General features: G+C 33.1%; 2 protein-coding genes and 1 long non-coding RNA gene across 6 annotated transcripts; all 3 read right to left on the bottom strand.

The window, feature by feature from the left end:
- Positions 1–39,618: 39,618 nt before the first annotated feature.
- LOC107901714 (probable LRR receptor-like serine/threonine-protein kinase RFK1) lies at positions 39,619–51,437 on the bottom strand. Of its 3 annotated transcripts, none has more exons than XM_016827812.2 (24): positions 51,137–51,437; positions 50,311–50,482; positions 49,853–49,924; positions 49,676–49,744; positions 49,536–49,607; positions 49,245–49,316; positions 49,056–49,127; positions 48,899–48,970; positions 48,726–48,797; positions 48,549–48,620; positions 48,385–48,456; positions 47,495–47,563; positions 47,121–47,186; positions 46,869–46,931; positions 46,733–46,780; positions 46,553–46,596; positions 42,270–42,661; positions 41,987–42,185; positions 41,684–41,827; positions 41,237–41,352; positions 40,951–41,161; positions 40,578–40,815; positions 40,318–40,468; positions 39,619–40,209 (listed from the first exon to the last, which is right to left on the bottom strand). In XM_016827812.2, the coding sequence occupies exons 1-24, from the start codon at positions 51,228–51,230 to the stop codon at positions 39,829–39,831; spliced, it is 3,033 nt and encodes a 1,010-aa protein (XP_016683301.1). In that variant the 5' UTR covers positions 51,231–51,437; the 3' UTR covers positions 39,619–39,828. The 3 variants fall into 3 exon arrangements, with proteins under 3 accessions (XP_016683301.1, XP_016683302.1, XP_016683303.1); XM_016827813.2 differs by having other exon boundaries at positions 42,270–42,658; positions 51,137–51,434; XM_016827814.2 differs by having other exon boundaries at positions 50,319–50,482; positions 51,137–51,433.
- Positions 51,438–53,228: 1,791 nt separating this feature from the next.
- Positions 53,229–59,234, bottom strand: LOC107901713 (probable LRR receptor-like serine/threonine-protein kinase RFK1). Of its 2 annotated transcripts, XM_016827810.2 has the most exons (23): positions 58,907–59,233; positions 58,680–58,842; positions 58,529–58,600; positions 58,364–58,432; positions 58,218–58,289; positions 58,059–58,130; positions 57,876–57,947; positions 57,705–57,776; positions 57,546–57,617; positions 57,387–57,458; positions 57,213–57,284; positions 57,055–57,123; positions 56,896–56,961; positions 56,751–56,810; positions 56,608–56,649; positions 56,288–56,331; positions 55,710–56,092; positions 55,280–55,607; positions 55,081–55,199; positions 54,790–55,000; positions 54,460–54,697; positions 54,224–54,374; positions 53,229–54,112 (listed from the first exon to the last, which is right to left on the bottom strand). In XM_016827810.2, the coding sequence occupies exons 1-23, from the start codon at positions 59,001–59,003 to the stop codon at positions 53,699–53,701; spliced, it is 3,030 nt and encodes a 1,009-aa protein (XP_016683299.2). In that variant the 5' UTR covers positions 59,004–59,233; the 3' UTR covers positions 53,229–53,698. The 2 variants fall into 2 exon arrangements, with proteins under 2 accessions (XP_016683299.2, XP_016683300.2); XM_016827811.2 differs by lacking the exon at positions 56,608–56,649 and having other exon boundaries at positions 58,907–59,234.
- A 2,525-nt stretch (positions 59,235–61,759) lies between these two features.
- On the bottom strand, positions 61,760–64,156 carry LOC107944601 (uncharacterized). Its single transcript, XR_005914911.1, has 3 exons — positions 64,088–64,156; positions 63,918–64,019; positions 61,760–62,327 (listed from the first exon to the last, which is right to left on the bottom strand). It is a non-coding gene; the product is annotated as an uncharacterized lncRNA (long non-coding RNA).
- Positions 64,157–72,089: the final 7,933 nt, after the last annotated feature.

Genomic DNA, 72,089 nt, shown 5'->3' with positions numbered 1-72,089 from the left:
TAAAGATCTTTGGATGTCCTACATATGCTCATGTTGATAATGGAAAATTGGAACCGAGATCCATTAAATGTGTTTTTTCTTTGTAATAAAGCTGGTGTTAAAGGGTATAAGTAATGGTGTCCTGAAAGTAGAAAAGTTGTGATTAGGAGAGATGTTTTTGATGAAACTACTATGCTACCTAACTTATCTTTTAAAGACTCTTCCAATAAAGAACAGGAAAAGCATGTGGAGCATCAGATTAATCCAAAATCTAAAACAGAGTCGACTCCTCAAGCCAGTACAGAAATTAAAAATAAAGTTGTTTATTCACTACAATACTCTATCGTAAAAAATAGAACTAGAAGAGATATTAAAGCTCCAAAGAAGTATGTCGAGGCTGATCTAGTTGCTTATGCTTTAAATGTGGCTGAAGATATAACTGCAAACCAAGAGCCATCTAATTATTCTGAGACGGTTAGCTGTGAAGACTTAGAAAAGTGGATGCTTGTTATGCAAGAAGAGATTGAATCACTCCACAAAAATAGAACATGGGATCTTATGAAGTTTCCTAAAGGCAAAAAATTTGATCGTTGTAAATAGGTGTTTAAAAAGAAAGAAGGGACTTCAGGAGTTGAAAAACCCAGATATAAAGCAAGGCTTGTTGCAAAGAGTTACAATCAAATTCTAGCTATGGTCTTTAAAGATGTGTTCTCTCCAATTGTGAAGCATAGTTCGATTCGAGCTTTGCTCGGTATTGTGGCCATGCATGATTTGGAACATGAGTAGTTAGATGTAAAAAATGCATGTTCGCATGGAGAACTTGAGGAGGATATTTACATGCAACAACCAGTGGGATTTACTGTCTCAGAAAAAGAGGACTTTGTTTGCTTACTGAAAAAGACCCTTTACAGTTTGAAATAGTCACCAAGATAGTGGTACAAGAGGTTTGATTCCTTTATGACTTCTCATGATTTCAAAAGAAGTAGCTTTAACAGTTTTGTTTACTTTAAGAAAAACAGTGATGGTTCTTTTGTGTATCTACTTCTTTATGTTGATGACATGTTGATAGCAACGAAAGATAAATGAGAGATAAGAAAGGTCAAAGCCTAACTAAGTGAATAATTTGAGACGGAAGATTTGGGACTAGCAAAGAAGATACGTGGTATGGAAATTCTCAGAGATAGAAAATCAAGTAAATTGTTCCTAAGTCAGAAGGAGTATATTGAGAAAGGTTTTTGTAGGTTCAATATGCAAAGTGTTAATCTGTTAGTACTCCTTTAGCAGCCTATTTCAGACTTTAATCGGCTTTGTTTCCACAATAAAATGATGAGATTGAGTACATGTCACATGTTCCATATTCTAGTACAGTGGGATCTCTCATGTATGCTATGGTTTGTTGATATCTAGATTTATCATATGCAGTCAGTATAGTTGACAGTTACATGGCGAATCTCGGTAAAGAACACTAGAAAGCAGTTCAGTGGATTTTAAGGTACTTACAAGGTACTACTGATGTTTGCTTACAGTTTAGAAGAACTAGATATAGAGTCATTGGGTATGTTGATGTTGATTTTGCTAGAGACCTTGATAAAAGAAGATCTCTCAAAGGTTATGTCTTTACAATCGAAGGTTGTGCAATCAATTGGAAAACCACTTTGCAAACTACAATCGATTTGTCTACCACTGAAGCTGAGTACATGGTGATTACCGAGGCTTGTAAAGAAGCCATTTGATTGAAGGGACTCTTTAATGAACTCAATGAAGACCTACAAATTAGTACAGTATTTTGTGGCAGTCAAATTGACATCTACCTTACAAAAGATCAAATGTTTCGGGAGAGAACAAAGCAAATTGATGTTCCTTATGATTTTTTTCGTGATATTATTTCTCGTGGTGATATTGTTATGAGAAAAATTAGTACTCATGAAAGTCCTGCAGATATGATGACTAAGTCACTTCCCATAACCAAGTTTGAGCATTGCTTAGACTTGGCTGGTGTTCATTGTTGAAGTTAAACCTGAAAGAGGTTTTATGGAAGAGGTGGAGAACTTGTCCGTTGAGAGTTCACGATGAAGAACTTGTTCATTAAGAATTCGTGTCAAGGTGGATATTGTTAGAATTGAGTGACCAAATCCTTATTCAAATAAAATACAGTGGTAAAATAAAATAAAAGTAAAACTCATATAGAACTACACTTATTTTATTTTATTTTAGAATAAGGTTTTTCAACCTTGTTACACTTCATCTATTTGATATTGATTAGAATAAGGTGTTTCAACCTTACTACACTCCTATTAGAGTATGGTTTTACAAGCCTATAAATAGACATAGTCTACTCCCCTTGTAATTAATTTGAATTCGACTTAGTGAATTATTTTCTCCTCTGCCCATGGTTTTTCCTCAAAAGGGTTTCCACGTAAAATCTGTGTGTTCTTTATTTTTCCTTTATTTTTTCTTTGTGATACATTGTCATTATCAACGTTCTATTTTTCATAATAATCTGCTTTTATCTATTATATTTCATTATTTTAAAATCCTTATGTTATTACTATGCCTTGATGTATCTTTCACATTACTTTAAAACTTAATGATTTATGTTAAATTTATTATGCATATCTTTGTAATACATTACACCATAATTTAAATATTTAAATGCATACGAAATCTATGAATCACATTAAAGGCAATGAAGTTAAATTAATAAATCAAATAAAATTTAAAGGTGTTAATTTTTAACTAAAAGGGATAAACCTTTTTATATACCAAAATTTTGTAAATGAAAGAAATTTAAATTTTAAATAAAATCTTAATAATTATTACATTACATGTACTATATACATATGGAGGCATGCAAATGTGATGCTATTCTGAATTTTAATCCTTATGATCATACCAAGTGGAGATAAAGGTATATTGTCCCAATCTACAGTTGCAAAATGTTTCTCTGATTTATTTATTTCTTACTTTGTATTATGAAATAATAATATAGTTTACCATTTTTTTTCTTTGCAACATTAGTGTTGTCATATTTATTTCATTAAGTGTTTTTTTTATAAAGATAATGTATATCTTATAAATTCATCAAATGCATCTGATTTATCCATGATCACTTCGAGTCATTCTCACCATGTCAATAATCATTCATTTTTCCTTTATTAGCCTTCTGCGCAATATTTTAAATTATCAAATGTATCTGATTTATCTCTAAGAAATCTAACTTAGGTGTACCTTGAAAAGTCATCTACACAAACAAGCACATATTTCTTTCATCCGAGGCTTTCTGACTGTATAGGGACAAATAGATCGATATGCAAGAGTTCAAGTGGTGTTTTATTCTGGATATGAGCAAACTTTTGGTCTTTCTCTTGACTTTTTTGTCTTTCATACAGCTGCTACGTACCTTGGGAATGATCCCTAAAATTTTTTGAATTCCTTAAAGTACCTCATATTTAACTAGTCCTTACAAACTTTTAAAATGGATGTGGCTAAGCTTTTCATGTCATAACTCTAATTTTGAAGTTTTTGCATTGTTGTAATTGATAGAGAATACCACCTTGTAGCAATTTGAAAGTACGGGCACCTTCCATGAAGACTTCATCATTACCACTAGTAACAATTCACTAATCTTTAGTGAAATTAACAAGCATATATAAGTCACATAGTTGACTAATGCTAACAAGATTCACTTTAAGATCATCCACCAACAAAAAATTTCCAGTTGAGGTATGCCAAGAACATTCAAGATCCCTTTACCAAGTATCTTCCCTTTCTTCCCATCACCAAAAGTTACCCTACCAATAGGAGAATCCTCAAAATCAGTTGGATAAGTTTGATTATCTGTCATGGGTCGAGAACAACCACAATCGAAATAGCATATTCTATCAACAATTGACTTTAAAGAACGATGTGAAACCAACATACATCTAATCTTCTTCATCCATACTCATTTTTGTGGTTTCATAGCTGATGTGCCACAAGGAGTGGGAACTTCCTTAGGCCTTAGGCACTGCGCATATCCATTTCAAATCATGCAACATCATGAAACATCGAGGCTTGATGTGACCAAGGGCTCCACAATAATGGAAAATCACCTTATGAGAATGGACAATCTTCTTAGATGGCTTAGAACTTTCACCCACTTCCTTTCAACTTGATGCTTTAACAAAGATTGTGGGGCCTGACATTATATCTTTACCTTTATAAACAAAGCCTAAACCTCCCTCTCTTGGATCTCTCCTTTCGGCAACAAGAATTTCATCAAGTTTGTTGCTAATAATGGTGAAGTTTTCGAGCGTAAGTTTGGTTTCTACAAGTTTATTTTTTATATTCACAAGATTGTTTAACACCTCTACAAGAAAAGACTATTTTGTTGCTACCTATTTAATCAATACAACATTCTCATATTTCAACTACTTATTTTCTTATGAAAGTTGAGTGTGGATGTCACAGACTTGCCCCCAATTTGCCTAACATATCATTGTAAGTCTACAAAAATTCTTCATCTAAACCAAGACCAGAATCTCCATCAAAATCTTCATCATCAATAGCACCAACAGTGAAAGAAATAAAATTATGATGATCCTCTTCTGAATTAGATCCGCTAGATGAATTATCATCACTCTAAGTTACACAAAGTGACTTCTCTTTCTTCTTCAGAGTGCTAGCACACTCAGATTGAATATGACCATATCCTTAACACTCATAGCACTGCATGCTCTTCTTCTTGTCTTTCTTAAGTTATTTCTTTATGATAATTCCCTTTGACTTGTTCATGGGAGCATTAGTACTGGCTTCAAACTCCTTGAATCTTCTTCCCCACTTCTTGAAAGCCTTATTAAAATGATCAGTTAGCAATTCCTGCTCTTAAACAAATTCATAGTAGCATTCTAGGACGTGGACACTTCCTCATTTACCTGAAGAGCAGTGTTTCTTTCTTTCTTTGCTCTAATGCATTTAACCTCATCTGTATCCATCTCAAAGCTCTGTAAGGAACCAATGAGTTCATCAATAGTTAGGCTTTCAAGATCCTTGGTATCTTTAATAATTGTGACCTTAGTGGAAAATCTCTCAAGGAGAGACCTCAACACTTTTCTAATCAGCTTGGTATTGGAGTATTCCTCTCCTAGAGCAAAATTCTGGTTTGACAAATTACACAACTTTCATAGAACTCTCCAATAGTCTCCTATTCTTGCATATTTAGGATTTCAAACTTTGAAGTCAGCATTTGCATCTTTGATTGCTTGACAATATATGTTCCTTTATAATCAGTCTCTAAGATATCCCAGGCAAACTTAGAAACAGTGCATTTGGAAATCTTCTTAAATTCCAGTAGGTCAACTCCACAAAGGAATGCATACAAGGCTATGGAATTGGCATTAGCAAGCTTTTCTTCCTTAATAGTCCTTTGAGCTTTAGCCTTTGCCATTATACCACTATCAAAATCAATTATAGGTGGCTCTCATCTTATAAGAATTGGTATTCATGCCTTCTCATGAATGGATTTTATGTAAGCCTTCATGTTGGATTTCAAGTATGCATATTTGCCAATCTCTAACATTAAGGGATGTGAAGTAGATGAACCTTTCACAGCTTGAATCTAGCAATACTAGGAATTTCAACTATGTTGAGTGGTAAGCTCTAATACCACGTGCTAATTCAAATAAGCTGTTGAGACATAAGCTATTCGTTTGGAAGGAGAGGCTAAGGGAGTGAGCATTCCTTCAAGAACTATGATAATAGATAGACAAAACAGTCTTAAGCATAACATTAAGTAATATAAAAATGATAAACTGGAATTGGTGTGATAAATTTTATTATGATAATTTTTTTCTTTTTCATATTTTTATATAATCTTTGAATTAAATAAAACAAGTAAAGACTGCAGACATATTTAATAAAATTTATATACAAGTTTTTTTTTACCATTTCACTTATAACCATGACTTAATCCATAAATTGGTACCTAAAATTATACCATTATCCTCATCTTGGTACCTAATCTATTTTTGGTCACAAGTGATATCAAAACTATTTTTTTCTGAAGTTGATATCTCCATTATTCCAACCATTAAATCTATTTTAAAAAAGGTTTAACCCACAAATTAGTACCTAAACTATACAAGTTTCCTCAAATTGGTACCTAGACTCTTTTTTTTGTCACAAGTGATACGTAAGTTATTCTTCCGTTACCCATTTTAGACCAAATTGTTAAATCTATTAAAATATTTCCAACCAATAATAAATTACCACATCATATAAACTTAAAAATTATTTGTTTAATTCGTTTATTTTCCTTTTTTTTCTTTTATATTGTTTCTCTCTCTTTATTTTTCTTTCTTTCTTCTTCCTTTATAATGTCTGGCAACATCAGCAATGCTCGAAAATTATCATCCCAAGGTTGAGACGTTAGCAATTAATTTTATTTTTTGAACATCATTGCTTGCTTGCTCTACCTAACGGGATCAAAAAAGTTCTTTGATCAATCAAAATCAGTGTATTTTGAATCAGACCAGCTAGACCTAGAATTGGTCTAGGAACTGGTTCAAAGATAAGGTTTGAACCAATTAATTAGCGAATTAATATTAATCGATTGAACCAACCAAAAAAAAACCAGTTGAATTGATTTTCTCTTTTTTTTAAGTCTTTTTATTTTTATGAATTTTTAATAATTTATTTGATTGAATCAGACGAACTAATCAAACAGAAAATTGGTGTCCTACCTGGTTCAACAAATGATCTAGTTTTCAAGAAAAAAAAGAAAAATAATATATATAAGAGAAATAATATTGTTTTTTTTTTCATATGTCCAATTCAAAATGATTATCCTTTTTTTTTCTTCTAAAATAGGCTTAACGGTTTAACTAATAGTTGAACTAATAAATATACGAATTTGGGGAAGAATATTTAGGTACCACTTGTGATAAAAAAATGTTTAGGTACCAAAATGAGAAAAATGCATAGTTTAATTACTAATTTGTGGCTAAGTTTTTTTTAAAGAATAACTTTTAACAGTTTGACTAACCGAATTACCAATTTAGGAGGAAAAAACAAGATAAAAAAATTTAGATATCAAGATTAAAAAATTATATAATTTAGTAATTAATTTATAGATTAAAATTATAGTCATTAAATACTTTTAACATAAACTATTTTATTTCGCGTAATTATAAAACACTTTGGTTGAGATAAATCCTGATTGACATCCTGAATTTGTAATATATACGACTCTTAATAATAATTTAGTTTTCTGAACCACACCGAAAAGCAACATTGAAAGAGAAAGAAAGTAGAGTTCATCTTAACAACGGAATGTTGTTTTTCTAGAAAGTAAAGTTCAATAATGCAGACCAAATGGGAGGGATTCATTTCTAAAATTATAAAATTTTTATACCTTTTTATAATCCTTGGATTAAATTTATGATTCAGACCAAGAGATTATTTTATTTTAAAAATGGTCCTTTCTTTCATTATTATGTTTTTCTTCCACTAACAATCATTATCTTTCTCAATGAATCTCCTTATAAATCTCATAATTCTAACTTCAGCTTTCTACATTTTCTTTTTGTCAATGATTTATTCTTTCAATTCTTTTTTCCTTCTTCAAAACTTTTGCATGAATTTCTTATATCTAAATGTAACCACAGATTAATTCCTATTCGATTAGAGATTAAAATCAATTAGACTGTATGAGTGATTAGATACCATATTGCTAAAAAGGAAAGGAAAAGAGCTTGACAAAGAAAATTTTACAAAAGGGAAATTCTAGTATATTAAAACAGTGAAAACACCAAATGGCAACTAAGTCAACCGTTTATATAATATTATGATATAATGCTTAGTTATAAATTTTGGGTTTTTCAAATTTTGGATTAGATTTATTTTGGGCTCAAATTCGAATTAGTGTCGAGTTCAAGCTTTTTAAGTTTGAAGTTTTTGAGTTTGGATTTTTTCGAGTTTGGATCATTACAACTCAAATTTTTTTCAAGTTTAGATTGTTATAGGATTAACTCGACACAATCGAACTTTCAAGCTCAAGCCAAGAGGACATATGTTAGAAATTAAATATATATTGTTATATCCCTCCACCAAGATGACACATGTTAGCCCAAGACTTATTGTTGTCTCTGCGTTGACCTCCTGTGCATGACCACCCTTTCCATCTCAAACAGAACCAATCACCCAAGCTTAAGGGTGAACGCTATTCTAATGTGAACATACTCCCAAGATAATACGGAGTCTATTTGGAATTGACTACCTCATATTGATAAAATCTCATGATAAGTGTCTATGACTATCCATTACGCATTTAACGGGATTGAATGCTTATCTAGTCATGTCATACCAATGGACAAGGGGAACCCTCCTATAAATACCCTAGAAAACTATGAATAGGGGATTGACCTATTAGCACACTAATGTTACTCTAAGCTCTTGCCTTCTCAATTAGTCTGTCCTCTTGTCCTTGTTATAGTTCTCAACCTTTACAGGTGAACCGGTTTCCATTACCCCACCCTAATCTCTTCATTGTCTTCCTCCCTTGTTGTACTATGTATCAACATATATATATGCTTGGGGGGATCCACTTACATCGATGTAAAACTTATGTGGTTTTACACTATTTCATAACTTTTTATACGATTTATATTTGAACATTCCAACCTTGAATTTATTAAGATATTTTTCCTTGACATGCATGTAAAATTTTGGATCAATTTGATATCTTTATCATGTTGATCTTAAATATTGTCTATGTTAATATATATTTAACGGTTAAATTGTTTTTACATATAATAAATATTTATAAGTTTTTAACATATACAAAACTTGACATGCATGATCTACAGTAATGAAAAATGAAATATAACAATTCAATTTTTAAAATATTCATCATATAAAAAGTTACGAAAGTATAAAATCACATAAGTTTTACACTGGTGTAATCTCTACTTATGGGAGGTATCCATTTACACTAAGTAAAACTAAAGTAGTTTTACACATTTCCGTATCTTTTTGTAAACCCTTCCACATATAGGGGAGAGACCTATTAACAACGATATAAAATTAATTTGATCTTATACATTTTATAACTTTTTGTATGGTTGATATTTTTACAATTCAACTATCATATTATATTTCATGTTTCATTTACATAAATAATGTATGTCAAATTTGAAGTGCAAAAAAAATTTCTAACCACTTCTTTTAATAAAAAAATTAACCATTAAATAAATATTAATATAGATAAAATTTTAGATTGAAATAATTATTTTGAGGAATGATTAAATAATAAATATTAAAAAAAATTTTAAGAAGTTTATATATTATTTCAAATGAATTTATTTTTCCAAAAAATAATGCTACAACATTATTACCACTACGAAAGTATTATAACATGTTAATATGTTTAGATTTATACGTGTTATGATTTTAGACCTATATATGTGTTGAATTATATAATTTCATTTGCATTATAAAAATAATTTTATAATTGCTAAATTAATAGTTTTCTTATTAAAAATAGAATCAAATTAACATTTTTTAAATCTAACACCATTAAGAATAAAAATATAATAATATAAAAACACATTAACATACCTTTAAAGGGGGATATACAGAAACAACAATTATCTAGGAAAACAAAATTAAATTAATGAGATAAAAATGCCTCTCTTTTTTTTTATGAAATTACCTAAACATTAAATATTCATAATTTTTTTGATAAACTAAAAGTATAATTAAAAAAAATAGAGCTATTTATATGCTTATAGCTTAACAAAATCAATCCGGGCATATAGTTTTAATATACATAAACATGATATTTAGATAAAAAGGTTTCCTATTTATATTTAGACGTGAATTCTAGAAACAATATTAGAGCTTGACATCTTTTTTTTAAGTGGCATTTTTTAACTTAACAAAAATCTTCATTTCATTGTGTTATATATATATTCATTAAACATTTTTGTTACTTAAACAGATGACGTTCTTATTATTTTATAATTAATCAATATTTTAGGATTTTGTTGCTTACTTACATGTAATATACCTGTGTAATTTTATCCCAAAAGATGGTGACGATAAAAATGTGAATCGGTACCACAGTAAAAGTTCTTGGTGGCAAAATCGAAGATTCAAAGTATACTTTGAGGTGAATTTTGTAATTTTGCAATTTTTATTTTTCTAGGATAGAATTATGAAAACTTTGGCCGGTAAGAGTCATTCAATTTTATGCTTTTTAATTTTATGAGATAAGCATAATGATAATTATATGATTGCAAATGTGTGTTCATGCATATATGAGATAAGCATGCCATATAGATTAGGGAGAATGTCACATGTACTTGTCATGCATATATTGATCATTGAAAACGAATATTAAAAACCTTACATGTTTTTAAAATATTAAGTGGAAAAAGGCCCTTAAATGAGACCTACAACTTCCACCAATGGTCTCGTGTGGATCTCACGGTAGGATTGTCATGTGCATCTCACTAAGGGGATTTCTTGAAAGTAAGTAAACTGTCTTGAGGTTGTATAATAGTTTGACCGACCTTCGTGTTAGGTACTATCATACGATATTTCAAGAAGTTTTGTTTTCAAAAAGGACATGTAGTCACATCATGCAACTAAGTGAAATTGTCCCACGATGACACATTTGTGGTGCATGATGCGATGGGTGTTGAGTTGATGATTATACACTCAAGATCTTCTAGCTAAGTAACTCCCTACGGAGCTCTACTTAAGTTAGAAAGATAACTAAACGTTACACGATTATTAGTAAGTGTGAATGCCTAAAGAATTAGGTTCAAGTGCTAATTGGATGGAAATCCATGTTCATACAAGTTGATCATGATTACCCCACGATGGCTTGATTCAATTTGTGTAAGAATTATTGTTGCAAAGACTTACAAATGTTTTCAAGGTTTAATGTAAGACGCATTGTGACACCCCAAACCCAACCAAGACGAACCGGCCCGAATTTGAAGTGTTATATTAGCCACCTAAGTGACTCTCCGACAAACGACCTCCCAAGACACACCTCGACCTTATAATACCTCAATCTTATCAATTTATTAGTTATTTATTAATGCAGAAGCAATTTGTGAACTAATTTTAAACTTTTTATAAGTAATTTAACCTAAGGGCATTTTTGTCATTTTACCACCTACGATTAAAATAACCTAAATTTATATTTATACATTTACCAAACCTCTTTTAGTCAATTTATGTATGCCCTAAAATTTTTATCTTAATCCGAGTTTATTTTCTATGTCTAATTCAAGTTTTATCATTAAAGACTAAATCGTAACAATTTCAAACCATCAGTATTATACCCGAATATTAAATAGAGTGTGTTTCAAACAAATTTTATCGATTAAAAGTCTAATCCTAAAATTTTATCAAGTTTCCTTATTACTTAAGACTCTAATTAGACTTATCAAGTTATAGGTTTAATTTGTAATTTAAACGAACTAGTGAACCAATTTAAAAAGACCAGAATTCAAACCCCCAACAGTTCACTACGGTTTTCTTGTACGAAAAATTAGATTTTAAACTCGATTTTAAGTACTTTAATGGTCAATTAAACCCGATTTAGCTACAATTAAATATCATGCATATTTATACACCTTCAATTGAATTTATTAACACCAATTCAGCCTCAATTAAATAGAATTAAACATTCAATTTCGTGCATATCACCCACCAGTTATTTCAAACAAGTGGTGTACCCCAATCGCTAGTAAACCACTCAATGGAAGCTTCATTGAAACAATTGTTAGTGTAAACATCATGCTTCACACATTGTGTTATCAATCACCATGTTATCAAGCAACAATACACTGTAAATTATTCAATAATCAAAAGCAAACATGAATATATGATATTATAAAACCATCCAAAATTAAAAATGTCCAAATCCAATTACAACCAAAATTAAACTAAGTCCTAGAAGTTCCACAATGCCCGATTAACATCTCTAAAACATGTAAATAAATCTCTATCGAGCCTTAATCTCTTGGAACTCTCTTGCTCAGCTCCTTGACTCCTCAATCCCGTTAGTTAACTACACGAATGTGAAGGTGTGAGATTAAAAAGCTCAATGAATGTTAATAAAACGACGAGTAAATTAGCGCCCAAATCATGCTTAAACCAAAACCAATCTAATATAAATTTTCAGTCACAATATCAATCCACAATAGTTCAATGTTATATGCTCAACCATGTATCAAAAATCATAATTAATCATGGTATATAATCATCAATTTAGCATATAATAACTTATACATTTATATTGGCATATACAATCATGGCTTAATCGGGTGATCATACATTGGATAAACGAATCTTTTTACTCCCAATCAAAATCAGAATCAATCTCGAATTGAGCGAGCTGAGGCCACACACTCCCTTATATCACCTTAAATCAGTCCCGTTGAGTGGAGACACAAGCTCAACACTCCCTTATCTACTCCAAATCAGTCCACTTAGAACCTCATTGCTTGCAAATAACATATCAATACGGTGAGTACTCAAAAATCTTATGGCATGCCAAATATATCCCAATGGATCCACCATGCTATAATGCCAATATAACCAATAAATCATAACATAATTTCAGTAAATAATGTATTCAATTTAAAGTTTCAAAATGCATATGTGAATCATGTAACATAGCCATTTTAACATCAAATAGAATCTAGCATACCAATTACCTATTATCAATGTTCATTTATCAATTGAAATATTAACATACCATGAACCAAAAATTCCAGCATGCTTGCTTAGTTCACCATTATAATCAATGAAATCAAGCACATAAAATCACTACATGCTCACTTACCAACACTTAACAAAAATTTAATCACTTACACATATATCAATAATCTTGCAAAATTAACAAACCAAAACTCAATTAAATATTTGCAATCAGTAATTAATAATCCAATTAAGCATAAGTGATGGTCAATATCAAATTGCCCTTTAATAACACTCACAACACAACTAACTCAACCACAACCTAGTGATCAACCAAGCAAATCCAAGCTTCAATTTCGATTAACTCGATCCTCTTCAAGATTCAGAGCTTCAACAGAGATAAAATAGATATTACAACCTTTCAAAAGATATAATAAACACAAATTTTCATCAACTAGGCTACAAGAAATTCTCACTCAAAGTTACCACAAATCAATGGATGTTCCAACTCAAAATGGATCTATTATAAGGTTTTTTATCTTATTTATCAATATTAAACATGTTTTGTAAGGTAATTTAAAGAAATTAGAATTTCATCATCTTCATGAACCAATTTTCTAGATTTTTGTGAAACTTATTTAAATGTGAAATTGATGCTTAGTATATGGTTATTTGGTCTAGTATTGATGTTTGGAAGTGATTAGGAGGGTTGGAGTGATCGATTTTGTAATGAATCAAGTTGATTTGGGAACACAATGCCCTATTATCTTGGACTTCTTGCCGCTACTCACTCCTGGTACGTTTTCTTTACTCTTATCTTTAGTATATGATAGTCGTTATGCCTCCGCATCGAGATCGGGGTAGTATGAAGGATGATGCGCTGTCACGGAATTATGGTTAGATAGGTCGTGTTGAGCACTTTATGTTAGAGATGGTTGGGGCACTACAACGTATCGTTGGTGCCAATGTTGTTCTAGCTTGTCAGGTTTTGCCATTGGAGCGCTTGTGAGCTCTGGGTGGTAAAGAGTTGCTGTTAGGGGAGGTGATCCGACACATGCTGAGTACTTGTTAGAGGGTGCCGTTCGTATTCTTGTTTAGATGGGTTGTTCTAAGAAGGATAAGTTAGGTTGTATTGTGTCATTGCTGACGGATGAGGCTCACAGATGGTGGTTGACTATCGATAGGGGTACTGCGCTAGATCGTTTGACTTGGGACTTCTTCTTATCGTCGTTCTTGAGGAAGTTCATGGGTGAGTAGTATCTCAATGCTAGGAGACGAGAGTTTATAGATCTCGTCCAGGGTACTCTATTAGTTGACGAGTACGAGGCTCAGTTTGTTCGGCTGAGCCAGTATGCTCCTAAGTTGGTGGCTCTTGAGGTGAGCCATTGTAAAAGGTTCAGGTTCGGACTAAACCGCGAGATTAATCTTTATTTGGTTGCTTAGAGTACCGAGGTTTTCGACTAGATTTGTGAAAAAAATTTAAACTTTTTATAAGTAATTTAACCTAAAGGCATTTTTGTCATTTTACAACCATGATTAAACTGACCCAAATTTAGATCTATACATTTACCAACCCTCTTTTAGTCAATTTATGTAAGCCTTAAAAATTTCAACCTAATCCGAGTTTATTTTCTATATCTAATTTAAGTTTTACCATTAAGGACTAAATCATAACAATTTCAAACCATAAGTACTATACCCGAATATTAAATTGAGTGCGTTTATAACAAATTTTATCAATTACAAGTTTAATCCTAAAATTTTTTCAAGTTTCCTTATCAAAGGCTATAATTAAACTTATCAAGTTAGAAGACTAATTTGTAATTTAACGGGCTAGAAAACCAATTTAAAAATACCAAAATTCAAATCCCCAACAGTTCACTACAGATTTTTTGTACAAAAAATTCAATTTTAAACCTGATTTTGAGTACTTTAATGGCCAAGTAAACCCGATTTAGCTACAATTATATATCATGCATATTCATACACCTTCAATTAAATTTATTAACACCAATTAAGCCTCAATTAAATAGAATTAAACATTCAAATTCATGCATATCAGCCACCGGTTAATTCAAACAAGTGGCTTACCTTAGTCGCTACTAAACCACTCCAAGGAAGCTTCATTTAAATAATGGTTAGTGTAAACATCATGCTTCACACACGGTTTTATCAATCACTGTGTTATCAAGCAGTAATACACTGTAAATTATTCAATAATCAAACACAAACATGCATATATGATATTATAAAGCCATCCAAAATTAAAAATGTCCAATGTCCAATTCCAATTACAACCAAAATAAAACGAAGTCCTAAATGTTCCACAATGCCCAATTAACATCTCTAAAACGTGTAACAAAATCTTTACTAAGCCTTAATCTCTTGGAATTCTCTTGCTCGTCTCTTCAACTCCTCAATCCTGTTAGTTAACTCCACGAATGTGAAGCTGTGAGCTTAAAAAGCTTAGTGAATGTTAATAAAACGACGAGTAAATTAGCACCCAAATCATGTTTAAACCAAAACCAATCTAATACAAATTTTCAGTCACAATATCAATCCACAATAGTTCATTGTCATATGCTCAACCATGTATCAAAAATCATAATTAATCATGGTATATAATCACCAATTTAGCATATAACAACTTATACATTTGTATTGGCATATACAATCATGGCTTAATTGGGTTATCATACATTAGATAAACGAATCTCCTTACTCCCAATCAAAATCAAAATCAATCCCAGATTGAGTGAGCCAAGGCCACACACTCCTTTATATCACCTCAAATCATTCCCGTTCAGTGGAGGCACAAGCTCAACACTCCCTTATCTACTCCAAATCAGTCCACCTAGAGCCTCATTGCTCACAAATAACATATCAATATGGTGAGTACTCACAAATCTTATGGCATGCCAACTATATCCCAATGGATCCACCATGCCATAATGTCAATATAACCAATCAATCATAACATAATTTCAGTCAATAATGTGCTCAATTTAAAGTTCCAAAATGCATATGTGAATCATGGAACATAGCCATTTTAACATCAAATTAAATCTAGCATACCAATTACCTATTATCAATGTTCATTTATCAATTGAAATATTAACATACCATGAACCAAAAACTTCAGCATGCTTTCTTAGTTCACCATTATAATTAATGAAATCATGCACATAAAATCACTAGATGCTCACTTACCAACACTTAACAAAAATTTCATCACTTACACATATATCAATATTCTTGCAAAATTAAGAAACCAAAACTCAATTGAATATTTGAAACCAGTAATTAATCACCCAATTAAGCACAAGTGAGGGTCAATTTACCAAATCGCCCTTTAATAACACTCACCACACAACTAAATCAACCATAACCAAGTGATCAACTAAGCAAATCCAAGCTTCAATTTCGATTAGCTCGATCCTTTTCAAAATTTAAAGCTTCAATAGAGATAAAATAGATATTACCACCTTTCAACTGATATAATAAACACAAATTTTCATCAACTAGGCTACACGAAATTCTCACCCGAAGTTACCTTATAGGATTTGTATCATCAAGTCGCAAACTTGATTCCTCACAAAATCGATCACTCCAGCCCTCCTAATCACTTCCAAACATCAATACTAGATCAAATAAACATATAATAAGCATCAATTTCACATTTAAATCAATTTCAAAAAAATCCAGAAAATCAGTTCATTAAGATGATGAAATTCGAATTCTTTAAATTACCTTACAAAACATGTTTAATCTTGATAAATAAGATCAAAAATCTTCTAATAGATCCATTTTGAGTTGGAACATCCATTTATTTGTGGATTTCCTCTCAAAATTCAAGATCCACCATTAAAGTACCTTAAGCTTTTAAAGAAGATGACATTGATGAAAAATCATGTAATTATCACTCAAATTGTGTAAATATGCTTCTAAATATCATAAAAATAATTTTAGAAATAATTATTACCTTTGATTCATTCTAAATCCTTTGGTTGAAAATCTTGCTTCAAAAATCTTGTGAAATTTTATAATATTTTTAGCTACTTTTGTAAATAATTTCGAGTGAAAAGAGAGAGTATTTTGAGAAGAAAATTTGTTGAATCTATTGTCTGATAATAGATCTTTTAAACCATGCAAAGAAAACAAATGTTATAACTCTCTAATTTGATATAAATGGTGTGAAAAGTGGGTTAGATGCATTGTATTTAAAACTGAAACAACCCACCAGAGATTTACAAATTAAGAAATTTGCCCAATGGCCACTCCCACATTTCCCTTACTTTACTAATTAATCTTTTCCTTCAAAAATTTTGAATTTAAAGGTTTATTTTCCAAAAAAATACTCCAAAATTTACAATCAACTCCAATTTAATTAATATTTAAATTTAACTCAAATTAACCCTTATTAAAAATTATTTTAAAATTCTTTTTCAACCCAGATTAATTATTTTCACTAATAATTGTTTAATTACTTTAAAATTAATTTTCCAAAAATATTTCTATTTTTAGATTATTGTTTAATTGATTCTAGATGAAATCGACCTCCTAAATTAAATTAAAAAAATTACTATTAACTTGATAAATTCCTAAATTCATGCTCTGAACCTAAAAAGTATACCCAAAACTAGTAGATCCAATTTAGGGATATTACAAGCATGCATCATCTTAATGCATATCCTTATGTTGTAAAACATTTTTAAACATTTCTTAATACAAAGATATTAACATATGAATATTTTATCTCCAGTTCAAAAATGACACCAACTCTCTTATTAAACATTCTCACTGAAAATAAACTGATCGAAAACAACTATTAGGAATGGAAAATGAACCTGATAATTATCTTAAGCTACAAGAAACTCAAATCAGTTCTTGATAATAAGTTCTCTTCAGCCACTCAAGCTAAAGTTATAAAATGCTAGGATTATTATGAGATAGCTCATTGTTATATGCTAGTGAACGTGAACATCACCCTATATAAGCAATTGGAGAGTTGTAAGACTTCCAAAGAGATTTTGGATCAGCTAGAAGACAAGTTCCGGGGCTAAGCTGCCTTGGCTCATTAGCTTGCTATAACTAGCTTGATAAATTCCCAACAAAAGCCTGGTACCCTATTCAAAGGCCATATGATAACTCTTATGCGATACTTTGCTAAGGTCTCAGACAATGAGGCCAATTTGGGCTAGAACAATCAGATTAAGACAGTGTTCTAGAGTTTGTCCAAGAATTTTGTTAGCTTTCGAGTTACATATAATCTTGGAAACAAAAAAACCTGACGCTTACACAGCTCACGAAAAACTTAAATCCTATGAGTTGATGTTGAATGAAGATCATTCAATCTGAAAAGTAGAAGCAAATATAGTTTTCGCTTCTTACTCAAAAGGGAAGGGAAATCACACTAAGAAAGGTAAGGCTAAGGTCTCTAGGCCACCACAAGTGGAAAGGAAGAAAACTAGAAAGCCTAAAGACTTATCTAAGGCTAAATGCTTCTTCTATAGTAGGAAAGGGCACTTCAAGGAAAATTCCAAAGGTATGAAACTCTTTATGATACAAGTTATTTAGTGGAAGATTCAATAGACCACTGGGTCATTGATTCGAGAGCCAATAATCCTATTTGTGTTTCTCTACAAGGGTTCGAAGAGACGAAAGATCCTAGAGATAATAGTTTATCATTGCGGATCAAAAATAGGAAAACTATGGTAGTTGAAGTAGTAGGAGATGTACATCTTTATTTTGATAATTTTAGGAAGATATTTTTTGAATGATGTTTTCTATGTACCAAGTTTCAAAAGAAACTTAATTTCAATTGCAAGTTTATATAAAGACATCTTGACCATGATTTTTAATAATAGAATTGCAATATTTAGAAATTGCAATCTTATTTGTAAAGGATGGATGTGAAATAATCTATACTTTATCAAACCAAAGATGCAGTCATTACTTAAGATTGAAATAATGAATAAAAGACTTACAACTTTTCACTCTAATGAGGCATACCTTTGACATTTGATACTTGGTCATATTAACTAAGAAATAATCACTAGACTTGTGAAAGATGACATCTCAAGTATTCTTAAAGAAATCGATCTTCCACAATATGAATCTTGTTTGGAAACTAAGACCACCAAGCGATCTTTTAATGCAAAGGGAACGAGGTTAAAAAAACCCCTAAAACTTGTGCACACTAATGTATGTGGCCCCATGAGCATCTCTACAAGAGGTAGTTACGAGTATTATGTAACCTTGATTAATGACTATTCTAGATATGGGTATGAGTACCTTACGCAACGCAAAACTAAAACCTTTGATAAATTTAAAGAGTTTCGTGCAGAAGTGGAGAAACAACTAGGTTTACTCATAAAGACATTTCAGTCTTATCGATGTGGGGAATATTTATCTGATGAGTTCTTAGGGTAACTCATCAAAAATGGGGTTCTGTCCCAGTTAACCATGCTACACACTCTACCACAGAATGGCATAGTAGAGAGAAGGAATTGAACGTTGTTAGACATGGTACGTTCAATATTAATGTTGGAAAAAATCTAGTTTGAAAACAGTTTTCTTGCATAGTGGAAATTTAAAATTTTGAAAATCAACCAGGTTTGTGATATTTATAGCAATAAACCTTGAACCAAAATTGTACCTATGTTTCTGGATAAGCAGATCATTGATGCATTCCAGATTTCAACCAAACGATCTTCTCCACTATTATCATACTACGAACTGCTTTGAGTGTAGGCTCGAACCAATTGAATCAAAACACAAAACTAGAAAAAGTTTTCTTTTTTGGGTGAAAATGAAAATTCTCTCTTCTTTAATAGAAACCGATAGAATTGTTATTTTGGAAAAATATATTTAATAGTTGAAAACAAATTCTCTCTATGTTTTGGCAGAGCAACAATCTTTCAAATTTGTGTCAATAGCTCTACCGGTGTCATCTATATATAGAAAGAGAAGGTAGAACCCTTGTTGGATTGTAGAGGTTTATTTCAAATAGAAAAACAACTTTCTAGTCCAACTAGGAGAGGGAGAGGGGATAATAGGGTGTGTTTCTCCTCATATGTATTATGATGGAGACTCGAGTCTCTCATTGTATTGAGCTCAAGTATATGTGCTTTATGGACTTTTAACCCAACCTTTATAATTTAATCCAACTCAGTACATATTTTTCTACTTTCCAAAATAAACATTAATTTTCTAATTAAATAATTTTCACATCCTAATTTTACCCCTCAATAAAATTATGACAATTCTACCCCTAGTAAAATTTCCAAGAAAATAGATTCAATATTTCACAACTCAACTTGTTTATTATGACTGAATGATTTATTTTCATTTTCGGGCTTTAAAATTGCTCAAAAACATAAACTCATTTTTCCAATCATTTTTGAGTAATCCATGTACATTTGCACATAAATCATTTCTCATTTTCATTTCCATTTCCATTTCCATTTTCATTTTGTGAAAACCACATTCATTTCTAAATTATTTCATTTCTCAATTTCAAAGAAAACCATAATCATTTCTAAATTTTTCCATTTCTCTATTTCTATTCATTGTGTTCATTTTTTATTCGGCACGTAATTCATTTCTGGTTTCAATGAGCTAGCGGAGGGACCGATTGGACATATGTAATTATGGCTCAAACAATTTATAATTAAGTTAAGATTTTCGCATATTAATTATAAACTCATTTAGTCACAAAGTCATTTCATTATAGTATTGTGACTAAGCTCTCTCTAACGACATACCAATACGAAAGCATCTACTTAGTGCTCGTCCAATGACCTTATCATAAGTTTGTTACCCTCATAGGATATCCTTGATCTCTTTGAAAGAATACAAGCTCTGCCAATATGGGTCTATTTTATCTCACAGTAACCATTATATCTTCCTTCGTGAAAAATCAATCACTATCAAATAGTGATTAAGTCATTCATCACAAAGACGAACGACTCATGGCAACATTCACTTTTCATCAACCATGTAATGCCAATGAGAGTATATCTTTTACCCATATCTTGGGAAATGAATTCCAATGTTGTGGATGATACTACATACTACAGAAGTCATACACCCAATGTACCAGCTTTCAATTCATTTTCAAACTCAGGCTTTTACTTATATCAAAGTGTACGAGTCACGCACACATAGTCTGTCATCCACTCAGGATTTAGGCATGTCACACTATGAACGTCACAAGTGAATAAATCGATAAACAAATTTAGGATCTATTCTTCTTGGGTCCAATTCGATGTACTATTAGTCAAGTTAGTCACATCTTCTAGGATTCATGCACTCTAATGTCAAAGACAAAACATCTCCCCAATTGGACTTGATAAATGACATATTAGTCCTTATATTGGTTTTCTCATTTCTGTTAGACTAAGGACATGTTTATTTTCGTCTACTAAAATAAGTTGTCTTTCTATATTACAATCCGACCACGTAATACCACTTTTGTAACAACTTGGCTTAGACCCTAGTCGGACAGTTGTTTCGGGACCACGAATCTGAGTCAGAAAAATATTTTAAAATTATTTTTGGTGTTTATACTGTGTGCATTTGTGTGTGTTAAATTTTTGTTTTAAAATTTTATCGTTTGGATGCTCGATTTAATTAAAAGGATTTAATTGCGTAAAATGCATAAGTTGGCTATTAATGTGTAAGTGCTGAAATGCTATTGTTTTTATAATGTGGGGTCCTTAAAACAAAATTTGACCATTCATAAATATGTTGGACGATAGTGGATATAAATTATAAGGGTTACATATTATTTTATATTGGATAAAATGGTAATTTATGTGTTAACATATGATTAAATAAAAATAAAACATAAAAAAAAGAAGAAAAAAACCACATGCATTCATCTTTATGTTCTCCGAATGTAGAAAGATAAAAGAAAAAGAAAAGAAAGCTAGGGTTCTACTTTGTGTGTCTTCAATTGAGGTATATTTTTGCTTCGGTTTTTGATAATTTCTACGTTTTTAATATCGTTGCCATGAAATTTACAAAGCCCATGCTTCAATTTTTTTTATTTTGATGAATATTTTGAGTATTGCCATTGATGAGTTGATGGGTTCTAGTTTATGAAATATGAGAGATATGTTTTGGATTAACATATTTTGTATTGGAGTTTTGATGAATTTGAGTAATTGAGGCTAAATTGTAAAAATAATAAATTGAGGTACTAAAATGTGAAATAAATTAAATGCATGGACTTGAATGAGCATGGGTAATATTCGGCCTAAGCATGGTGTGTGCAAATTTAGCATGTTTTGTGTTTTGTACAATTTGGACTAAATTGTAAAAATGTTAAATGTCAGGGGTAAAATGGTAATTTGCTCATTTATATGTTTTGGACTGAATTGAATGAAATTATGTTGAATAAGTTTAATTTTAATATGTTTAGATCAAGAATTAAAGAAATCGGACTTGGATCGGAGGAAAACTAAAGTCATCGATTAATCGTTTCATTTCGATTATCGTTGTCCGAGGTAAGTTTACAAGCAAATAGACGTTGTAAATTTTAAATAAATACTAGTTATATATTGCTGAAATGAAATATGCAAATATATATATATGATAGTCAAATGTGTATATGTTTGAGAAGCAGGAATAGATGTGAATGTGATTTGTTGATATTAAGCACTGAGTATGCGAGTATAAAATAGCTAAGATTATACGAATGGCACTAAGTGTGCGAAACTAAAACGACAATGTGTGAATAATGGGCACTAAGTGTGCGATATCGAGACTAATTTGGTTTAATGCGAGGACACTAAGTGTGCGATTTCATTATGGCATTCAGCTAATTATTGAGCACTAATTGTGCGGATCCAATGAATGATAAAAAGGTGATCAAACGAGTTAATACATCAAGTTCTAAAGTGGTAAATGTGATATATAAATACATGTTATTACAAGTATGTAATAAGTTAAATACTATAAGATAATAAGGTATGTTGGCTACTTGATTTGCAATACAAATTATATATGATGCAAATGAAGGTATACGTGTGTATAAAAGTCTATATTCGGCCAAATGGTAAGTATATGTGATATCGTAATTGGGATTTATATGCATTTATTTATGAAAGAATACATTCGGTAAAGAGTGTGCATGTGACTTGAAAGTGAAAAATAACTATGTTATTATTTACATGTGTATTCGGCCAAGTTGAATTTGATTCATAGTTACATGTTTGATATTTAAATTTTGCAAACTTGAATGTGTATATATGAATATGATAGCATTATTCGGTTTTGTTATATTGAATTATTAATGTCATTGAATTATTTATTTGCTTATGACTTACTAAGCTGTGATAGCTTATTGTATATGTGTGTTTGCTTTGGTTTTATAGATTTTGGAAGCTAGTTACGAACTCGGGGATCATCAGTGAAGTCAATCACACTATCGTCCGTTTATCGGTACCTATAAAAGTCAAACTTAAAACCTATAGCATGTATAAGCTATACTACCCTTTTTAATATATATATTGAATGATGTGTATATATATAATAAGCCACGCAAAAATGGCTTGTTTATTTTGAGATTTATGGTTTCATGCGTTGATCAAATATTAAGGTTAATCAATGAGTATAATGTGATGGATAAAATTTATGTGTATTTGTTTGTGATTTAAACTATTTTAAGGTATGTTCATGGTATATTTATGTGTGATTTGTTTGGTATGGTTTGCTAATAATTTGTCTTAGAATTAAGTAACTCAAATCCTTATTTAAATAAAATACTGTGGTAAAATAAAATAAAAGTAAAATCCCTATATAATTATACTTCTTTTATTTTATTTTAGAATAAGGTTTTTTAAACCTTATTAAAATCCATCTATTTGATATTATTTGAATAAGGAGTTTCACTCCTATTAGAATAAGGTTTACAAGCCTATAAATAGGCATAGTCTACTCCTCTTGTAGTTAATTCGAATTCGACATAGTGAATTTTCTTCTCCTTTGCCCATAGTTTTTTCCCGAAAGGGTTTCCACGTAAAATCTGTGTGTTCTTTATTTTTTCTATTTTTATTTTTCTTTGCGATATATTGTCATTATCGACATTATATTTTTCACAACTTGGTATCAGAGCTTTCAAGTTGTTCATCTCAATCACGGTAATGATGTCTTTGAAGTACGAAATTTCACTATTGGATCGTAACACCAGATTTGCATTGTAGCAGATAAAGATACAAGTAGTTCTTGCACAGTGGGACTTAGAGGAAGCCCTACTAGGGGTAGATAAGATGCCTTCAACATTGACGGAAGACGAGAAGAAGCATAAGGATCGAAAGGCATTAACACAGTTACATCTGCATTTGTCTAACGAAATTTTGCAGGATGTGATGAAGGAAAAGACTGTCGCTGGATTATGGAAGAGGCTGGAACAGATATGTAAGTCGAAAACTGTAACTAGCAAGCTACATATGAAGCAGCGTCTTTATGCTCATCGTTTGGAGGAAGATACATCTGTGCACGAACACTTAACAGTGTTCAAAGAAATTCTCTCAAACTTGGAGGCCATAGAGGTTCAGTATGATAAGGAAGATCTAGGGTTGATTCTACTTTGTTCATTACCCCCATCTTATTCAACCTTTAGAGATACGATTTTATATAGCCACGAGTCTCTCACAGTTGATGAGGTTTATGATTCTTTAACCTCATATAATAAGATGAAGCATCCTGTGGTTAAAACCAATTCTCAGGGAGAGGGTCTTATTGTTCGTGGGAGACAAGATCGGAATGCTGATGATGATCGTGGAAGGACACAGGAACGGAATCCTCGCAGTAAATCTAAGGGTAGATTGAAGTTTCAAACAGAGGTAAAACTTGTAACTTTTGCAAGAAGAAAGGGCACATTAAATCTGACTGCTATAAGCTACAGAACAGGATCAAAAGGGAGGCTGCGAATCAAAATAGAAAACAACTAGAAAATTCTGGTAAAGCTGATGTTGTAGAAGATTACAGCCGTGGTAAACTTCTAGTCGCTTCTGTCAATAATTCCAAAGTGAGCGAGGAGTGGATCCTTGATTCGGGTTGCACCTTTCATATGAGTCCCAATCGGGATTGGTTTACAACTTACGAAATAGTGTCTGAAGGTATTGTGTTGATGGGAAATAATACTTCATGTAGAATTGCAGGTGTTGGAACAATTAGAGTTAAAAAGTTTGATAGAGTTGTCAGAACACTCAATGACGTACGAAATGTTCCAGAATTAAAGAGAAATTTAATTTCATTGAGTACTCTTAATTCAAAAGGGTACAAATACACAGCTGAAAGTGGGGTTTTGAAGATTTCCAAAGGTTCCCTTATCGTGATGAAAAGGCAGAGAAAGACTGCCAAGTTATATGTTTTGCAGGTTCTACTGTTACTGGTGATGTAGCTGTGTCATCCTCTTCCTTGTCAGATGATGATATTACTAAACTTTGGCATATGCGCCTAGGGCATATGAGTGAGAATGGCATGGCAGAATTGAGCAAAAGAGGAATTCTTTATGGGTAAGGAATTTGCAAATTGAAGTTCTGTAAGCACTGTATTTTTGGGAAGTAAAAGAGAGTTCAATTCACCAGAGGAATCCATAACACGAAAGGAACGTTAAAGTATACTCATTCTGATCTGTGGGGGCCATCCATAGTGCCTTCGAGAAGTGGAGCTAATTATATGCTAACTTTTATTGATGATTTTTCCAGAAAAGTGTGGGTGTTCTTCCTGAAGCAGAAAAGTGATGTGTTTTTCGCATTTAAGTCTTGGAAAACCATGATTGAAAAATGGACGGGAAAGCAAATAAAATACCTCCGCACAGACAATGGCTTAGAGTTATGTTCTGATGAATTTAATAAACTATGCAAGTCAGAAGGGATCGTGAGACACTTGACAGTTCGTCATACTCCACAGCAAAACGGTGTTGCAGAACGAATGAATAGAACATCATGAAGAAGGTTCGATGCATGTTGTCAAATGCCAACTTATCAAAGTCATTTTGTGCAGAAGCAGCCTCTACTGCAGGTTTTTTGATCAGCCGATCTCAATCCGTTGCCATTGAGAAAAAGGCTCCACAAGAGGCATGGTCTGGTCCTGCTGACTATTCTAATTTAAAGATCTTTAGCTGTCCTACGTATGCTCCTGTTGATAATGGAAAATTGGAACCGAGATCTATTAAATGTGTTTTTCTTGGTTATAAAGCTGGTGTAAAAGGGTATAAGTTATGGTGTCCTGAAAATAGAAAAGTTGTGACTAGCAGAGATGTTGTTTTTGATGAAACTGCTATGCTACCTAACTTATCTCTTAAAGACTCTTCCAATAAAGAAAATCAAAAGCAAGTGGAGCATCAGATTAATCTAGAATATACAATAGAGTCGACTACTAAAGCCAGTACAAAAATTCGAAATATGGGATCTTGTGAAACTTCCTAAAGCATGTTTGCTATGCAAGAGGAGATGGAATCACTACACAAAAATCAAACATGGGATCTTGTGAAACTTTCTAAAGGTAAAAAGGTTGTTCGTTGTAAATGGGTGTTTAAAAAAAAAGAGGGGACTCCTAGAGTTAAAGAACCTAGATATAAAGCCAGGCTTGTTGCAAAGGGTTGCAGTCAAATTTCAGGAGTGGACTTCACAGATGTGTTCTCTCCAGTTGTGAAGCATAGTTCGATTCGAGCTTTGCTTGCTCTTGTGGCCATGTATGATTCGGAGCTTCAGCAGTTAGATGTAAAAAATGCATTTTTGCATGGAGAACTTGAGAATGACATTTACATGCAACAATCAGAGGGTTTTATAGTCTCAGAAAAAGAGGACTATGTTTGCTTGCTGAAAAAGTCTCTTTACGGTTTGAAACAGTCACCAAGACAGTGGTATAAGAGGTTTGATTCCTTTATGACTTCTCATGATTTTAAAAGAAGTAGCTTTGACAGTTGTGTTTACTTTAAGAAAAACAGTGATGGTTCTTTTGTGTATCTACTCCTTTATGTTGATGACATTTTGATAGCGGGGAAAAATAAAGGAGAGATAAGAAAGGTCAAAGACCAACTAAGTGAAGAACTTGAGATGAAAGACTTGGGACCAGCAAAGAAGATACTTGGTATGGAGATTCTTAGGGATTGAAAAGAAAGTAAATTGTACCTAAGTCAGAAAGGGTACATTGAGAAAGTTTTTTCTAGATTCAATATGCAGAATGCTAAGCCTGTTAGTATTCCTTTAGCAGCCCATTTCAGACTTTCATCGGCTTTGTCTCCACAATCAAATGATGAGATTGAGTACATGTCACATGTTCCATACTCTAGTGTAGTGGGATCTCTCATGTATGCCATGGTTTGTTCACATCCAGATTTATCATATGCAGTTAGTGCAGTTAGCAGATACATGGTGAACCCAGTAAAGAACATTGGATAGAAGTTCAGTGGGTTTTAAGATACTTACGAGGTACTACCAATGTTTGCTTACAGTTTGGAAGAACTAGAGATGGAGTCATTGGGTATGTTGATGCTAATTTTGCTGGAGACCTGGATAGAAGAAGATCTCTCACTGGTTATGTCTTTACAATCAGAGGTTGTGCAATCAATTGAAAAGCCACTTTGCAAACTACAGTCACTTTGTCTACCACTGAAGCTGAGTACATGGCGATTACTGAGGCTTGTAAAGAAGCTATTTGGTTGAAGGGACTCTTTAGTGAACTCAATGAAGACCTTCAAATCAATACAGTATTTTGTGACAGTCAGAGTGCCATCCTCCTTACAAAAGATCAAATGTTTCATGAGAGAACAAAACACATTGATGTTCAGTATCATTTTGTTCGTGATATTATTGCTCGTAGTGATATTGTTGTGAGCAAAATTAGTACTCATGAAAATCCTACAGATATGATGACTAAGTCACTTCCTATAACCAAGTTTGAGCATTGCTTAGACTTGGTTGGTGTTCATTGTTCAAGATAAATCCTTAAGGGGTTTTATGGAAGAGGTGGAGAAACTTGTTCGTTGAGAGTTCGCGATGAAGAACTTGTTCATTAAGAATTCGTGTCAAGGTGGAGATTGTTAGAATTAAGTGACCCAAATCCTTATTTAAATAAAATACTATGGTAAAATAAAATAAAAGTAAAATCCCTATAGAATTATACTTCTTTTATTTTATTTTAGAATAAGGTTTTTTAAAACCTTATTAAACTCCATCTATTTGATATTATTTGAAGAAGGAGTTTCACTCCTATTAGAATAAGGTTTACAAGCCTATAAATAGGCATAGTCTACTCCTCTTGTAATTAATTCGAATTCGACATAATGACTTTTCTTCTCCTCTGCCCGTGGTTTTTTTCTTGAAAGGGTTTCCATGTAAAATCTGTGCGTTCTTTATTTTTTCTATTTCTATTTTTCTTTTCGATATATTGTCATTATCGACATTATATTTTTCACAATTTTTCTGAAAATTAGTCATGGATTGAGTTGTATCGAAAGTCAAATGCATTACATCTGTATGTGATGTATATCTGTTCAGATTATGCTGGGTGTTAAGGTCTTGAAATGTGGGTTGAAGAAATAGGTAAGTATGCTAAGTATATTATAGATGAAATGATAGTTAAGTTCGGTTATAAGATATGGAAGAATATGTGTATATTAGGTCTTCTAAATTGTTACCAAAGTTGTTTATATGTTTGGTCAATGAAAGGTGAATAACGGGTTGTTGGTTTATAACTTGTGCATATGTTGGTTAAGGTCGTTATATACTAATTAGGTTATAAACATGTTATATAAGCTTATGATGTATTTGATAAATATTTGATTTGTACTTGTGAGTATTATCGATGTGGCTTAACAAATGTAAGATGAAATGTTTTATATGAATTAATGACAGTGGTTCAATTGATTGATATATATATGCGCAAGCTAACAAAAAAATATGTACGTTTTGATCTTATAAATGATGTATAATTGCCTCTAAAATGTATTTAATGTTAATAAACAATGTATAAGCTAATTCGGGTAATGTTAGTTAAATGTGTAATTAAAATTTTAGTTTAGCTTTTATAGTCTCTAAATGGTTAGGTGTGTTACAACTTTGTATTAGTTAAACATTAGACAACAAATGAGCAACATTTGCTTCTATTTTGATTTGCGTGCAAAAACCATGTGAGGACAATATACAAAGTATTAATGTAATTCATGAATAATTTTATTAACCAATCTATTCAAAAAATTACATGTACTTAGATTAAAATACTACACTTAGGACACCAAATCCAAAAGTTATGTTATTCGAAGTTACCAATCTCTTTTTGGGGATATGCAGTACAAACGACATGTGATATTTTGAATGATGTGCCAGCTAAGGGAACGTTGAAAAATCCATACGAATTGTGGCAGGACAAAAATCTAAACCTTAATCATTTAAGTATTTGGGGATACCTGGCCCACGTATTGGATAAAGATGTGAGGAAGTTGAACTCGTGGACAGAATTGTGCATGTTTGTAGGATATCTAATGAGAACAAAGGGTAGTTTGTTTTATAACCCAAAAGAGCAAATTGTTATAGTGTCAAATCTTGCTACTTTCCTTGAAGGAAGTTACATGAATGACTTTAAACCTCGAAGTAAAGAGGTACTCGAGGAATTTTTGGGAAATATACAAAATCCTATAGAAGCAATTCTAGAACCTACTCCTAATAGTAGACCTACAAAAGCTTAGCAGCACAGGGTGCTTCGTCGTAGTGGAAGGGTCTCTCGTAGGCCTGAGCTCTTCTAATTTGGTGGAAGTGATTTTTAACACTAAATTTTCCAAATAGGAAGGTGATGACCCATTCACGTACGACGAAGCGATGTAGAGTGCTAATTCCAAACTCTAGAAAATAACTATGAAAGTTTAGATGGATTCTGTGGTCTTTAACTCAATGTAGGAACTTGTAGACTTATTGGAAAGGATAAAACACATAGGGTGTAAGTGGTTCTAAAAGAGGAAAACAAATGCGGATGAAAAATTGGAAAATTATAAGGCTAGATTTGTAGCAAAAGGTATACTTAAAAAAAGGTATCGATTACAAAAAAAAACCTTCTCTCTGGTTGTCATGCTCAAGTCAATCCGCATACTGCTATTTATTATGGTGGCTCTCGATTACAAGATCTAGCAAATGGATGTTAAGACAGTATTTTTGAATGGTTACCTTGAAGAGAGCATATATATGATACAACCCACCGGATATATAGCTAAAGGAAACGAGCATAAACTTTACATACTGGTTAGATCCACATATGGACATAAACAAACATCCCGCTCATGGAATAAAAGATTTGATCAAGACTTTTGAATTTGAGCAAAATGTAGATAAACCTTATGTTTATAAAAGTTTAGAGGGTGGAAATGTGGTCTTTCTCATTCTATATGTCGATGGCATTCTTCACATTAGGAATGATGTATAGACATTTTCATCAGTTAAACTGTTGTTAACTCAATAGTTTAGCATGAAGGACTTGGAAAAAGCTAATTTTTTCTACGTATTCAAATCCTAAGGGATAAAAAGAACAAGGTGATAGCATTATCTCAGGCTTCATACATAGATCAGATATTAGAGTGTTACACAATGATCAATTCAAAGAAGGAAAACCAACCCTCTGTATCAAGATTTCATCTCTCTTTGGAGGATTGTCCTAAGCCAGCAAAAGAAAGGGAGAACACGAGAAAGGTTCATTATGATTTAACAGTAGGAAGACTTATGTATGCTATGTTATGCATGCGCCCAAATATTTGTTTTGCGGAAGGGTTGGTAAGTCAATATTACGCGAATTGGAGACCAAGACATTGGCAAACAATTAAGCATATACTTAAGTATTTACGGAGAATGAACGATTACTTGCTTGTGTATTTCGAAGGATACCTTATGTAACACCTTGAATTTGGAACTAGAAGTCTTAAGGTCCATTGGTTGGGTCAGTGGTTCGAATGGGCTATTAAGATAGTTTTTGCATTTTAGAGACAGAATGAGCTTGTTAGTTCAGTCGTAAGGAAACTAGAATCAAATCCAATTTTTCTCCAAAGCTAGACTAGTGAGCTCCTCTCCTTCTCTGCTCATTTTGTTGATCCAAGGCTTCTATAAGAAATTGAATGTTTCTACCCAAGGTGGTTTAAGGCTCTTTTCGAAGAGGGAAATCGAAAAAGGAAAGTAGAAGGGAAATGTGGGAAACAAAGAGAGGTTTTGGAAGGGAGAAAATGAGTAAAAGAGAGAGAGAGAAGAGTGGAATAAGAGGTGTGTTGAATGAATAGGTGAATGGAGTATTTATAGGTGGGATTGGCTACTAAAAATAGAAAAAGAAATCAGCAGCCAGACACCCCCTTGGCCGACCACGCATTGATGCAAAGTTTAAATATTTCAAACTTTGCTAAATTTAGCTTGGGCATTCAAAAAGTGGAGGGGTTTGAATGGGTTTTTAAGGGAACTTAAGAGTTGTTTTGCAATTAGTTTTATCAGCTTATTAGGTCAGTTTTTGGCTGCAAATTTCTTATTGGATCAGTCTTTAATGCTTATCACATTGAGCCACTTTCTCCTTTAGTCTTTATATTAATTTTTAACCCAATTAAACTTTGGAAAAAATTAAATATAAAGTTTAAATGATCATCATTTGAACCAACCTTGGCTGGAAAAAATATTTATTCCTACCCTTGGTTCACTCAATATAAAAAAATTCCTCAGACGGTTCAAGCCTTTTGAGGTGCTTGCTAAGTCAATTTTCATCTTTTGTGGAAAACTGTCGAAAATAAACCAAATTTGTAAAAATTTATTATAAAAATAATTAAAATTCAATATGTTAACAATTTAAGTAAAAATTAATTATTTTATAATTGAATTCTAAATTTCGACAAAATTTACTATGAAACTGCAAGAATTAGGGATTAAAAGGTGCTAAAAATCTATATATTTTTATGTTTCCAATAAGCCAAATAAGCCTCACAACCTTTACCCATCAACTTCTTCGCCTTCATAGTCGAGACCATATGAGACATAAAATCCAGTCTTTCACCCATTAAAACTATTTCCAAACCATCACTATCTCTCAAGTTAATTCGCTTAGTCTCAAAATCTACCCTAGCCTTATGTTCGATTAATCAATCCATACCAACTACCACATCAAATCCATAAAACAGTAATTCCATAATATCAACAGAGAAAACATGTCCTTGAATCATAACATGACATCTACGATAAACTTTATTCACTACCACACTATCACCAAAGGAACTAATGACAGTCATACCCAATACAATAGTCTCAACAGGAATCTAACTTACATGCCAATTCAAAAAAGATATATGAATGCGTCGATCCAAAATCAAATAAAGAAAACAATGGAGTGGACTGCAAAGTAAAAGTACCTGCAATAACATCAGTTGGATCCTAATCCTCAAGCTTCCTAACAGCATAAAGTCGAGCTGGACCTCCAAACTCAACCTGTGTAGCAACAATATGAGCAACAACCCACTGCCCACTTGGTCTCCTAGTACCTCTACTGCAACCATGACCTCTAGCAGGCACAGTAACAGGTGCTGAACTTTAAGTTTTTGAAACCTCAACCTAAGTAGAATTCCCTCAGAAAATGTTTCTTCGAACCACATTTAAAACATCCACCAGTCAACTTACGACACTCCCCAGATTCCTACACTCATAGTGCACACAAAACGGCCATCCAAAACTACCTGTTGAACCACTAGCATTAACCACAGTACCACTTTGCTGCCTAGGCTGACTCGGTCGAGTCCCACGTCTCGCACCTCCACCAGAGACATGACTACCACGCCCTCTCTTAGGTGGTCGACCTGATGCACTATCAGAAGCTCTCTTGCCGGAATCAATAACCACAGATTGAGGTGCCTCAGCTAAGGTCTTTTCAATAGCCTTAGATCTCTCAACTAGCTCATCAAACATCTTTATAGACTGAGCTACCAAATAAATCCAAATCTCACGGTCTAGCACAAAACGGAACCTCTTACAACGGTCTCTTTCAAAAAGAATCATCTTAGGCGCATGACTAAGTCACACAGACCAGCCTCATAATCAGCCATAGATAAATCACCCTGAATCAAGTCCAAAAATTCACACTTACGAGCCTTCATATACTGCTCGTCCATATACTTCCTCTTAAAAACCTTAAAAAAGTAGCTCCAAATCAACCTATTAGTAACAGTACCTCTCCTAACTGTATTCCACCAACGATGAGCCTCACCGTTGAGTAAGGAGACAGCACAATCCAACTTCTTCTTGTCAAAATTGGACATCTACTCGAGGATCCTTTGAACTCCCTCCAACCAATACTCAACTACGGTTGGATCAATACATTTCACTCTAGAAAACCCTTTACCACCTAACACCCGAAGACGTTCAAACGACAAACCTCGATTAACCGGTGTAGGATTGGCAGGTGCAGGAGCAGGGTTAGCACCAGCAATCCGCTGAAATGCTCCTATCATGGCTTCCATCAGAGGGCCTACACCCTCATCAGGTACATTCACCCTTGAGCATTAGCTCTCACATTAACACATCTAGGAGGTATATATAATAATCTAGCATACACATAAACAAATAAACGGTGTGAGTGGCGGGAATAATCCAAGTCTCATTCTTGTAAACAAAATTTAGGATTAAAGGCAATATGTTCCCGTTTCTACATGCAATTCAAGCAACCAAAATAATTCAATCACTTGGGTTTCCAATATTCATAGGTTGTGAAACCCCAATCAACACATCAACAACACTCACCTAGGTTCGAGAGTTATTGAACCTAGGCTTTGATACCACCAAATGTAACACCTGATACCCAGCCTGGTCGCCAAGCCCAAATACAGGATGCCACACCACCACCTCATCTCATGTACATCAAATGGAAAGCTTAATCCAAGCTAACCTTTCTTCTTTTTGTTTATTCAATTAAAATTTAAGTCATTCAACTAGTTAATTACCATTGTTACATGCAAAACATACATTAATCAATCTTACATACAGTTGGAAACATTCACAAGGGCTATATAGCAAAATTTTATAAAATTATTCATAGGTATTGATATTTTCCTTAAGTGGTATCAGTACCACTTGGAAAAATGATACCAAATGAGCATATTGTTTTCAGCCAAAATCTTGAAGTATCGAAAATTATTGGTACCAGTTATGAAATATTGATACTTTAGCCCCGAGTATCAATACTTGAGATAAAGTATCGATTCCAAAATGTTATTCTATTTTCATGTATGTTTTAATTCACAGATGTATCGATTTCAAAGCCAACTATCAATACCTCTGCTACTAAAGCTATAAATACAGTACAGAAGATCAAATAATTCATTCCAAATAGTTCCTAAGCAACATTCATCAACTACCTTGTTTATTTATCATTCTATAGCTTAATTTATAAGTCCAAACTGTCCAATCATCCAAGAAAGAATCATTATGCCAACATCCATGTTTAAATATTCTAACATAAGAATAACATGAAATCCATTTAAGCCAAATTAAAATGTCTAAAGATCAATAACTCAAAATAGTTCTACCACATTGTCTATTTCCCCAATACGAATATAATTAATAGAGCACCTACGACAAGTAACCAATCTTCCTTGGATCACTCCCTCAGAAACCACACCGTCCACACCGTGACATTTCTACTCTACATAGGTTGAAATGAGTGGGTGAGCTTCAACAAGCTCAGTGAATGCAAAGAATTTCCACAATGCAAACATATCATCATGTAACACAACCAATCATTTACTCACAAGTACCTTATTCTTAAGTCTAACATATTATAGTATTAAATCATGCATCATCTAATAGTTCATTCTCATAACGCATACATACTCATTGAAGCATAGAACATATTTCACACAATTACATAAATATGATAAATTAGCACTTGAGTTATGAAACATATAGTGGGCTCTATCCTCACACATTGAATACACGGATATCCTTTACACCACATAGACTCATAGAGTCAAACATGTCCCAAAACTGAAGCATATAGCTAACACTCTCCTCATTTCCCCTCACATGTCTCGTTGAATGGAGCTTAGCTCGCATTCTCTTATCCCTCCAAACATGTCCTAGGGCCTCAACACCCAAAACCACTGTACATATAAGTGAGTACTAACAATCTTATGGTATGCCAACTATATCCAAGGGTTTCAAGATCACAAGGCTAAAATATCCGAAAACAATCACATATCACTTACCGGTTATCCATGCACTACCACTGTCAAATAGCATATTTTTCAAAACGCTATCATAGTCATATAGCATATAAGTTTCGTGTATATAACTGCACTTAACACAATAGTCACTATATCCACATATCACCTTTCATGCATAATACATAACCACATAATCACAAGACAATTATGGATTCAAGAAAAATTACACTCAGAACTTAGATTAGGGGTTTAGGTTACATCTAAATTCCCAAATAACAAATGACTCATGCCTACAAGTAGCAATTCCATACACTCACCACTTTATGCTTTTGTCGAAAAACCAAAAGCTCAACTAATGCTTCCCTAGCTCGTAGCAAGCTCTAATGAATCTGAGGCTTTAGACACAAAAATCATACAATAACCACAGTCAAATAACAACCAAAATTCACTCAACCTAACTAAAACACAAGCTTTAAGCTAAGTTCCCATGTAACTTAAACTATTAACATAACAAACTTTAAATTCTAATATCTTTGTCTGTACTCAATATTTTTGCCTAAAATTAGTTCTTTCCATCTAATTTATCATTTACGCCTAATTTGCAACCTTCAAACTAGACAAATCTACTCAATTGATGGTATTGACATTTTTCGACATCTTTTAGGTAATTTTCACAAAATTCATTAAAATATGAGAAATCATTAATGAAACTTTAGGGCAAGTTTAAAAACCTTCTATCATGCTGAAACAAGTTGAAAAATACTTTGAAACCACGTTTTTTATGCAAAATCCTAAAATTCACCATTAATGGCTCGATTTTTGGCTCTTATTTAAAACATGCGACTTGAGGTCTAATAATTCAGTGTTAAAGATTAGATATCATGAGAAAATCATAGGAATTTGAAACGTTACCTTTGATAGAAGATTAGATGAGTTTTAACACAACTTCGAAAAACCCACGTTTGGAGAAGATGATGAAATCTATGAAGTTGTGGATGTTTTTCTTGAAGATTTATGATGGTAAATGACTTGGGAATAATAGGAAATCAACGTATTGTGGTTTGGGAATCAAAAATCAATTGAAATAGCGAGGGAAAAATAAGGGACAACAAGCTTGGTGTTTAGAGAAACCTATCATGAAAACAAACCTGGGAAGGGGGTTTTTAAGTTCAATTTGAAAAACTGGTTAAATTGCTACATAAATGCTCACCGTTTTGACTCTTTTACAAATCAGTTCCTTTTCTAAAATTGAAGACATTTAATACTCATTTCCAAAAATTGACAACTTTATGAAAACCATTGTCGAAAACATTATCGAGTACCAACCTTACGAAATTTCGAGCTCATATAGGCCAAAATTCCTAAAATACCCCTAAAAATCCTAAGCTCTATTTTGCGGTGTGACATAAACAGCATCAAGTGTCGCCTTGACGCAATGAAGGATCAAATCTCAAATGTCCTCGCTATATTGCAAAGCGGTCACTTCCACCACCCTTCGCCATGTTAAACATACACAAGGAGCACATTTGACCATTCTCTTTCTTGTTATTTGATTATTCCACATTGAGGACATGTGGGCTAAGTAGGGGGATTTGTAAGACATGTCATGCTATTATTTGTTCTTCACTGCATGTGTTAATTCCTATACTGAGATTATTTCATAATTTGTTTAAAATTGAGCCTTTAATTCTTATGCTTAGTTAATTCAAATGATCGAAGGATTCATGAATAATTGTTCATTACTTAGTTTAATTGACAAGTGTTTTCTAGAATTGAAAATATTATGGTTAAATCAACATCCCATAAAAATGTTAGTTCTTTAAACTTTCTTAATAAAAGTATTTGTATCTCATTTTAGTCATTTTATTTTATGTTAAAAAATATATATTATATATACAACTATGTTGATGGCTTAGTTATGAGTGAAGATTTTGAAAATGTGACCAAATTGAGTAACTCGGATGAGGTGCTTAGGTTGTCATCTCACCTCGCATCAAAATATCTGAGTGACGAACCGAAACTTGCAAACACTCCACTAACCGAGCTACCATGAGTAGGGAAAAATAATCCATTTGGAGACATATCAAATTGAGTAACCGGGGTCAGGTGCTTGGGTTGTCATCTCATCTTGCGTAAAAAGATTCAACTATGTCCCAAACTTGTTGAATAATTTGATTGAGAACAATGGCTTTACAAGTTTGATTAAGCTTCAATTTAGTGAAATGGTTGATTCTGCATATTGTTAGAATTTTATAAACACTTGTTGGTTAAACTGAGTAAATTTCTATTCATGCTACACCTAAATTGTTTGCATTGCGCATGGTTGTTGAATGAGACTTGATTTTGGGAAAAATTATTGAATGGTTTCTAGTATGGGAATGCACAGCATGCTTGAAGACAAGCATCGACTAAGTAGGGGGAATTCTATATCAAGTTATTTTTATATGTTTAAGGTGCCTAATTTTGGTCATTTTTTTAATAGAATGCTACTAAGCTTGTGATTTCTTCCTTAAATTTTATCAGAGACGTAATTGGAGTGCCGAATTTTAAAAACAAGCAACAATCAGACTAAATTGGAACAAAAAGAAAGTTGGGAGTTGACTTGAAAATTACAAAATTATTTTTTTAGGCTGATAAAAAAATATCAAACTTTGACTTTGACAAATTCTATATTTAGAAAATATGATATTGTGGTTGGTTATTAAGCATGATTCTAAGAGTAAATCATGTGAAATTCTTTCTTTGAGAGGTGTATATAAAGGCTTGTAATTGTGGCATTAGAACACCCTGAAATTTAAAAGGCAATTAGCACATTCTTGCGTCATTAGCATTTAAGCATTCTGTCATTTCTCTTCTCTTTTTAAATTTTTGTGCAATTGCCCTTTTAGTCCTCTCCCTTCTTCACCCATTATCTTTCATTGAAACCCACTCTCATAATCCAATCAAGTTTTATTAATTTCATGCTCAACTAATCTTTGTTTAGCTTTAGGCCAGTTATTATTCCGATTGAGAATCATGATAAATGAACCCACACTAAAACCTCACAGCACGATATTTATTATCTCTCCAGAATATAGGATAGTTAAAATCGTCCCTTAAAGTTAATTCAATTTCAACTCAAAAGGTGCACGTTGAGTTGAAATAGTTTGCCGTATAGTTGGAAAAATGAGACGGCCGTTTGTCGCATTCTAGTTCCCACGAACAAATTAACGGGTCCAGGTGGGAAAAAGTCAGTTGGATTCTGTCAATAGAGATAGTGATTGGATTTAAACAACTCACGTGGTTGAAGTTATTAATTCGAGTTGGGCTCTTCTAAATCGCAAGGCTATCAATATCTTAAATTGCAGACGTGTGTTACTTGGTTAGATAGTCGATAATGGTTCGCTTGCAAGGCGAACCCAAATCAACTACATAAGGAAGAGTTGGAGGTTAAGTTGTCATTGATCGTTATAACCATCTTATCATTTGGAAGGAAATTTTCACTTTCAAGGATCGACTCGAGTCTAGAATATTCCGAGTCTAAGGCTAAGAATTCGTACATTTGATTATCTAATTTAATTTCGGTTATTTAATTTTGTATTTATAATTCAATTATTATTTTGTTCTATTTATATTTTAACCTTGACCAACTAAAACCCCCTTCATGTTATTTTCAGCACAGCACGTTATAAGTCGTGGGTACGACAACTGCCACAACTTTGGAATCTGGTCACGAAAAAAATGATATTAGGAATCCAATCCCTATGGAATCGGTCTTATTTTTCTATACTACTGTTTAATTTAGTTAGAGCGTAAGAAATTTATATTTAGTGACATCGACAGCTATTAAATTTATGAAGAAGTGAAGTAAAAAGAAGCCAAAGATATAAAAGGTTTGAAAGTAAGTGATTCTACCCTTTTTTCTTCTTTTTTTTACCTATGTAAAATAGAATGTCGATAATGGCAATGTATCGCAAAGAAAAATAGAACACAGATTTTACGTGGAAACCCTTTCGGGAAAAAAATCACGGGCAGAAGAGAAGAAATTTACCAAGTTAAATTTGAATTATTACAAGGAGTATAGAGTGCGTTTATTTATAGGTTTAGAAAACCATATTCGAATTTATAGGTTTAAATTCGAATTATTTCTTGTGCAGCCTGTATCATACGGTAGGGGTCGGACCCAGTTGCAACCCCAATCCAATATCTTGCTTATTGAAGATTTACGACGGTGAAAGTTACAATCTATCGTAGATCCCTCTATCTTACCACTTATATTTTATTTTAATAAAAATTTAGATCACAACTCTAGCAATCTAAATATATTGGTGTTTGTGTTTTCATAAACAATAGATACTTTTTAAAGTCAAATCAAGTCAAATGGGGAGTACTAGTCTTAACAGGTTGTCGAACAGAACTTTTCTGAAAGACATAAATGAGATCTAATTTAAAATGCTATCCCCACTAAGATATTTCTTACAAAGGTCATTGAATACTTGTCGGTTCCCCTATAAGTCGTAAAGCTGATCAAAGAGCTCCATACTGTTTTATCTTTTATGGGGGCTCATGAAAATTCAAACTTCAAATGTCAAATCAATGGAATTGTGCAGCAAGTGAAAAATGGATATGCAGCAATGAATTTCCTTGAAATTTCTTCTTTTGACTCAGCATGATTGTTTACACTTTTAATGACTAGTTACCAGGACGGCCAACTACAATGTTGATGTTCTTTAATTGGGCGGGGGGAGGGGGAGATTAAAACTAGAAGAGCAGCATGCATCAAATTTTTCAATTGAATTCATAAAATTATATTAAATCAATCAAATTCATAAGGTGATACTGAAACTGTCACAACCAGAGAAAGAATGAATGGGACTATTTACATTCTAAGGGCTGCCGGATTCTTGCAGGCAACAGACCTGTTGATCAAGGTAGGTAGCTCTTGGAGAGAAAAGTCGTTCAACTAGCATGCAACTGCAAAGGGGTGCTCACTACTATTGACAAAATCCTGAATCTGGTTCGATTTCATTGGAGTTATTAGATGTAGATGAAGAGTAGAAGGAATGAACACTGGTTGAATTTTGGGTCTGGCTTCTACTTGAACTGTGATCTTCCTTCTGTTGCTGCAGATCTCTCATGGCCTTGAACCTTAAATCTTCAGTAAAGCTGCTTGGTTCTGGTATTGGGTCAGGAACACTCGTTCGCCCTTCAAGCATGTTTACCACCTCGGACATTGTAGGCCTAAGTGATGCAGATGCATTTGTGCACAACAGAGCTACTTTAACCATGAGTTGCACTTCTTCTTTTTTGACTTCGGACCTTAACCTCTCATCAAGAAGTGCTATAAAGTTCCCCGATTGTAGCAAATGGCGTGCCTGCAATACAGAATAATATACAGATATTTGGTGTTACATTCCAGTATAGAAGAAATCTGCAAACTAGTACACAAAGTGGTCCATCAAAAGAAGAAAGAAGGCAAGTACCCAATCCAAGAGACAAACAAACTTTTCGCTTGGCATGAAGTTATTGGTGTTCTTCCCACTAACGAGCTCCGTTGTTAGAACTCCGAAACTATATACATCTGCTTTGTGTGTCAGGTGGCCCCATAATGCATATTCTGGTGCCATATATCCTCTGCACAATAAAATAGTGATGTTTTATGCAAAGCACGGTCTTTACGCAAGTCACTTAGTAGTCATAAAGAGGAGGAAGTTTGTTGACTACTAAACATTAGGGAACTCACATGGTTCCAGCAACTCGGGTGGTGATGTGGGTCTTCTCCTCTTCATCGAGCCTAGCCAATCCAAAGTCTGATATTTTAGGGTTTAAGTCACTATCGAGAAGCACATTAGTAGCTTTAATGTCTCTGTGAACAATCTTGAGTCTTGATTCTTCATGCAGAAAAGCCAGGCCTTTAGCTATACCAATACAGATCCGAAGCCTCGTAGGCCAGTCTAGTTCAAGCTGATTATTTTCTGAACCTACATATCATGCCAAGAAAGTATAACTTGTATTAAATTTTATCCATGTGAAACAAGACATTAGTTAATAATGTCTTAATTCTTTAATCGTTACAAAGAGTGAAAAAAAGGATGAGAGCATGATGCAGGACTCACCAAACAAAGCACGGGCAAGGCTATTGTTTTCCATGTACTCATACACCAGTAGCAATTGATCCCCTTCAACACAAAATCCATGAAGCTTGACAAGATTTGGGTGTTGCAAACACGATATCATCCCAATCTCATTCAGAAATTCACGATTTCCTTGCCGTGATTTAGAGGAGAGCTGCTTTACTGCAATCCTGGTTCCATCAGATAATTGACCCTGAATCCCGAACTTTATTAGAATAAAGTAAATATTAGTAATAACAGGACCGTCATATAGCATTTGGCTAGGCACCTTGTACACGGGACCAAAACCTCCTTCTCCAATCTTGTTTGCAGGATCAAAGTCATCAGTGGCAACTTTAATCTGTTTCAAAGTGAAATTCCCCGATGACGAGTCTTCTTTGGTATCTGTCCAAAAAAGCGCTCCTTATTATCTACACGAGTATTGACTACAAAAAGAACTTCCTTTCGACTTTCAGTTGCTTACTATCTAATTCTATCATTTTCATGACAGGTAATTTAATTGCATCATTGACGAAACAAACGGATGAAGGACCTTGCTATTTCGCTCACTGTTCCTGCAATTGATTTATTTAAAAGGAAACGGGGGAAAAGGTGGAATAACTCCACTTAACTGGGAAGTATACAAGAGAGTTCCACCAGTAGAAATGTAGAAAGTCTGTAAATGCAAAGAATTAATTTCTATGTAACACATCACCAACAGAATTAGAGGATGTACCTTCTTTCCGCCAATATTTCACAAGCAAATGGCCTTTCCACCAAAGAATTCCCAGTGTGAAGAGGACAAGGCATGATCCTAGAACCCCAACAACAATGGCATATGAAGATCCATTGTTTTTTCTTTTTGAGCAAGGTTTAGAATCTGCCCAACACGGCAATGTTAATTTATTAAGGCAGAACGAAAAAAAGGCCTAGCAGAAATCTTTTAAAGAAAGTTTGTGTTCGTTTATATGTTTTTCAAGGAATGGAGACTCAAATTAAAAAATGCAGGGGCGAGGAAAGACTATGCAAGCAGGTATACCAGATATTACAGAAATAGCTGATACAAGTGGCCCATAGGCACTTCTTTGAGGAATCCTTGTTGTTCCTTTGCCATCCCAGAAGAATCGAATCTCCAAGAAATTAGTTGTCACACTTACATTTGAAATTTGTTTAACTAAAGGCTTTAGTGAACCCTTTGCCTCTGATTCAATATTGAAGTCTTTCCACACTAATTTTTCCTGTGACGGTTGAGGTTAATGTACCCACAATTTACTCCAAAAAAGGGAAAAAAAAAGTCTTCAAAAGCATGTTTAACTGATCACCTGAACATAAATGTCAAATATGCGCCTACCAAGGCTGTTATATGCTTCATCTGGAGTAAACTGTAACTCGGCAAAATTGAAAGTTATGGTGTAATTTCCATTCTCTAAGCAATAATGGAAATAAGTGAGAGATATTGGAGCTCTGCGAGCTGTTGTGTACAGTTCTGAGATGTTTGACAATGGCTTTGATACGGTGTAACGTGTATTTTGGAAATCATTGTCATCCATGAAGTCTCCAGTGCTACTAAATCCCCAATAACTATCTTCTTTAATATAATATTTTGCTGCACCACCTTCAACATCACCATCTCCTTCATATAATATGTTTGTTTTATGTTCCTTGATCCTTGTGTCCTTTCCACCACAATTAACATGTAAACAATTTGAATCTGCTACAAATCAAATAATCAGTATTAAAGAAAGAAATAAGCTAAGTAATATATTTAAGGAATACAACATAAAGCCATTCTTGTACAGCTATGGTACTGTTTCATGAAATTTTGTACCAAACTCAGCACCATTGTGAATCTTTAATCTGATTGTTCTATAAATACATTGCTCCTTGGTGAATATGAACTTGGACTAATCAATTATCTATTAGTTTATTTTACTGTGTTCTTCATGTATATTAGTGTTTCAAGGCTGCAACTATTTTTTTTTTTTAAAAGACTAAGTGCTAGGAAGATTTGTTAGCTTGTTAGTAGGAGTAGGAGTTGTTAGCTTGTTAGTAGGAGTAGCAATTTGAATTTATTTTTTGTTGAGGTTGTTACTTGGGACTTGTATACAAGGGCTGTTTAGCTAATCAATTAATCCCTTCATTCATATTTTGTTCTATGCTTCAATTAGTTCTTTGCTAAACCAACAGTGGTATCGAGAGCTATTTTTCTTGAGGGACCTATGAGAAAACTTTTGTGAGAGTTCTGAGAGAAAATTTGAGAGATACACTTGTGAGGTTTTTGAGGAAAATGAAATCGAGATCGAGTAACCTGTCCATCTTAACCCCACCTATGTTTGATGGAGAGAATTATCAAGCATGGACTGTGAGAATGCAAGCATACATAGAGGGTTGTGATTATTGGGAAGCTGTCGAGGAAGACGATGAGGTGACTCCACTTCCCAACAATCCAACTATGAACTAGATCAAAATGCACAAGGAGAGAACCACCAGGAAGGCTAAGGCAAAGTCTTGTCTTTATGTTTCGGTTTCAACAGTCATATTCAATAGAATTATGGCTTTTGGATCAGCGAAGGAGATATGGAACTACCTCAAGGCTGAGTATCAAGGAGATGAGAGGATCAAGAGCATGAAGGTGTTGAACTTGATCAGAGAATTCAAGAGGCTACAAATGAAGGAGTCTAAGTCAATCAAAGAATACTCGGACAAGCTGATAGATATTGCCAACAAGGAAAGAGTTCTTGGGACTGATCTCTCTGATTCTAGACTGGTGCAGAAAATACTTGTCTCTGTGCCTGAGAAATATGAAGCAACTATAGCCTCTTTTGAGAACACTAAAAACTTGACTTAGTTGAGAGTAATGGAGTTGATCAATGCTTTACAGGCACAAGAGCAAAGGAGACTAATGAGGCAGGAAGGAAGTATAGAAAGAGCTTTGAAGGCTATGATGCAGCAAAGTGAAAGAAGAAAGGACCAAAAGTGGAATGGGAAGAAGAGTGGTGGTGGTAGTGGTTCAGAAACTACTGCAAAAGGTAATGGTACTGGAAACTCTCACAAGTATTCTTCATGTAAGTTTTGTGGATAACAGAATCATCCTCATTTCAGGTGTTGGAGAAAGTCAGATGTGAAGTGCAAAAGGTGTAACTCGATGGAGCACATTGAAAGGTTTTGCAAGGAATCAAAAAAATCAGCAACAAAGTGGAGCACATGTTGCAGTTAAAGAAGAAGAGGAACAACTATTTGTTGTCACTCGCTTCTAATCAAGTACTCCATGTGAAAATTGGTTAGTTGATAGTGGTTGCACCAATCACATAACTTGTGATGAGAAGTTGTTTAAAGTTCTTGACAGGTCATTGAAGTCAAGAGTAAGGATAGGAAATGGAGAATACCTAGAAGTGAAAGGAAAAGGCACAGTAGAAATAAAGAACTGTCTTGAAACTAAGTTGGTTTCAGATGTTTTGTTCGTGCTTGAGATTGATCAAAACTTGTTAAGTGTAGGGCAATTGGTAGAAAAGGGATTCAAGGTAATGTTTGAAGAAGGAATGCGTCTAATCCTTAACTCTTGTGGCAATGTATTGTTCAGGATCAAGATGCAAAAGAAGAGTTTCTCATTGAATCCACTCGAGGAGGAGCAAGTGGCATCCCAGTGTCAAGTCAGTGACTCTGAATCGTGGCATAAGAGGTTAGGGCACTTTCATCACAAAGTTTTGCAGTTCATGAAGAAAATTGAAATGGCAATTGGGCTACCAATTTTGGAGGAGTTAAATTTGAGGTGCAAAGCTTGCTTGACTGGCAAACAAACAAGGTTGCCTTTCAAAAACTTAACTTGAAGAGCCAAAGAGAAGTTGCAATTGATTCACGCTGATTTGTGCGGTCCACAAGCAACTCCTTCATTGAATGGTAGCAGATATTTCATTATATTTATTGATGCTTTTACCAGAATGTGCTGGATTTATTTTATGAAGCAAAAATCTGATGTTGCTGATGTGTTTTTTAAGTATAAAAGATGGGTTGAGAATCAAAGTGGTTGTAAGATTCAGGTTGTCGGATCTGATAATGGGACAGAATATACCTCACAAAGGTTCAATACTTTCTGTGAGGAGGCTGGGATAGAGCATCAACTCACTGCTCCCTACTCTCCACAACATAACAGAGTTAGTGAGAGGAAAAACAGGACCATTATGGAAATGACTAGGTGCATGCTGCATGAGAAGTCCCTACCTAAGGAGTTTTGGGCGGAGGCAACTAACACAGCTGTATTTTTGCTAAATAGATTGTCTACAAGGGTATTGGAGAAAAAAACACCCTAGCTTGGTTTGAAATGAAGCTAACTCTGAAGAATTTGAAGGTATTTGGTTGTTTATGTTTCTATCATGTTCCACAAGTTAAAAAGGGACAAGTTGGGAGAAAAATCTGAGCATGGAATATTTGTTGGTTATAGTTTGGTGTCAAAAGTCTATAGAATCTATCAACCTCAAACAAGGAAGATGATTGTGAGTAGAGATGTTCAGTTCCTAGAAGATGAGCAGTGGGATTGGACAAGTGATGCAAAAGAACAAAAACAAGAGTTCTCTTTTAATCCTAATGAACTGGTGGATGATACACCAATTATAGGTACAAGATCATTGAGCGAAGTTTATCAAAGGTGCAGTGTAACTATTTTTGAACCTGCAGGGTATGAGGAAGCCAAAGATGATAAGGAGTGGATGGAGGCAATGAGGAAGAGTTGGGTATGATAGAGAAAAACCAAACATGAGAACTAGTTGAGAGGCCTGCAAACAAAAAGGTGATTGGAGTTAAGTGGGTTTTCAGAACCAAACTTAACCCTGATGGCTCAATGAACAAGTATAAGGCCAGGTTGGTGGTGAAAGGATATGCACAGGTTTGGGGAGATGATTTTTCTGAAACTTTTGCTCCTGTGGCAAGAATGGACACAATTAGGATGCTTTTGGCTATGTCAGCTCAACAAGGTTGGAGGGTGTTTCAATTAGATGTGAAGTCGGCACTCCTGAACAGAGTATTGAGCGAAGAAATATATGTTGAGCAACCAGAACTCAAAAGTGTCATACATTGTTGGTTTAGTAAAGAACTAATTGAAGCATAGATTGTTGGTTTAGCAAAGTGTCATACATTGTTGTTCTATGCTTCAATTAGTTCTTTGCTAAACCAACAATGTATGACACTTTCTCTATTAATAGTATGTCCAGATAAAGTATAAAGAAATTCTACGATAAAGTTTACTGATGACTTTTCAAAAACCTTAACTTAGAAACTCAATGACCTCAAAACAAATAACTATTTTTCGTATCCTTTATCCAATTTTCCAACTCATACAATTATGTGACAAAATTTACTTATTTATCAATAAAAGTTAATAGGGTGCTTATAAGTTATAAACTAGTTTTTGTACATCTTGCTGTCTTTTTAAAATGAGATAAGAAACGCTAAGAGAGAGATGACACTAATCATCACAACACTGATTCACTTCATATGAAAGAAACCTGGGTAAAAAGCTAAAATACACGTGGTCAATCCAATAAAGTAAAGGGTTGAGCGGACTAAATTACTGGCAGTTCACTTATTCCTACTCCTGAAGGAGACAACTTACATTGAGGACACGTGAAATGCTTCTTGCATGGAAGAGCTCCCCCCCTGTTAAAGAATTTGAGAACTGAAAATAATTAGCACAATCTTTGAACAGTACAAACAAAAGATCTTCCTTATGAAGCCACCAAACATTTTAAGGGAAAAATAAGAAAGGGGGAAGAAAGGGAAAGAAAACTCTTACAAGTTGTTCCTTGATGAAGAACTACAAAACAAATTTAAGTTCAGATTCCTAAGAACAAAAGACGAGATATTTGTTAGTTCTACATCATATCAAAGATGAAAGTATAAAGGAAAGACTAAAACAAAAGTAGTCTAACATGTTCTCCTGACAAACAGGTTTTTCAGGGCCTTGCCATTCAAAGTTATTGTATGAAAGATCGCTGCATCCAAGCATGGAGAATCAGTATAAATTTCCAAAGAAAAGATCAGAATGAACTTAAATAACACTATTTGATTATTCAGAGATTCTTCTTTTTGCTCTTCTTTTTTCCCTTTTGGGTTTTTACGAGCAGTGCCCTCAGACAAGGGAATAAATGGAAATGTGATAAGTATCACAGGCAGAAACATACATGCTACTTCCTTGCTTCAGTATAGAATCTGGAACATCTCCGCTTAGCATATTGCCACTTAAAAAGCTAATAAAAAACCACACCAGATGGTCAGTATTTCCTATCAATCATGATAAGAGAAAAGAATCAACTTCAAAATAAAATTTTAATTTCCCATATCAATGCCAGTTTTTAAGTGACTCGAAACTGGACAAATTTAACACTAGATCTCAGTTATGATTGCTCTTATCCTATCTTTTTGCATACACCTATATTTTCTACCTTCTACAATAAAGAAGTTAAAAATGCTTATTCAGAATCTTAAAACAATCCTTTTTCTGCAATGAAGTCCAAAAGTTAGTAAAATGCAGCCACAATTTCAAATTTATACTTACACAAATCTTAGACGATCTGAACTTATCCTGGTTGGAATTTTCCCAACTAACTTGTTGAAACTGAGATCCCTGTTGCAATGGTGAGATAATTTTAGTGCCCAAATTTTCAAACATGATTTTGCAAACTAGGAGTCTCAATGAATCAGTTACAAACTTGCTTTTTGAATCAAAAGGATATAAGTTCATTGCAGGCAATAACTTGGCGATAGAATATCTATTCAAGAAGGATCTTGAGGTAGACGTTAACCAAATAAATAATAAAGAACTCTGCTCCTGAATATTACGTCCAAAGAAAGTAATAGGACTAAGGCATGAACTTCACTTTCATATACATGTCTAGATCTATTTTCCTCAGTTAAAAATAAAAGCAAACTAGTTCTAAAACCAAGAAACACAGAAACCAGACATGTTATTGTTGACATGCCACCAATTCTAGAACTGCCTGATATTTTGGGCTTTTAATCTATCTTAGACCATTATAACTGACATCCCAAATTCATCATCTAAGTGTTAATTAAATACTAAGCACCCTTTGGCCTAGTGATATATTCTTATTTATAAACCTGATGCTCTACAAATTTCTAAGCATAAAGACCGTGACGTTTTCAGCAGAAGATTTGCAGTCCTTCAAGTGTAGAATGAATAACTTGTCTGCAGCCAAAGTTTGAACAATGGCCACTTTACAGCATGATGGTAGAGAACAATTTAACTATGGTTGTCAACCAAATGTTACTGAGGCTATAGTTTTAGTTTCTTAAAAAGAGAATGACGGACTTGTCTACCAGAGTCAAAGAACAATTACAACTTTAGTTTCTTAAAAAGGAAGTGAATGCAAATAGAGGAAGGCAAGGACACTTCATGCCCTAGAACCTTGCAGTTGTTTTACTTACAACATTTCCAGATTCTTCATTGCCCAAATGTAATCAGGGATCTCTCCAGAAATGTTGCAACTCCTCAAAACCCTGCAAAAATATAACAGGCTTAGGTTCAGTCAAAATGGATCATATACAGATGGCACCTTCAAAATAATTGATAATGTGAGCACTAAACATACAATGTTACTAGGCCTTTCATGTCTCTGAGCACAGGAAAATCCTGACTTGGCCCATTTATATCACTAATCCTCCTGCGCAAAAGATAAGTACAACATTTGCAATCCCATCAGTGAAAAAAAAAGCTAGTTGTGCAATATTAAGTCAATGACTGCAAGTAAAGGACGCATTATACTCACAGCACAAGTAAATTTCTCAAAGGAGATAGGCTCACAGGTATTGGTCCCATGAGCCCGCTTGCATGTATTTCTCTGCAATAATTCCAAATAAACAAGTAAAAATGTAAGAAAACGGATATATGCATATGTACATATATTAAAAATCTGAATTTTATTTTAACTAACAAGCTTACAGTCTGCTGAGTTGTTCCCAGTTTAGTATGAAACCAGGTATTGTTCCATTGAAATTGTTATCATTTATCCTACTGCAATAGACAACAAAATGCTGTTGGTCCTATGAACATATCGAGGTACATGGTTTAAAGTACAGGAAAATTTGAAGAAACTTACAGATCAGTTAGATTTTTTAGTAGACTAAACGTCACTGGCAAATTTCCAGTTAATTGATTGGAGGAGAGCATCCTGAAATTAACATAAACGTAAAAAAGATGAAAACAAATCATTTAATGTTGATGACGGGCAAGTAAAGTAATTAACTGATTGTGCAAGAGCATCCTGAAATACTGGGTTTTCCCTTACAATGTAGTCAAGTTCACTAAATTCCCAAGTTCAGGTGGTACAGGACCCGAAAATTGGTTTGCTTCAAGACTCCTGATTATGAAAGCATCAAACATCCTTCATAAATTTCCTACTATGTGAAAAAGAAAGATGAAAAAAGCTATAATTTTGTAGGATATATAGCTATACATATAAAAAATGCAGAGTTTGCTATTTTGATTTTGCATTGTACCTTCTTTCTAGGACTACAATCTTCATAACATCCTCAAAATATTAACTAAAATATACAAATAACTCAAGTTCTGAACATACAGATATGTGAGAGTGGTAATATTTCCCAGGTACTTCGGAATTTCCCCTGACAAGCGATTTACTAGAAGAGAGCTGCACAAAAACTTCAGGTTAATATACCATATGAACAAAAAATTATGTTAAAAGTTTCAAAAACTTACATAGAAGTCAACTTCATTGAAGCCCATTCAATTGGAATGGTACCATTTAGGTAGTTGTAAGCAAAGTCACTGATAAAAAAGTAAGATTACTTAGGACAGTTATCTACTATTGCTGTAGATTATATAATCAGTATGTACAATATAAACATCATAGTTAATCATTTCAAGAGCTCTTACATTTCCCGAAGGTAAGGAAGCTTAACCAGTTGAGGGGGGAGTATTCCAGGAAGGTTATAACCTTTGATCGCTCTAAAATACATAAGCCAAGATGTATTAGTACAACAACGACAAAAAGAAACAGATACTGATTGCCCTAAAAGCTTCACTAAAGAAAGCATAAACTACATAAATTACTGAAATAGATACTCAAATAGCTTTACTGCAGTCATTGATTTTAAGGTTGTCTGCAGATGTGAATATCAAAACCATGCCTCAAAAGGAGAATCCATGCAAATATAAGCTACTTCGATTACAACAGCCAAAACTACCCTCAAATGTTGTCATTGACAACCCCCTCAGATTCACTTTAGTTAGAAATAGCCATGCATAAACATACTGGACACATGGAATAATTCACCTAATCAGATCAAAGAATTAAATGTAAATTAGCTAGTAACAAGATGAAGGAATAATACATCCTTACGACATGACAAACAGTGCCATCCGCCTCACATTCGCAAGAGATCTCATGCTCGGAATTTTTTGGCGGCACTAGCGTTACCCCAACCATTTCAATTTCACAGGAATCACCAATAAATTTCCAGTATGTGGAGCCCATTGCAGTAGTAATCTCTTCCAAAGCATCAACTAGAAGACATTCATAGTTCCATAAGCATCGCAGCAATATATATGAATGTAAAAATGAACAAAAGCATCTTAATTGGATCAGCATTTTAATTTGTAAACCTATAAACTGGATAAGAAGGGAAGGAAAATATTAGGATTAACTGCTTAAACCAAAACATTTCAATCACCCATAACATTAGTTCACACTCAGCGGTCAAAACCAAAAGCCTATTCATCATTGACTCAATATTTATGACTCTTTGATTCCTTGTGGACTATAGACAATTCAATACCTCAGGCACAAGAATCACTTACTGATAAGCTTTTGAAGAAAATGGAAGTTTTAGTGTCATTATGAGCATGAAAGAAGGGACCTAAGCGAAAAAACAGTAGTTAATACCACCTACTTTCACCATAATCATATACTTTGTAATGAACCCAAGGAATTTAAAGCAGCAAGATCCTATAAGATTCCAGCTTAGAGATAAGTTCCTGCAATGGGTTTTAATTTGAGGAACATCCAACAAAAATTAAACCAAGTAAAAACTTAAATCCATTTCCACTTCCCTTTCATTTTAACCAGCGAACCCCCAAAAAAAAAACATATTCCCACACTATCTCATCAACCAAATAAAAACTACACTACTAAAAATCAGATCTTGAACTCTGACTCACCTTCTTCTTCGGGCACCTTCGACTCAGAATATCTAAGCAAGCTGAAACAACCCATTGCAATGATCCAGAAGACAAAAAGCTTCTTGGTAACCATGATGACCGTTACTTTCAAAGAAACTATGAAAAGCTGCTCTATTAGAGTTCGACCCCCTTGAAAATGTAGATTAAGAAGCTAGTGTTTGTAATTATAATAGTGCAAGTAAAGTTGGAGACTTGACAAATCCCAAAAAAACCCAGAAATCGAGATACTGGGATGTATATTACAGAAAGTAGATACTGGGAAAGTAAAAAATACATTTGGTATATACTGAACTGTTAATTACATGAAAAAGGAATATTTTTTCCGGAAATTTTGGGATCTTTTTAACAGGGTAGGAATGTCTTAATCGTTTTTAATTGATATTTATTCTATTTTATTTGCTGCAGTAAGTTCACGTTTTTTATATTTCCATAAGAAAGATTTGCTGTTTAAGTTAAAAGAAGCAGCCATGAATGAGTCTTAGAGTGGTTTGGAGTGCGGTTTAAGTTCACGCTACAGAATCGCTACAGTATATAATTTCACTGTCATCGCTGTTTTTACACTAATTACAGATAAACGTACCGCCTATCTAAACTCACCCTTAGCACGAAACGACCTTTTGGGGTTGCTAAGCTTCCTTTTCTTTGGACTAATTTATGTATGTATATTGTCTCCATTAATTAAACAGAAGAGAAGTCGAAAAATAGGCTAATACTTTGAATCATATGGTCTAAAGTTAGGCAAGGATGATTGTTACCAAACCTTTTTTTTTTAAGTACTAAGTTTTTGTTTCGATTGTTTAATTAAAAATTTTATAATTTCATCATTGAATTTATTTGAAAGTTTTTATTTAAATTATTAAAAAATTTAAAAAAAAAGTATTTAAGTCACTAAGCTATTAATTTTTTTTTAAAGTTTCGCCAATGAGTTCCAAATGACAATTCGACTTCATGATATCTAAAGTTATTTCATGAAAAAAAAAATTAAACTAAAGAAGAAAAGAGAAAAGTAAGTTTTTAATTGGTTCAGGCTGTTGAAACAGAGAAAGTCATATAACATCGATTTTAACATTTCAGTTATTTAAATAAAAAAATTTGAATAATTTAATAAACGAATTATAATTTTAACAAATGATTAAAATAAAAAATTACTTATAATTTAATGATTAATGATATAAATTTTTTATGTAACATTAATAGTAATAGTAATTGGCTGTTACTCAGACTCCATCTTGAATGAAGTGAGACAAATAAGCATTGATATTGAAAGTGGGTCGGGAGTGGCACATAATATTTAGATTCAGTAACTGTTGATCCCACAGACTAAACAGTGAAAGGCAGTTGACTTTGTATTACATTCAAAATAGGTGGGCTGCTTCTTGTTTTCCCAAACCCAAATTCCATATTTATCATTTGTCCTTTTTCCTTTTTTACTACCACAAATTTGCACGATTGTTTTACCATATGCTTCGATTTTCCTATCCATAGGTTGATCCATCACCCCACCATATATGCATGTAATGTAATTCACACCGGTCTTTGAAATTTTGTAATCTGAAAACACCTTGATTTGAATCTTTTTAAAAATTAAGGATTAGATTATAGTGTTTTTTTTTCCTTTTCTTTTCTTAATATTTTTATTATTTTTTTAAGGATGAGCGGGAATCAATTATAAACTTAATATATATTATTTTTATTTATTTTAAATATATTTATGAAAATATATAATATTTTAAATATATAAAAGAGTTGGCTAATCAATTCACATTCAATTGATTTAAGGTAATCATATGATTAAATTAATGTTGAAGGTCATCATTTAAATGGATTAAATTCGAAAAATGAATTAACCCTATGCTTGGATTACACCAAAATAAGAGAAAGGTATGAAAAGTAAAATAAAGTAACACTCTTTCCCTCATTTGGAAAATTTTCCCTTATTTGATTAGTTTGTTTTATTTAAATAAAGGGAAAAAAAGGGCTGAATTTCTTTTCCTTTTCCTTTAATTACCTAATTTCTTTTATTTGCCTTAATGCTAGAGAACAGAAAGTAATATTTTTTTAAGATACGAAATTACAATTTTATCTCATTAACTTTTTACATAAAATCATTAATATTCAGACAAAATATTGTTACATCATGTTTTTTCTTACTTCAATAATTTTTTACCCAAACATAGGTAAAAGGAAAACAGAATAGTCACTAAATAATAAAACCCTAACCTAAATTTTATCCTAAATGTACTAAGCTGATATCATTTGATCTCATAAAAGTCTCCTCTCTCATTAACAAATTGCTTTCGCTTCTGGTTTGTGTTCCATGGTGGGCCAGTGGTTTCCGTGAGAGACCATCAATTTCAGGCACATTACATATGAGTTTGATGACCCTAATCAACTACCATCTTGTGAGGTTCTTCAACTTGTACAAAATAAATAAATAAAACATCCCACCTTACCTCACACCATGTTTCAATGGAACCTCACAATCATGAGTCACAAGTATAGGCTGTACTCAAACAGATTCAAGAAGATTAATAAATCCAACTATGAATGCTGCCATTCAGACATTGTGGAAGAGGCGGTCCACGATGCAGCTGACATTGATGTCTGGGTTTCCATTGCTTTGAACCTTAAGTAGGACTCCTCAATCTCATTACCAGATGCTGAGCTGCTGCTCCACTTACTATTATTATTGTTCATAGACTTATGATGGTCTCTGATGGCTTTAAACCTCAAATCTTGATTGTAACTACCAGGATCAGGGACCATTTCCGGGATGCCACTCCTTCCTTCTAGCATGCTTACTACTTCCGACATAGTTGGTCTTAACGAAGGCGATCCATTTGTACATAAAAGTCCTATTTTAATCATCCCTTCTGCTTCTACCTTGTTATATTCACCTCCCAGCTCTTCATCCACCAACTCTAATAGCTTCCCTTTTTGCTGTAAATTACTGGCCTATAACATACATTACAAAACAATAACTAAGTTGTTTGCCGAGCCTTTCCAAAAAAATAAATCTAAAACACTCAATGTTATGTGTGCGTGTATATATATAGTAATGATTACCCAATCAAGAAGGCAAGTATATTTATTCTCTGGTCCATAACTCATATTGTGCTTCCCACTGGCAATTTCCAATGCAAGAATTCCGAAACTGTAAACATCTGCCTTGTATGTCAAATACCCCCACAGTGCATACTCTGGTGCAATATATCCTCTGCATTGAAATTACATCACATGTTAATAAACTCCATGTTCAGAACAGATTCGTCAACTAGAACCAAGATTTCAAAAAGGCTTACATTGTTCCGGCAACTCGTGTGCTGATGTGGGTTTTTTCTTCCTCGTGAAGCTTCGCCAATCCGAAGTCAGATATTTTAGGATTGAGGTCTCTATCAAGAAGAACATTGGTGCCTTTGATGTCTCTATGAACAATTTTGAGTCTAGACTCTTCATGGAGAAATGCTAGACCTTTAGCTATTCCAGTACAGATCTTGTGCCTGGTTGGCCAGTCCAGGTTGATTTTACTATTTTCAGGGCCTAAACAAAAATCCCAGAACATATTAGACAGACAGTTGTCCACTTGCTAAGGTTTTTGTTTTCCCATCCAGGTAAATGATTGATGAACTTACCGAACAAAGCCCGAGAAAGGCAATTATTTTCCAGGTACTCATATACAAGCAACAATTGATTCCCTTCAATGCAGCATCCATAAAGCTTGACAAGATTCGGATGTTGTGAACACGATACCATACCGATCTCGTTCATGAATTCGCGATTTCCCTGAGTTGATTTTGAAGATAGCTGTTTCACTGCAATTACTGTTCCATCAGCAAGCTGACCCTGCAACCCAGCAATGAAAATCAGATCTTCTGAGCCTAAACCCTAAAACTGAAATACAATGTTATATCTGGTTTCTATACCTTGTAAACAGGTCCAAATCCACCTTCTCCAATCTTGTTTGCAAAATCAAAGTTATTGGTGGCAACCTTAATTTGCTTTAAAGTGAAAGAAATGATTTGAACATCTAGTCCTTCAGGATCTGTAAATGAAGACAGGACTTATGCACCAAACTACATAAGTTGTTCGTCTTAAAATGGCAAAAGCTGAAACAATGCAAACCTTTTTCTCGCTGGTTCTTGGCTTTGAAATGGTATCTCCACAAAAGGATACCCGATGCAAAGACCACGAGAAAAGCTCCTACGATACCGACAACGATTGGCACAACATTGTTCTTCGACTGATCGAAAGCTGGATTTTCCAAGGAGATTGCTGAAATGAGCGGGCCATGGGTTCCTCTGTCAGGGATTGCTTGAGTTCCTTTGCCAGCCCAGTAGAAACGGATCTCTAGTCTACCATTTGTTACACTAACATTATATGATTTTGCAAATGGGACAAGAGCTGCTTTAGATTCAGCTTCTATGTCGAAATCTTGCTCTTTAACCTCATCCTGCCAGTGCCAGTGCCAGTGCCACATTAAAAACAATCCAGGCATACATTATTGTTGAAAAGCTATTAATACAAGTATGCATCTCAGTTTTGATCATTTTACCTGAATATAGATATCAAATAATCGCCTTCCTAGGCTTGCATAGGTTTCATTGTTTGAGAATTGAATCTCAGCAAAATGTAGTGTCACATTATAGTTCCCATTCTCCAAACAATAGTGATAATAAGTAAGCGATAACGGACACAGTCGTGCTGTAGTGTATAATTCAGAGAGGTTTGTTGACTGGACAGCTTTAGTAAAGCGTAATTGTGAGTTCGCTTCATCATCATCGTCTCTAAAATCTCCGGTGTTACTAAATCCCCAGTTATCACCATTCCGATATAATGTTGCAGCACCACCAGATCCAAACGTTCTATCTCCTATATAAGTTTTGCCATTTATTGACACATCATCGCCACCACAGTTTACGTACAAAGAGTGTGAATCTGAAATGGGAGACAATTAAGCACTAAACTACACAGAGAGGAGCATGGCAGATGCTACCAAAGATGCTGTTACAAACAGGGATTTAAATTGATCTCGCTGTCTTGTTAGATGTAATCCCTGATCGCAATTGAAGATGCTAGTGGAAAATGAGTGAATAAAATTATTACTGAAAGAAACATTTTCTGCGTACTTACATTCCTCACATTTGAAATCATTCTCGCATTGAAAAACTTCTTCCCTGTTATGAAGATATAAAGTGGATGATGGATTAGCTCCAAAAGGGTTTAGAGTTCGGGGAAAATTACTTAATGTTAAGAGCAACTTAGATTAAACTTTTGAACCATTTTATCAAGAACTAAGGATGGACTATGCCTACACTGTGCTATCCATATATTCGTGTTGTGTTCATGCTTAAGGAGTTATATATAGATATAAATTTTGACATGATAATAATTCATGTTATATTGATTTCAACATGTTCATGTTCATTGATGCAGTAAGAAAGGCAACTTACAGATTACTTGATGAGGAACTGTGGAACAGATTGACATTACTCCTATTTAAAAACAAAAAAACACAGTAAAATTCAGTAATTCTGCATTAGAAAAGCAAATAGGAAGTAAACATTTCTCTGCAATTAAAAGGAAAAAAACCAACAGTGGCTGACAAGCAGGCTGTTGAGGGCTTTGCCATGCGAAACTATTGTAAGAAAGATCCCTGTCAGCAAATATGAAATTGGAATCATCTTCTTCGTGCAGTTTCAAGTAACCAACAAATATTCCAGTAGAAAATAGATGCATACACAGTTGTTCCTGTCTTCAAGATTGACTGTGGTATATTTCCAGTGAGATTGTTTCCGGTTAGAAAGCTGATTCATCATGTCAAGTCAATATTTCAAGCTTTAGAAATCATAAACTTGACAAGATATTAGATGAGTTCTTGGGAAGTAAATGAAACTTACAGGAATTTTAATTCTCCAGGGGGTATGACACCTTCAAGTTCTCCATTTATACTGTTAAAACTGAGATCCCTGTCCACAATCATAGGGGAAAAAAAATCATTATATTACCCCAATACTCGTAAAAATCCAAAACTTTTTACTACATTAAGAGTACTCACAGAACACGCAGTGCAGTCATTTTCCAAACATATTCAGGGATCTCCCCAGAAATGCTGCATTTCTTTAAAATTCTACATCCAAGATTTTGGCCATTTCAAATATGATGATCTGGAAGTTATTTAATCATATGCCTTTTTTAAAAAACCTATTAGAAGATCAGCATTGAACGTTACATTCGCTTGATGCGTGTCATCTTTCTCACATCAGGAAATGGCTGGTTTGCTCCATTTATATCACTTATTATCCTGTAAATAAGTATAATATTGAGAAGAAAACATTTAGCACCAACAAAGTTTAGTAAATTGATGTAATATTGAGAATCTTTTACTTACAAAATTGTCAAGTTTTCCAAAGCAGAAATGGATGATGGAATAGGTCCTTCAAGTCCACTACCTTGAATTTCCCTGGTTGTCCCAAACAAGTGAAAAATAAATAAGAATTTGATACTCGAAATCACTTTAGAAACCTCTTGAAAGTTGTGGATATCTTACAGCCTTGTAAGGTTATTCCAGTTCTGAAAGAAATCTGGTATACTGCCATTGAAGTTGTTGTCACTTATCCGACTGTGCATTTCACAAAATTAATGTTAACAAGTTGATTAAAAGAACATCTTCCCATTTCGTTTTGTTGTGTTTCAATTCAACTTAGAATAAAAAGCTTACAAGTCCCTCAAGTTCCTCAGATCCGCAAGTTCTGATGGCAAATTTCCACTCAATCTGTTAGATGACAATCTTCTGAAAAAACACAAATGCATTACATCGTTCAAAGACTACTAAGAGACATATTCAAGACTGAAAAAAAAAGCAATGCTGTATCGTTCAAATACAAAGTCTTCAATGTCTTACAAAGTTTCCAAGTTCACCAACTGCCTGAGCTCCGGTGGGACTTGTCCTGAAAAATTGTTTACTTCAAGGTCCCTGTAAGATTCATAAGCTAAGGTTAATTTTCATTCAATTGGCTCTAAATGGATTCCATTTTCAAAATTAGACGACTTAAAAGCTTACAAGTACTTAAGGGTGCTAATGTTCCCCAGAGAGCTTGGAATTGATCCGAATAATCGGTTTCCGAAGACAGAGCTGCATGAAGATTATATAGTTAGCTCCATAACAACCAATTATGGTGAATTAGAAGGCAACTGAGTTTAACTCACATTTTCTCCAACTGCATTGAACCCCATTCAGTTGGTATGGAACCATTGAGGTAGTTATAAGCAAAATCACTGCAGGCAATATTAAGATTGTTGCAATACAACCTAAATTTATATCTATGCAGGTGACACCATGTCAGAGATTAAAAAAGAGTTTGTGTTGCTTACATCTCTTTGAGGTTAGGAAGATTTACTAGCTCTGATGGAAGTTTACCAGGAAGGTTCTGACGCTTAAATATCCTGAAATCATGTACACACACACACACTCACCTTTGAGTCCGGATCTCGTTTTAAAAACCAAAGAATTTGGAAAACCTACAAATGTGTGACATGGCAGGTATCATTCTCGCAGTGGCAAGTAACATTTCTCTCAGGGACAAACCCTATATCTACAGTGGCTGTGTCATTCTCTTGGCAAACATTTCCATCAAAATTCCAGTTTATAGCTCCCATTGTTCTGGCTATTTGATTCAGCACTGTCACTGTATAATAACACAACTCCATCAAAAAGAAATCCCAAAAAGCATAACAACAAGAAGAACATACCCTCATCTTCGGGCAGCGTGGCAGCCTCAACTTTATGTGTTCCAATCCAACTCAAGGCTAGTAAATATGATAGCAGAATCAGGGTCTTGATCAACATCTCTTCCTGTTAAACTTTCCTGCAAAACAAACAGAAAACTTTTCTGGGATTATGTACAGATCCTTTTTCTTAAACAACTAGTCCTTTGGTTTGACTTTATGTAATGGATCGGGGTAAACTTGCGACTAAATTGCAGATGGTTATACTAGTCAACGGTTAAACTGCTTGCAAGGAAAGTAGCCACCATTAATATTATTATTGACCTTTCATCACAGACTTATCGCGTAGCCTGACCTAATTAACCACGGTCTTGAAATACCTTGTCTGATTCTAACTTAAACTTTGCATTTTTCTAGTGATTTTTCATGGGAATTCATGGACGTGTGCTGTTTTGACACGGTAGGTTACTTAATATTTTCAAACCGCATGCAAGACAAAGATCAGTACGTTGTTCCCTTCCTGTATAAATATATTATATTTGTAGTCAATTTTCAGTTTTTGACACTCAAAACTCATTGATTGGCTAATTTAAACAAAGCAAGAAATGTGAATGGTTTAACTGCTACCTTTTTAACTTGGAAGCGGACCCATCAAAAAGTCCAGGATTTTTTACAAAACTAACCCAAAAATTTTAATTAATTATATAAATGACTCATTTTTTAATTAAACACGTAAATGACCTAAAATTTACAGTGAAAGTTGGTGGAACCAAAGAGTTTGGCGTCACCAACCAAGATAAAAAATTAATTTTTTGGTGGAACCGTGTAGAATGACGCCACCTGTATAAATATTAGATAAATACTATGATTTCTAAACAAATGGAGGGCCTTTAAAAAATTTCTTTTTTTTATGGAGACAAATAAATTGACGCTCCCAGTTTCTAAAGTTGCCATCCCTTTTTCCTTTTAAAATTTTAAATATATATAAATTTGCGTGACTCAACTTCCAAAGTTGCCCAACTCCCTTTTTTTTAATTTTAAATATATTAAGAAAACCTTTTTTTTTTCTTTACCTATTAAAAAATATATTAAAATTTTAAAATTGGTTAATACTTAAAATTTTTTTAATAGGTTCAAAATGTTAATATATTTTAATATATCTAAATATATTAAGTATATTAAAATTTTAAAATTGGTTATACTCAACATTTTCTTTAACATATTTAAAATTTAAAATTTTTTTAATTTTTTAAAATTTTAAATATATTAAAAAATATTTTTTCTCTTTACCTATTAAAAATATATTAAATATATTAAAATTTTAAAATATATTTTAAAAAACTATATTGAATATATTAAAATTTTAAAATTAATTATACTTAACATTTTTTTAATATATTTAATTTTTTAAAATATATTAAATATTTTAAAATTTTAAAATTGGTTATACTTAACCTTTTTTAATATATTTAAATTTTTTAAATTTTTTAAAATTTTAAATATATTAAAAAAATCTTTTTTGTCTTTACCTATTAAAATATATATTAAGTATATTTAAAATTTTAAAATTAATTATACTTAACATTTTTTAATATATTTAAAATTTTAGAAAACTTTAAAAAATCACATTGGAAATTGGGGGGCCAATTTATTTGGCTCTACCAGGAAATGGAAAAAAATTTTAAAGTCCCTCCATTTTTTTAGAAATTATAATATTTTTCTGATATTTATAAAGGTGACCCATTCTACATGGCTCCGCCAAAAATTTAATTTTTTTATAGCTCCATCAACTTTTATCGTAAATTTTAGGTCATTTATTTGTTTAATAAAAAAAGTCATTTATATAATTAATTAATTTTTTAGGTTAATTTTATTAAAAAAAAGGCCAAAAGTCCATCTTGAAAGCAACACGTACGGTCAGGAAAATATGTTTGTTCGTACAGGGATCATTTTTGTCCGGCGAACAGAAAGAGGTACTGTCATTAGCCTTTAAAATTGACTCTATGTTAGTTTCATACTGATCATGTTCAGAGGAAGATTGACCAATGATCATATTGGAAGCTGACGACATTGAACTGTGGTGTTTTAAACGCTAATAATTTTCAACCATTTTTAATACACCACAAGATTACGTTACGTTGTTTACTTTTTCTTACATCACTCTGAAATTAAAGTCTTTATGTTTCTTTTAAGATTCAGGGCACGTTTGGTTCGCTGTATTGGATTAGAGGTGTATTGGATTCGAGGTGTAATGGAATAGAGGTGTAATAGCAAATCAACTGTTTGGTTGAATGTAATGGAATAGAGGCGTAATAGTAAAACTGTGTTTGGTTGAATGTAATAGAGGTGTAATAGCATAATGGAGAAAACTAAAATGACCAGAATACCCTTAGCATAAATTTGTTTTAGTAAATGATTATTGTTATTGTTATTTAAATTTTAATAAGATTATTTATTATCAAAAATAAATAATTTAATCATATTTAAACATAATTATTATTAAATATATTAAATATATTATAATTAAAATATATAATTTAATAAAATTCTTAATAATTAATATTCTTATATGAATTTACTCAAATCATAACATATGATACTATAAAAGATAATTTGAAATGATTAATATTAAATATATTTTAATTAAAATATATGATTTAATAAAATTTAAAATAATTATAACTAATAAATTATCTTATATGAATTTGTATAATTTAAAATAATTATTATTACATATAATTTAATAAGATATAATTTCATAAAATTATTGATAATAAATTTTCTTATATGAATTTATATAATTTAAAATAATTTATATAATAAATCTATTGTATAACTTTCTCAAAGAGGTTCTTTCATCGTCGGGCATGGGTGTTGAAACCAAATACTTTAAGAAAAATGAATACTCTGACAGGGGTATAAAAAAGGGATACTTCAAGCAAAATGAAGAGTCGGAGAAACATAGCTCTGTATATTCTCTCAGTTGCTATATTTTTTGGTTTTCTTACCTTATTCTCTGAATTTTCTTCCTCAATGAGGTTCTTTTTTATTTTTTGATTTTAGCTTTGCCCCTATGGCATGAACCTTGTGATGAATTAAAAAATTAAAGAAATATATAAAAATGGGTAAAATTACAATGAATCATTACTCCAAAGTTATAAACTAGTTATTCTAATATGATATTAAAATGCCAAGAGTGCAAAACAAATAATTTTCCAAGGATACCAAATCAGAAGGGACTTAAAAGGCCAACTAGACAGAGAAATTCAAGCAGATGCATCGCCGTATTTCATCATTGATATGTTGCATTTTGGATCATAATTCAAATTCAACTACAAATTATAGGTTAATGGGTTTGAAGCAGCACCAACAACTGTAGCCATGGGATTCGACAAATTGGGAGCAGCAAGAATTGCAGTAGTGGTGTTTGATGGAACTGTAGTTCCTACATTCAAACAAGTTTAGTCAGTTAAGTATCTAGCATTTCAATATGATTCAACAAGCATACAATTCAATGTTATAAGAGGTAAAAGCATAACATTTGCCACTCTAAGTCATGTCAATTGCCGGAAGGTAAATGAGCAGAACTGCTAAAAGCTGGTGACCTTTAAAGCCATTATCAAGCCCAAAAGAACAGCAAAATAAAATAATTCGTTGTACATATCAGATATAGATTTTAAACATCCGACCCCAGCCTCTCTCAAAACCTTCCCTCTTCTATCTCGATGAGGAAATTACACAAAAAAGGGAATGGAAAAAAGAAACAACGTAAAATCCTAACAGCTATAATTCCTTAAAAGTTACACCAAGGAGTATAACTGCACCGCATCACATGATCAACCAGCACCGTTTCTATTGAAGTTAATATATTGAAAACGGAAATATAACTACACTGCACCACACGATCACCCAGCATCATTTCTCTTGAAGTTAATACAATACTGTTTTCAACAAAGTTATAAGCTAGTTAGGGGTCACCACTTCTAAACGCATAATAGTAGCATAGGAGATACATGTTTATGTTTGACCCGTTCTAAGCCAACACCCTTGACTTTGAAAATTGGAGAATCTCTATGGTTCCTTTTCCTTTTCAATGCCTGGCCCTTTGGCTAACTTGAGCTTTTCTCTTTATCGTTTACCATTCTAATACATTTTATATTTCTTTTCTCTTAATACTCATATTTGGTTTGCCATTTCCAAGATTCACGACGGTAGTTATACAAAGATGAATAGGCATATTCCTGGACATATATGACAGTTTTAAGTAAAACTGCTTTGCTATTTATAGATCAATGATTTAGGCTTGATTTATAAATTACTCGGGCGCATGCACATCTCATAATCCTTCGTATTCACCAGTGTGCATCAAAGACCATCTAATAAGATAAATCCCAGAATCAGCCATATGACCTCACCTAAGAATGAAGAGCTCGATCAGACAAACAAAACCTACGGAGCATTTTAATTGCTCTCATTTCCCGTATCACTTACATGAATAACAATAGTTTTGGTTAATTTCATTTCCAAGTCAAATTACATCAGATGTTCACTAGAAAGAATCAGAAGAGTAAATTTGTTAATCACATCAAAGCAGTGCTTGAATATTCATACACAGATGACCACATAATTCTCTAAAAAGGACTTCTTGAAAGCTTCTATTGCAATCTCGCTAATGACCAAAGCAAATAGATAAGACTTTAATTAAAACAAAGACAACAACCTAAAGTAGCAAAGGAAACTAAAAAACTATTGGAAACAACCACACGATTATTGAGGCAATGAGGTCTAATTTTTCTACAGAATCATATGCCTATTTCATGCATAAATGACTGCATAAGTCTACGCAAAGGATATCTTTAGTTTCAAGTTCAATACTGCTAATGACCAATGTATATGAACAAGTCAACACCATAATTAAACAAGATGACAAAATGAGATACTCCATCCATTCGTGGCCCAATGAAGTTGCTAAAAAAAATAGAATACCATTGAAAAAATCACAGGCATATATTTTTACTCAAGCAAAAGCTTGTACCATGATGCTGCCTTGGATCATAAATCACCATCTGAGATGTATCTGGACGAAGGACTTTAAGAGAAGCAGTCGGAACACCTGATGGTGCTGATGTACTCTTATCTGCACAAATGAAAACAAAAATTAGCCCAATGAGTATTAATAGTAACCTGGAACAAGAAACGGTGTACCTGTCATTGCAGATCCATTAGAGAGAGCTGACTTATCCACCTTCTTACCAATGTTTTTAGATAGCCACTGAAGAGAATATCAATGAGTTCAAAAATTAGCAAATGCAATTTCAATGATTCAAACATAGAGGTATAGAAGCAATTTTAAGAGTTATACTTACAGTTTTCAAAGGAAAAAGAAATTACACATAAACAAGTCCCAAATTTTTCATATCTATTGCTGAGACATGAGCAACAAATTTGCTGTTTTATGAAAGAACAATAAAGCATGTTCAAGCTTAAAGCATCTAAAAAGTAGGTGTTAATCATGTTATCCAGACAGGTTTCAATAATCTAGGGCAAGAAAAGATCATAACATTTCATTTTGACTCGAGGTTTCAAAGGCAGATGTGCATCCGGTACAATCAGAAACTCTAAAAGGAGCCAAATTATGCATCGGCCTTTGCAATGACATTACAATGACCATAACAAACACCAAGGTTATGACTAAAATAAAAGAATAACAGCCCTAGTTGCTGATACGTTATAGAAAAAGTTGGAAATGCTACATGGTTATCTTGACATGGAAATTTCCGACCTCATTACATCACTGAACTTCAAAATTTCCCATCAGTTGTAAACATAGCATATTACTTTTATTTACGACATACTTCTCAAATACATCAGATCAACCTAAATAGTCATCAATTGTATAACACTCACTGCCACCCTCAAGATATTGATAGATATCTCTACAACTATCTTTATCATGGAAGATTAAGAAGAAGGCCCTTGTTGCAAGACCAAGTACCAAATAAGGCTACACAGCTATGGCTCATTCTTCTGTGGACTTATTTGGCTAAGATACTTGCTAGAGGAACTTCATTCTTCTTCTTAGGTTTGCACCTACACGATGTGTGTGTATGTGTTTATCTTTGTCCCCTTCTAAAATTTTCAATACTACTCAAAACTGCTACCAAGCATAAAGCCTCCATTCTTTTGGCTACTAGCTTCAACATAGATGCCAAAATGCTGCTTGCAAAAACAGGCATAAAACAAAATCAGGTAATCATCAAAATCCCCACCTAAAGAGCAAATCACCATTCACAGACCAGGGCGGCACCAAACATACAACTAATACAGTTTTCTTAATACTATTAACCCTACATCCAATTTTTAAGAAGTCTTACTAACAAATATTTCTACCTTCTTGCACACAAATAGTTATTAGTCCTAAGCCAATGTTTAATGAATGTCCTAGTCAGACCCTCCTGCAGTCATAATCGAAAGTTGTACTGCTTAACCATCCTCTCTATTACCAAAAATTACTACTCTCAGAGGGTATCACCAAACATAGTTCCTGTTCTAACTAATAGTCTGCATTATGTCACAAGTTTTCTCCCTCAAGATTTCTAAGATTAACCCAGTTAAATATGCAAACCAACAACCTTAGTAATTTTCCTTCTCATGCAACTGATTTCTCTTTTCCATTTTCTGATTGAAATGTTCCATTTATGAGAAGTGTGAAATCGAAAGAAAGAGAAGAAAGAGGGGCTACTGCTGGTTACTGTTTTGGCTGCTGCTAGAATTTCCAATTTTGTGAATATATTGAAGAGAAAAAGAGAGGGTTTTGGTGTGCGGAGCAGATAGTGTTGGGAGGAAATGGGGAAGGGAAATTTGATGCCGAGACGAGAAGAAACGATGACGACAGATTAATCAACGGAATCAGTGGGAAATGGGAGGAGAAAATGATTAGGACGGAAGAGGAGAGGGTCGGGTAGGGAGGGAGGGTAAAACAGAGAGATGGCGAGGGAGGCCGGGCGTAATGGCTAATACAACGATTTGGGAACGGATTGTAAAACACGGGAATTTGGGGATTAGGGGCGTAATGTAATACGCGTGTAATGGCTAATACAGCGAACCAAACGCCGGATTAGGGGCGTAATGTAATACGCGCGTAATCGGGGCGTAATAGATTGGGTAATACGGCAAACCAAACACGCTGTCAATCTCATCGTCATTTTCAATTTTATCTATTCACACCTAATTTTGATTTCTGTATATTGCTCGACGGGTCGGATCATCACAATTAGTGGGAGGAAATCTTAGCGACTCTGGGTATGCATCTGTTTCTGATGTTGCCTTATGGCTTTAAAACCTTAAGAACTTGCTTTTTATATTACCATTTTACATCATCATCCACTCACTCATGATATAAAATGGTTAAATAATCATTTTGGTCCTTGGGTAATTGCTATATAGGTCTTCAAGCATTTTGTTGATTAAAATTCAATAGCGATTGGACCTTTACAATTTAATCCTTAAGCCTTAATTAACCATATTTTTTGTTAAATTATTTAACCGAACTTCAATATATTTTCACAATAACTCCATAAATATTTTTATTTTATATTTATGGGCTCGGTTTATAAAAATGGAGTTTCAAAACCACATTTTCCACATCACTAAATTTTGGGTCATTACAAATTTAATCCTTTATACTTTTAATTTTCTCACTTTTGCCCCAACACTTTTCACTTTTTTACAATTTAGTCAATACCTCAAATTTATTTATTTCAATACACGAGTCTTTTTAATTCCTTTCTGTATCCAACTACCTTCTTATTTAACATTGATAATTCCTATTTTATTTATTTCAAAAATTCTAACATGTATGGTCTCGTATTAGCATTATTCTCGACTTAAAGGGGCTTTTGGGATGTTACACTTAATGCCAAGTTTGAAATTTTCATCAATAATCAACCAACTACAATTATAACAAAAGCAAGCCAATGAATAAGGAGAGAATATACAATGCAAGTAATCATCATCCATTCACCAAATAAAATTCAACTATCTGTTAGTACAAATCTCCGGTGAGGAAAATCTCAAATACACAAATGGAACTTGAATAGAAGATGAAGAAATAGGACAAGGCTCCAAGGCGTGTATCAAGCCACTATCTTTAAGGTTATATTCGCCCCCACCTATATTTGGTCTGCAAAAGAGTTTCAAGCAAATTAACCTTGATGATACAATGAAGCCAATGACTATTTGCATTTTGCACTAACGAGAATAGTCCACTAAGCACTGAGCAATGCATGTAACACCTCTTTACCCGTATTCGATGCCGGAATAGAGTACGAGGTATTACCAGAACATATACATTTTTTACTGACTCAAGTGTTTAACCATTCACCCATGACATAAATATATTTTATCCATTATTGCCGAATATAGATATGCTTCACAAATCATAATTCACCTCACATAGTAACTAAATTAATTTTTATCATTTGTCAAATAGATTACAAAATAAGCTATATAAAAAAATTATGTATATATTTTAAACCACACAAATAAATAAATTTTCATGGCATTACATGATCATCACATATCAAAGACAAATGTTCTTGACATTTTCATTCACATAAACAGAATTAATGCAACTCAATGATATAATCATCCATATATCATTATTATCACATATATATATCATGACTAAATTTCTTAAACATTTGATCAATTGTTTTTCAATACCGCAATAGCTCCTTCAGTACCAATATGTATTTACCATTCAATTTAACATTTACCGATTATAATCGGGCATATGACCTTTTATACACAATTCATTCATACATTTTATTGTCCTCCTCCTCCTCCTCTCCATCCCACATCCTTTATGTATATAACATGCTCAAATAGCATTATACATAATTTCACTATTCACTTATATTTAAATTCAAAGCTGTCTATTTGTGTCAGAGTCACTAAATCATTTTTATCCGAAGCTACAGAGCTTCAAATTAAGATCCGTAAATTTTACCTAAAACTAGACTCATATACCTTCTTAACATAAAATTTTAAGAATTTTTAGTTCAGTCAATTAGTCCATTTTATTCTCTAAAGATTCCACTGTTTCACTGCTTGACACTTCTGACCTCTCTTCACTAAAAATCAGATATCTCTTACTACAGAATTCAAATGATGTTCCCACTTATTTCTTTTGAAAATAGACTCAATAAGAAATTTAATAATGTAAATTTAAAAACATAATTATTTTTGTACAATTTTTAGTGATTTTCCAAAGCCAGAACAGAGGATTTCGAAATCATTCAAACCTTGTCTCACTAAAATTCCAATATCTCAAAATATATAACTTCTTTGGCCATTCTTTCTATTTTATGTGAAAGTAGACTCATTAAGCTTTAATTTCATGTCTTATTAAACCACTAAATCAATTTCTATAATTTTTGGTGATTTTTCAAACTAACATCACTGTCACTGTCCAAATCTATTCTATTCCAACATCCCTCATTCACATAAAACAATACCAGACTTCATCACTTCAGTCACTCTTTCGCAACTTATCACGTTCCAATCACATACTCATATCACATTGAACATGTCGGTATAACAACAAATATTTGGGGTTTTTCACACAGTACTACCCATATTACTTTTATCATTCGATACACGTAGTAGCCTTCACATAGTACTACACACGTGATCAAGTTTTACGGTTCACGTAGTAGCCTTCACATAGTACTTCACATGTGATCAAGTTTTACGGTTCACGTAGTAGCCTTCACATAGTACTACATACGTGATCTAGTTTTACGGTTCACGTAGTAGCCTTCACTTAGTACTACACACGTGACCATCATTTATCGATTCACGTAGTAGCCTTCACACAATACTACACATGTGACCAAAGCTTCTCGGTACACATTGTAGCATTCACTTAGTACTACACATGTGACCATTATTTATCGATACACGTAGTAGCCTTCACACAGTACTACACACGTGTTCATCGATACCTTATTCAAATCTTTACCATTCCGACAGTTACACAAAGATTCTTACTTTCCAATAATTTACAATTTCTCCATAGCACATTATAATATCAATCTTTCCACTCAACTCCATAACCAATTTAATAATTCGATTTAAACCACTTCAACCATTACTTGCAATTGGTATATCCATAAACCAAACTGATTTTAAACAAATCAACTATCAAATTTCTAACTTAAATATAACTATTTCATATCCACCCCTTTCGCAAATATTGTCACGAAATATAACAAAAATAATTATAACAACGTATTAATTACATACAACTTACTTTGGTGCAACAATATAGAAATTTAGCAATTTAGTCTTTAATCTTTTCTTTTCTCCGATTAAGGTCGATTCCACTTCTTTCTTGATCTATAATAACATATTTGACTTATTTAACACTCACATTCATCAAAACAGTCCTTGACTCAAACTTTTGCACATTTACACTTTTACCCCTAAACTTTTGCACATTTACACTTTTGCCCCAAAACTCGGAAATTAAATTTCATCTCTTATTCTTATGTTTTATGACGTACTGAACATTTTTCCGTTCTATGGAAACATCAAATTCTTGCTCTAACATGGACTTATGAATAATAATTTTTACCAATTATGTCGTTTTACTCGTTTTCGCTGAAAATCACTTAACAAAAATCGTTTAACATAATTCCAAGCTTCATATTCTATCATGAAACATCAAAATTCACACTTTTAATCTATGGTTAATTTTTCAAACATAAATTCTAGCTCAAATTAATGGTAGAAATAGCTTAAGCAAGTTACCGGGATTCTAAAAATATAAAGAACAAGAAAACGGGGCTAGAACGGACTTACCATGAAGTTTGGAAGATGAAAAAAACCTAGCCATGGTGTTCCCTTGCTACATTCGGCCATGGAGAAAAGAATTGAAGAAGATGATAGCTTATTTCATGTTATTTTGTCTTTATTCATTACTTAAGGCATTTTACCAAAATACCCTTAAATAGCTTACTTACTAACCATGTCTATTTTTTTCCATAACATAAAAAATGGTCTAATTACCATTTAAGGACCTCCAATTTAAAATTTCATAGCAATTTGACACCTTTTGCTTCTAGAATTCAACTTTTGCACTTTTTACAATTTAGTCCTTTTGACTAAATTGAGTGCTCAAACGTCAAAATTTCTGAACGAAATTTTCACGAAATCTTTCCATGAAATTGTAGACCATATAAATATAATAAGAAATATTTTTTTTCTCATCAGATTTGTGGTCCCGAAACCACTGTTCCGACTAGGCCTAAAATCGGGCTGTTACAATGAATAACAAGAAACTCAATTTCTACAAAGAATTTATGCAATAAATTTTTATAGAACAATATAATAATATTAGAAAATGAGGAAGGATAGAAAGAACTTTTAGAACTTGTTGGTGTGATTTCCAAATGAAATCTTATTCCTATTTATAGGAATTTTCATATCTCTTCAGAGAGACATCTTTCAATAGGTGTCTCTCTGAATAATAATGCCTTTAAAAAATATATAATTATTCATTTAATATTATAAACATTCAAATAATATTATTTGAATAGTTATAATTCTTTTTCAAAAATCAAATGATATAACTTTTGACCAATGACCAAAAGAGTTATCTTTTGATTAATCACACCCATTCATTTATAGTTATTGGAACATTATAAATATTTGAAAATGTTCCAACAATCTCCCCCTATTTTCAAAATATTTTAGATTTTGATATTCTTGAAAAACAATTTGTATAAACAATTAGTAAAAATATGTTAAAGTTAATCGAAATTGCATGGTAGACTAAGCTTTGTACCAACTATTCCATTTGATTGGCTGAACACATCTCACACATGATTTCAAAATCGGTCAATGCATAGTATCTAGGGACATTATTATAGCCATGTGTCTGTGTCCTCTTTTCATGAGTGCTATCAGAGCTAAGCCCTTAAGCTCCTAGAAACGACCACACTTCCACTCACATAGGTAGATCCCATCAAGAATGTTCCCGTAATTATAACACTCTAACATATTTATGTTATGGGTCCATTAAGAGTACATAACTCATTCTTCCATTATCATTACGGGTACATAGCGCTTTAATTTTAGGATGGATTTATTTATAGTGCTAACAGTCACATACTAATGATGTATTTTATCTCATTGAACTCAAGACTTGACACTATACTAAGCGTTGAGTCGAGTTTCCATCATGGGCGACTCTAATTAATGGGCTTGAGTTTCATCCCCCTTGAGGTCTTTTTGACTGCATCTCTAGCAAGAATTTTTGTCAAAGGAGCCGTCAAATTTTCACTTGACCTCACATAATTAATAGTGATTACTACATCAGAGATTAATTGTCGAACATAGCTATGTTTTAATCCAATGTGTCTAGACTTTCCATTATATACTTGGTTATATGTCTTTGCTAGAGTAGCCTTACTATCACAACAGATAGAAATAAGTGAAATTGGCTTAGGCTATAAAGGTACATCATAAAGCAAATTTTTTAACCATTTTGCTTCTTTAGATGCAACGATTAATGCAATAAATTCTACTACCATGGTGGAATCAGTAATACATGTTTGTTTCTTGGAACCCCAAGAAATGGCTCATCCACCAAGAATGAAGATTCATCCACTAGTAGATGCATGATCTTCCAAACTTGTAATCCAACTAGCATCCGAATACCCTTCTAAAACTGGAGGATATCCATTATAACACAATCCATAGTTAAAAGTTTTCTTTAAGTACCTAAGTACTCTATTCAAAGATTGTCAATGCAAACTACTTGGATTACTTATATACCTACTCAATTTTCCAACAGTATATGCAATATCTGATCTTATACAAGTTATTATGTACATAAGATAACCAATTAGACTTGCATATTTCCATTGATCAATTTTCCTACCAGCATTAGATACTAATTTTATTTGAGGATCCATGGGTGTAGATGCTGGTATACAATTGAAAAGATCAAACTTTTTAAGCACTTTTTCAATGTAATGTGATTGTGATAAAGCTATAGCGCTTTCCTCTCGGGTTATTTTAATCCCAAAAATAATATCTGCTACACCCATATCATTCATAGCAAAGTTGTTTGACAAGAATTTCTTTGTGTTTTCTATTTGTTCCAAATCCGTGCCAAAAATGAGCATGTTATCTATAT

Source organism: Gossypium hirsutum, chromosome D06, assembly GCF_007990345.1.
Source record: "Gossypium hirsutum isolate 1008001.06 chromosome D06, Gossypium_hirsutum_v2.1, whole genome shotgun sequence".
Taxonomy (NCBI): Eukaryota; Viridiplantae; Streptophyta; class Magnoliopsida; order Malvales; family Malvaceae; genus Gossypium; species Gossypium hirsutum.
The sequence above is the reverse complement of the archived record's forward strand: the minus strand, read 5'-3'. Positions and strand labels throughout refer to the sequence as shown.

What these genes read in the sequence shown, in the direction of transcription:
- LOC107901714 (XM_016827812.2), bottom strand. Translation starts at nt 51,230, where the DNA reads ATGGTTACCAAGAAGCTTTTTGTCTTCTGGATCATTGCAATGGGTTGT. An exon ending in ATGAAGAATCTGGAAATGTT is followed by an intron (nt 47,564 to 48,384) that starts GTAAGTAAAACA and finishes CCATTGCAACAG; the next exon opens with GGATCTCAGTTTCAACAAGT. An exon ending in TCAGATCGTCTAAGATTTGT is followed by an intron (nt 47,187 to 47,494) that starts GTAAGTATAAAT and finishes GTTTTTTATTAG; the next exon opens with CTTTTTAAGTGGCAATATGC.
- LOC107901713 (XM_016827810.2), bottom strand. Translation starts at nt 59,003, where the DNA reads ATGTTGATCAAGACCCTGATTCTGCTATCATATTTACTAGCCTTGAGT. An exon ending in ACCTGCCATGTCACACATTT is followed by an intron (nt 58,601 to 58,679) that starts GTAGGTTTTCCA and finishes ACATGATTTCAG; the next exon opens with GATATTTAAGCGTCAGAACC. An exon ending in GATTTGGACCTGTTTACAAG is followed by an intron (nt 55,001 to 55,080) that starts GTATAGAAACCA and finishes GCTGGGTTGCAG; the next exon opens with GGTCAGCTTGCTGATGGAAC.